Here is a 60948-nt window from a genome sequence, read left to right as displayed (position 1 = left end):
ACCATGCTTAACGGCTTAGAATCGGGACTTCAAAGACGTTTTGAATGTCATGGACCATATGAGATGTTCCAAGAGTTGAAGTTAATATTTCCAGCAAATACCCGAGTTGAGAGATATGAAGTCTCCAACAAGTTCTATAGCTAAAAGATGGAGGAGAATCGCTCAACTAGTGAGCATGTGCTCAGATTGTCTGGGTACTTCAACCTCTTGAATCAAGTGGGAGTTAATCTTCCAAATAAGATAGTGATTGACAGAATTCTCTAGTCACCATCACCAAGTTAGTAGAACTTTGTGATGAACTATAGTATGCAAGGGATGATGAAAACGATTCCCGAGCGCTTCGTGATGTTGAAATCAACGAAGTTAGAAATCAAGAAAGAGCATCAAGTGTTGATGGTTGACAAGATCACTAGTTTCAAGAAAAAGGGCAAAGGGAAAGAAAGGAGAACTTCAAGTAGAATGACAAGCAAGTTGTCACTCCCATGAAGAAGCCTAAAGCTGAACCAAAGCCTGAAACTGAGTGCTTACACTGCAAAGGAAATGGTCACTAGAAGCGGAAATGCCTTGAATATTTGGTGGATAAGAAGGATGGCAAATTGAACACGGGTATATTTGATATACATGTTATTGATGTGTACCTTACTAGTGTTTATAGTAACCCCTGAGTATTTGATACTTGTTCGGTTGCTAAGATTAGTTACTCGAAATAGGAGTTACAGAATAAACAGAAACTAGTTGAGGGTGAAGTGACGATGTATGTTGGAAGTGGTTCCAAGATTGATATGATCATTATCGCACACTCCCTATACTTTCGAGATTAGTGTTGAACCTAAATAAATGTTATTTGGTGTTTGCGTTGAGCATGAATATGATTTGATCATGTTTATTGCAATACGGTTATTCATTTAAAATCAGAGAATAATTGTTGTTCTGTTTAAATGAATAAAACCTTTGATGGTCATACACCCAATGAAAATAGTTTGTTGGATATCGGTCGTAGTGATACACATATTCATAATATTGATGCCAAAAGATGCAAAGTTGATAATGATAGTGCAACTTATTTGTGGCACTGCCGTTTGGGTCATATCGGTGTAAAGCGCATGAAGAAACTCCATAAAGATGGATTTTCGGAATCACTTGGTTATGAATCATTTGATGCTTGCGAACCGTGCCTTTTGGGCAAGATGACTAAAAACTCCGTTCTCCGGAACAATGGAACAAGCTACTGACTTACTGGAAATAATACATACCGATGTATGCGATCCAATGAGTGTTGATGCTCGTGACAAGTATCGTTATTTTCTGACCTTCACAAAATGATTTGAGCAGATATGGGTATATCTACTTGATGAAACATAAGTCTGAAATAATTGAAAGGTTCAAAGAATTTCCGAGTGAAGTGGAAAAATCATCATAACAAGAAAATAAAGTTTCTACGATCTGATCGCAGAGACGAATATTTGAGTTACGAGTTTGGTCTTCAGTTAAAACAATGTGGAATAGTTTCACAGCTCACGCCACCTGGAACACCACAACGTTATGGTATGTCCGAACGTCGTAACCGCACTTTATTGGATATGGTGCGATCTATGATGTCTCTTATCGGTTTTACCAGTATCGTTTTGGGTAGGGGTGGAAACGGATCGGATACGGATCGGATAGTGCTCTTCCCACTTCCATTTTCATATTGTTAAAAACGAATACGGATGCGAATACGGATGTTGTCGGATACGAATGCGGATCGGATGCTACTCGAATACGAATGCGGATCGGATTATTTTGAAATTCGGCACGGATACGAATATCCTACAATTGTAGCAACATACTATTATGAAAAACATAACCTTGGGTTGCTACACGTACATGCACGTGATGTACATAATAACATATAATAAATTCCGATGGTATATAATGACTGAACGATAGATTGATATGACGACATTATTATGTTCCACGTTGATAAGTACTGATAGGAAAGTCGTTCCAATGATATAAAATACTGAAACAAAATAAATAAAATGTCTACAGGAAGCAACCATTTGTTTCCCGTAACACAAATAGATAGATAGAGAAGCAGTAGCCATAATAGAAAATTTAATGTGACATTCATAAGAGAATAGATGGCATGAATATTTCTCCAGCCTGCATCAAACTATCTCCAAGGCGTTGTGATCATCTGTAGGGATAGAAGCACCTGCAACATAGAAAGAACAATATCAATATAAAATATATGAGCCTTGTATAATTTATATGAAGAATAATATTCACTTCGTTCGTGTATACCATCATCTTCATTGTTCTCGCCTTGCTCGCCTTCTCCAGCAATATCAATGATAGCTAAATCTTGTATTATTGAAGCTACATCACATTTATTATCTGTAATAAATAAAAAGTAAATTATTAGTGCTTAAAAATTAGTAAAATACGTTAAAAAATTATTTGTGTACCTTTTCTAGAGGCTCTTATCCAATCTTTGGTACAGATCAAAGCCTCAACAACTTCAGGGTCCAAACGACTACGATACTTGTCAACCACTCGTCCTGCTCCGCTAAAAGCAGATTCAGATGCAACTGTGGAGGCAGGAATAGCCAAAACATCTCTTGCAACCATAGCAAGGATAGGATACTGTGAACCATGGGTCTTCCACCAAGATAGAATGTCAAAATATTCACCTTCAGGCCACCTTACCAAGGGTGCGCTACAATATTTCCCCAAGTCAGACTTATCTTGGTCTACTTCACTTATATCATTTAGAAAAGCACTTAGCTTTTTCTTTCGTGGCTCAGTATTTACATTCATGTGGAGGTGAGAAGCTTCAGATGAAGGTTCTCCTGTGCCAATTGTAGGATTATAAAGAGAAGCATACGAATCATATAACTCTTGAACAACTTCTCTAAATGCAATTATCTCTTCAACCCCAGAGTTGTCTGACATTTCTTTGTAGTAAAACTCAACCACTTTCATCTTGTAGCGAGGATCTAACATGCATGCAACTGCTAGAGCAACATTACTCATCTCCCAGTACTTGTCAAATTTTTCCTTCATAGCTTTTGCCATGGCAGCAATGAAGTTATTATTCTTGCCCTTAGCATTCATCCACTCAATGAGCTGAATGTTAATCTCAGAGAATTCAACAAAGAACAGGTTAGCAGTCGGGTAGTAAGATCCAGACAGAAGCTTAGTAACATTATAAAATATCTTCAAGCACGAGCATACCACACTTGCCTTATCCCAATCATCTTTACTAGGAGCACATTTGCGATACTTAGCTGGTTGCAAAATAGCAAGCCTTTGGAAAACCTGTTTATAGTGCATGGCAGCTACTAGCATTAAGTAGGTTGAGTTCCATCTAGTAGACACATCTTGAGGAAGACCCTTTTTTGTGCATAATCCCATATCGGTAGCATGCTTCATAAATATCTCTAGTTGTTGAGGTGAGCTCTTGACAATAAGAACTGATGCACGAACATTATCTATAATAGATGCAATGGTGCTCACACCATCCCTAGCAACGAGGTTAATTATATGAGTAGCACAGCGCACATGAAAGAACTTGCCTTGACATAATAGAGAATCATGATTTTTAAGGGTAGAGATGATGGTGTCAACACAAACATCATTTGAAGCAGCATTGTCCAAGGTCAAAGCAAACAACTTATTCTCAATATTCCATCCAGCCATTTCCCCCATGTATGCAGTACTCAGATTTGCTCCTGTATGCCTTCCTTGAAGATGCATGAAATTAATGATATGCTTTTGAATTTTCCAATCATTGTCAATGAAATGACAAGTGACACATAGATAACCCTTATGTTGATTAGAAGTCCATAAATCCATTGTGCAGCTAAATCGACAGTTCAAAGCGGACAAATTATCAAAAATCTTGAGCTTCTCTTTACGAAAAATGTCCATTATCCTTGACCTAGTAGTCTTGCGACACTTTATAAGAAATGAGGGGCACAATGATCTGATGAAGTCATTTGTGTATTCATGCTCAGAGAAGTTGAATGGATATTCATGCATAATAATTGCAATATGATACTTCTCAACACTCGCATCCTCATCGTACTTCCAAGTGTTTAAATTAACATCTCCTCCTAATGTGGTCGGATTAAGTTGTGCCTGATTCTTGCTCACTACATGTTTTGCCTTAAAATGATTCCATAAACGTGACGTACCATGCTTACTGCCAGCTTCAAGAACCTTTTTACAGATCTTGCACTCAGCAGTAACATTCTTGACAACCTTATCACCCACCTTTTCCTCTGTTATAATCTCAGTGAAGTGCGTCCAAACTTTTGAGGTTTTCTTCTTTCCCCCGGCTTTGGCCTTGAGATTTTTCTTTGTTGCAGCTTTCTCTACTATAGAAGAAGTAGTACCACTTCTACTTTCATCCTGATCGACACCACTGCTACCATTTGGTCCACTTGCAATTTCAACTGGAGATGCTCCTGCAATCTACACGAACATAAATTTATCATACAGAGTTACAGACTAAAATCAGCAGCTGTACAAAAAAATGAATACTACCTGTGTATTTTGGAGGTTCTTTGAAGAATTAGCAACCATGACCGATCTGCTTAAACTGATTTACGCAGAACTGAAAGATGGGTTGAAATAGAACAAATCACATATAGCTTTTGATCAATGAACTAGAGTACTGGACTATCAAGTACTTATCGACTCATACTTTACTTCCATCAGATCAATGTCAGATAGTGTAGAGCAGCGGCTAACTTCCCTTGGCCAGAGCAAACGAGCGGAGAGCGCCGGTGTGGAGAAGGCTGCGCACGAGTCGCGCGGAGGGCGGCGCCGCCGGCGTGAAGAGATCGCCGCTCAGATGTGTCCACCTTTCTTGAACAAGGCGGCATGCAGACGTACACGTATAAGACTCCTTCGGTCTTCCCTAGTCTTCTAAGGCATTGTTTAAGGAAAAAGGCTTAAATTCAACGGTGATTGTACCTGGCTTATTATGCCTAATGCTAGAACGGTGGGTAGTTTCCTAGTTGGGCTAATCAATGGGCTAGGAATAAGGGGACGTCTGGACGTGGGCACGTGGCCACATGAAAAGGCCAGGTACACTGACACAAGTCTATAACGCATCGTTGTATGCGGATGTTATCCGAATTCGAATTCGTATCCGAGGCTATTTCCTATGCCACATCCGCGTCCGCATCCGCCTAGTGATGTCGGATATTATCCGTATCCGGATTTGTTTGCACTCAGATGCGGATTTTTTTCTGTCCGTGTGCAGAGCATTGTGGACATAGAATATTTGCGAAATACATACGGCTCTGAATATGACAGACCCGTTGACTAAGCTTCTCTCACGAGCAAAACATGATCATACCTTAGTACTCTTTTGGGTGTTAATCACATAGCGATGTGAACTAGATTATTGACTCTAGTTAACCCTTTGGGTGTTGATCACATGATGATGTGAACTATGGGCATTAATCACATGCAGATGTGAATATTGGTGTTAAATCACATAGCGATGTGAACTAGATTATTGACTCTAGTGCAAGTGGGAGACTGAAGGAAATATGCCCTAGAGGCAATAATAAAGTTATTATTTATTACCTTATTTCATGATAAATGTTTATTATTCATGCTAGAATTGTATTAAGCGGAAACATGATACATGTGTGAATACATAGACAAACATATAGTCACTAGTATGCCTCTACTTGACTAGCTCATTAATCAAAGATGGTTATGTTTCCTAACCATAGACATGTGTTGTCATTTGATTAATGGGATCACATCATTAGGAGAATAATGTGATTGACATGACCCATTCCGTTAGCCTAGCACTTGATCGTTTAGTATGTTGTTATTGCTTTCTTCATGACTTATACATGTTCCTGTAACTATGAGATTATGCAACTTCCGTTTATCGGAGGAACACTTTGGGTACTTCCAAACGTCACAACGTAACTGGATGATTATAAAGGAGTACTACAGGTGTCTCCGAAGGTACATGTTGAGTTAGCGTATTTCGAGATTAGGTTTTGTCACTCCGATTGTCGGAGAGGTATCTCTGGGCCCTCTAGGTAATGCACATCACTGTAAGCCTTGCAAGCAATGTGACCAATGAGTTGGTTACGGGATGATGCATTACGTAACGAGTAAAGAGACTTGCCGGTAACGAGATTGAACTAGGTATTGGATACCGACGATCAAATCTCGGGCAAGTAACATACCGATGACAAAGGGAACAACGTATGTTGTTATGCGGTTTGACCGATAAAGATCTTCGTAGAATATGTAGGAACCAATATGGGCATCCAGGTTCCGCTATTGGTTATTGACCGAGAATAGTTCTAGGTCATGTCTACATAGTTCTCGAACCCGTAGGGTCCGCACGCTTAAAGTTACGATGGCAGTTATATTATGAGTTTATGAGTTTTGATGTACCGAAGGAGTTCGGAGTCCCGGATGAGATCAGGGACATGACGAGGAGTCTCGAAATGGTCGAGACGTAAAGATCGATATATTGGACGACTATATTCGGAGTTCGGAAAGGTTCCGAGTGATTCGGGTATTTTTCGGAGTACCGGAGAGTTACGGGAATTCGCCGGGGAGCATATGGGCCTTATTGGGCTATACGGGAATAGAGGAGAGAGGCCAAAAGGAAAGAGGCCTGCGCCCCCCCTCTGGTCCGAATTGGACAAGGGGGGCAGCCCCCTTTTCCTTTTCCCTCTCCCCCTCTTTCCACTTCTCCTACTCCAACAAGGAAGGAGGGAGTCCTACTCCCGGCGGGAGTAGGACTCCCCTTGGCGCGCCCCCTCCTAGGCCGGCCGCACCTCCCCCTCCCTCCTTCATATACGGGGCAGGGGGCACCCCATGACACACAAGTTGATCTACGGATCATTCCTTAGCCGTGTGCGGTGCCCCCCTCCACCATATTCCACCTCGGTCATATCGTCGCGGAGTTTAGACGAAGCCCTGCGCCGGTAGAACATCATCATCGTCACCACGCCGTCGTGCTGATGGAACTCATCCCCGAAGCTTTGCTGGATCGGAGCCCGGGGATCGTCATCGAGCTGAACGTGTGCTGAACTCGGAGGTGCCGTACGTTCGGTGCTTGGATCGGTCGGATCGTGAAGACGTACGACTACATCAACCGCGTTGTCATAACACTTCCGCTTACGGTCTACGAGGTACGTGGACGAACACTCTCCCCTCTCGTTGCTATGCCATCACCATGATCTTGCGTGTGCGTAGGAAATTTTTTGAAATTACTACGTTCCCCAACATAAGTCTCTTTACTCGTTCCGTAATACATCATCTCGCAACTAACTCATTAGTCCCAATGCTTGCAAGGCTTATAGTGATGTGCATTACCGAGAGGGCCTATAGATACCTCTCCGACAATCGGAGTGACAAATCCTAATCTCGAAATACGCCAACCCAACAAGTACCTTCGAAGACACCTGTAGAGCACCTTTATAATCACCCAGTTACGTTGTGACGTTTGGTAGTACACAAAGTGTTCCTCCCGTAAACGGGAGTTGCATAATCTCAAAGTCATAGGAACATGTATAAATCATGAAGAAAGCAATAGCAATATACTAAACGATCAAGTGCTAAACTAACGGAATGGGTCAAGTCAATCACATTATTCTCCTAATAATGTGATCCCGTTAATCAAATGACAACTCATGTCCATGGCTAGGAAACTTAACCATCTTCGATTAATGAGCTAGTCAAGTAGAGGCATACTAGTGACACTATGTTTGTCTATGTATTCACACATGTATTATGTTTCCGGTTAATACAATTCTAGCATGAATAATAAACATTTATCATGATATGAGGAAATAAATAATAACTTTATTATTGCCTCTAGGGCATATTTTCTTCAGTCTCTCACTTGCACTAGAGTCAATAATCTAGATTACACAGTAATGATTCTAACACCCATGGAGTTTTGGTGTTGATCATGTTTTGCTCGTGAGAGAGGCCTAGTCAACGGGTCTGCAACATTCAGATCCGTATGTATCTTGCAAATCTCTATGTCTCTCACCTGGACTTGGTCCCGGATGGAATTGAAGCATCTCTTGATGTGCTTGGTCCTCTTGTGAAATTTGGATTCCTTTGCCAAGGCAATTGCACCAGTATTGTCACAAAAGATTTTCATTGGACCCAATGCACTAGGTATGACACCTAGATCGGATATGAACTCCTTCATCCAGACTCCTTCATTTGCTGCTTCTGAAGAAGCTATGTACTCCGCTTCACACATAGATCCCGCCACGATGCTTTGTTTAGAACCGCACCAACTGATAGCTCCACCATTCAATGTAAACACGTATTCGGTTTGCGATTTAGAATCGTCCGGATCAGTGTCAAAGCTTGCATCGACGTAACCATTTACGACTAGCTCTTTGTCACCTCCATAAACGAGAAACATATCCTTAGTCCTTTTCAGGTATTTCAGGATGTTCTTAACCGCTGTCCAGTGATCCACTCCTGGATTACTTTGGTACCTCCCTGCTAGGCTAATAGCAAGACATACATCAGGTTTGGTACACAGCATTGCATACATGATAGAGCCTATGGCTGAGGCATAGGGAACATCTTTCATTTTCTCTCTATCTTCTGCAGTGGTTGGGCATTGAGTCTGACTCAACTTTCCACCTTGTAACACAGGCAAGAACCCTTTCTTTGCTTGATCCATTTTGAACTTCTTCAAAACTTTGTCAAGGTATGTGCTTTGTGAAAGTCCTATCAAGCATCTTGATCTATCTCTATAGATCTTGATGCCTAATATGTAAGAAGCTTCACCGAGGTCTTTCATTGAAAAACTTTTATTTAAGTATCCTTTTATGCTATCCAAAAATTCTATATCATTTCCAATCAGTAATATGTCATCCAAATATAATATCAGAAATGCTACAGAGCTCCCACTCACTTTCTTGTAAATACAGGCTTCTCCGAAGGTCTGTATAACACCATATGCTTTGACCACACTATCAAAACATTGATTCCAACTCCGAGAGGCTTGCACCAGTCCATAAATGGATCGCTAGAGTTTGCACACTTTGTTAGCTCCCTTTGGATCGACAAAACCTTATGGTTGCATCATATACAACTCTTCTTCCAGAAATCCATTCAGGAATGCAATTTTGACATCCATTTGCCAAATTTCATAATCATAAAATGCAGCAATTGCTAACATGATTCGGACAGACTTAAGCATCGCTACGGGTAGAAAGTCTCATCGTAGTCAATCCCTTGAACTTGTCGAAAACCTTTTGCAACAAGTCGAGATTTATAGACAGTAACATTACCATCAGCGTCAGTCTTTTTCTTGAGGATCCATTTATTCTCAATGGCTTGTCGATCATCGGGAAAGTCAACCAAAGTCCACACTTTGTTCTCATACATGGATCCCATCTCAGATTTCATGGCCTCAAGCCATTTTGCGGAATCTGGGCTCACCATCGCTTCTTCATAGTTTGTAGGTTCATCTTGGTCAAGTAACATGACCTCCAGAATAGGATTTCTGTACCACTCTGGTGCGGATCTTACTCTGGTTGACCTATGAGGTTCAGTAGTAACTTGATCTGAAGTTTCATGATCGATATCATTAGCTTCCTCACTAATTGGTGTAGGTGTCACAGGAACCAGTTTCTGTGATGAACTACTTTCCAATAAGGGAGCAGGTATAGTTACCTCATCAAGTTCTACTTTCATCCCACTCACTTCTTTCGAGAGAAACTCCTTCTCTAGAAAGGATCCATTCTTGGCAACAAATGTCTTGCCTTCGGATCTGTGATAGAAGGTGTACCCAACAGTTTCCTTTGGGTATCCTATGAAGACACATTTCTCCAATTTGGGTTCGAGCTTATCAGGTTGAAGTTTTTTCACATAAGCATCGCAGCCCCAAACTTTAGGAAACGACAACTTTGGTTTCTTGCCAAACCACAGTTCATAAGGCATCGTCTCAACGGATTTCGATGGTGCCCTATTTAACGTGAATGCAGCCGTCTCTAAAGCATAACCCCAAAATGATAGCGGTAAATCAGTAAGAGACATCATAGATGGCACGATATCTAGTAAAGTACGATTACGACGTTCGGACACACCATTATGTTGTGGTGTTCCGGGTGGCGTGAGTTGTGAAACTATTCTGCATTGTTTCATATGTAGACCAAACTCGTAACTCAAATATTCTCCTCCACGATCATATCGTAGAAACTTTATTTTCTTGTTACGATGATTTTCCACTTCACTCTGAAATTCTTTGAACTTTTCAAGTGTTTCAGACGTATGTTTCATTAAGTACATAAACCCATATCTTCTCAAATCATCTGTGAAGGTGAGAAAATAACGATACCCGCCGCGAGCCTCAACATTCATTGGACCACATACATCAGTATGTATGATCTCCAACAAATCAGTTGCTCGCTCCATAGTTCCGGAGAATGGCGTTTTAGTCATCTTGCCCATGAGGCATGGTTCGCAAGTACCAAGTGATTCATAATCAAATGATTCCAAAAGTCCATCAGTATGGAGCTTCTTCATGCGCTTTACACCAATATGACCCAAACGGCAGTGCCACAAATAAGTTGCACTATCATTATCAACTATGCATCTTTTGGCTTCAACATTATGAATATGTGTATCACTACTTTTGAGACTCAACAAAAATAGACCACTCTTCAAGGGTGCATGACCATAAAAGATATTACTCATATAAATAGAACAACCATTATTCTCAGATTTAAATGAATAACCGTCTCGCATCAAACAAGATCCAGATATAATGTCCATGCTCAACGTTGGCACCAAATAACAATTATTCAGGTCTAAAACTAATCCCAAAGGTAGATGTAGAGGTAGCGTGCTGACGGCGATCACATCGACTTTGGAACCATTTCCCACGCGCATCGTCACCTCGTCCTTAGCCAGTCTTCGCTTAATTTGTAGTCCTTGTTTCGAGTTGCAAATATTAGCAACAGAACCAGTATCAAATACCCAGGTGCTACTGCGAGCTCTAGTAAGGTACACATCAATAACATGTATATCACATATACCTTTGTTCACCTTGCCATCCTTCTTATCCGCCAAATACTTGGGGCAGTTCCGCTTCCAGTGTCCAGTCTGCTTGCAGTAGAAGCACTCAGTCTCAGGCTTAGATCCAGACTTGGGTTTCTTCTCTTGAGCAGCAACTTGTTTTATGTTCTTCTTGAAGTTCCCCTTCTTCTTCCCTTTGCCCTTTTTCTTGAAACTGGTGGTCTTGTTGACCATCAACACTTGATGCTCCTTTTTGATTTCTACCTCCGCAGCCTTTAGCATTGCGAAGAGAGCTCGGGAATTGTCTTATCCATCCCTTGCATATTATAGTTCATCACGAAGCTCTTGTAGCTTGGTGGCAGTGATTGAAGAATTCTGTCAATGACACTATCATCCGGAAGATTAACTCCCAGTTAAATCAAGTGATTGTTATACCCAGACATTTTGAGTATATGTTCACTAACAGAACTATTCTCCTCCATCTTGCAGTTGCAGAACTTATTGGAGACTTCATATCTCTCAATCCGGGCATTTGCTTGAAATATTAACTTCATCCTGGAACATCTCATATGCTCCATGACGTTCAAAATGTCGTTGAAGTCCCGGTTCTAAGCCGTAAAGCATGGCACACTGAACTATTGAGTAGTCATCAGCTTTGCTCTGCCAGACATTCTTAACGTCGTCAGTTGCATCTGTAGTAGGCTTGGCACCCAGCGGTGCTTCCAGGACGTAATTCTTCTGTGCAGCAATGAGGATAATCCTCAAGTTACGGACCCAGTCCGTGTAATTGCTACCATCATCTTTCAACTTTGCTTTCTCAAGGAACACATCAACGGAGCAACAGCACGGGCCATCTATCTACAATCAACATAGACAAGCAAAATACTATCAGGTACTAAGTTCATGATAAATTTAAGTTCAATTAATCATATTACTTAAGAACTCCCACTTAGATAGACATCCCTCTAATCATCTAAGTGATCACGTGATCCAAATCAACTAAACCATGTCTGATCATCATGTGAGATGTAGTTTTCAATGGTGAACATCACTATGTTGATCATATCTACTATATGATTCACGCTCGACCTTTCGGTCTCAGTGTTCCGAGGCCATATCTGCATATGCTAGGCTCGTCAAGTTTAACCCGAGTATTCCGCGTGTGCAAAACTGGCTTGCACCTGTTGTAGATGAACGTAGAGCTTATCACACCTGATCATCACGTGGTGTCTCGGCACGACGAACTTTGGCAACGGTGCATACTCAGGGAGAACACTTTTATCTTGAAATTTAGTGAGAGATCATCTTATAATGCTACCGTCAATCAAAGCAAAATAAGATGCATAAAGGATGAACATCACATGCAATCAATATAAGTGATATGATATGGCCATCATCATCTTGTGCTTGTGATCTCCATCTCCGAAGCATCGTCATGATCACCATCGTCACCGGCGCGACACCTTGATCTCCATTGTAGCATCATTGTCGTCTCGCCAACTATTGCCTCTACAACTATTGCTACCGCTTAGTGATAAAGTAAAGCATAACAGGGCGATTGCATTGCATACAATAAAACCATATGGCTCCTGCCAGTTGCCGATAACTCGGTTACAAAACATGATCATCTCATACAATAAAATATAGTATCATGCCTTGACCATATCACATCACAACATGCCCTGCAAAAACAAGTTAGACGTCCTCTACTTTATTATTGCAAGTTTTACGTGGCTGCTACGGGCTGAGCAAGAACCGTTCTTACCTACGCATCAAAACCACAACGATAGTTCGTCAAGTTAGTACTGTTTAACCTTCTCAAGGACCGGGCGTAGCCACACTCGGTTCAACTAAAGTTGGAGAAACTGACACCCACCAGCCACCTGTGTGCAAAGCACGTTGGTAGAACCAGTCTCGCGTAAGCGTATGCGTAATGTCGGTCCGGGCCGCTTCATCCAACAATACCGTCGAACCAAAGTACGACATGATGGTAAGCAGTATAACTTGTATCGCCCACAACTCACTCGCGTTCTACTTGTGCATAAACATCTATGCATAAAACCAGGCTCTGATACCACTGTTGGGGAACGTAGTAATTTCAAAAAAGTTCCTATGCACACACAGGATCATGGTGATGCATAGACACGAGAGGGGAGAGTGTATCCACGTACCCTCGTAGACCGAAAGCGAAAGCGTTAGCACAACACGGTTGATGTAGTCGTACGTCTTCATGATCCGACCGATCTGAGTACCAAACGTACGGCACCTCCAAGTTCAGCACACGTTCAGCTCGATGACGTCCCTCAAACTCCGATCCAGACGAGCTTTGAGGGAGAGTTTTGTAAGCACAACGGCGTGGTGACGGTGATGATGATGCTACCGACGCATGGCTTTTCCTAAGCACCACTACGATATTATCGAGGTGGAATATGGTGGAGGGGGGCACCGCACACGGCTAAGAGATCAAGAGATCAATTGTTGTGTCTCCAAGGGGTGCCCCCCTCCCCGTATATAAAGGAATGGAGGAGGGGAAGGGGCCCGGCCACCCTAGGCACGCCCCATGAGGAGTCCTACTCCCACCGGGAGTAGGACTCCCCCCTTCCAAGTGGAAGTAGGAGAGGAGAGGGAAGGAGAGAGAGGGGGAAAGGAAAGGGGGCGCCGCCCCCCTCCTTGTCCAATTCGGACTGGGGGGAAGGGGGCGCGCGGCTGCCCTTGGTCGCTCCTCCTCTTCTCTACATGGGCCCAATAGGCCCATTAGTCTCCCCACGGGGTTTCGGTAACCCCCCGGTACTCCGGCATGTGTCGGAAACTCCCCGAAACCATTCCGATGTCCGAACATAGTCATCCAATATATGAATCTTTATGTCTCGACCATTTCGAGACTCCTCGTCATGTCCGTGATCATATCCGGGACACTGAACTACCTTCGGTACATCAAAACACAAAACTCATAATACCGATCGTCATCTAACTTTAAGCGTGCGGACCCTACGGGTTCGAGAACTATGTAGACATGACCGAGACACGTCTCCGGTCAATAACCAATAGCGGAACCTGGATGCTCATATTGGCTCCTACATATTCTACAAAGATCTTTATCGGTCAAACTGCATAACAACATACGTTGTTCCCTTTGTCATCAGTACGTTACTTGCCCGAGATTCGATCGTCGGTATCTTAATACCTAGTTCAATCTCGTTACCGGCAAGTCTCTTTACTCATTCCGTAATACATCATCTTGCAACTAACTCATTAGTCACAATGCTTGCAAGACTTATAGTGATGTGCATTACCGAGAGGGCCCAGAGATACCTCTCCAACAACCGGAGTGACAAATCCTAATCTCAAAATACGCCAACCCAACAAGTACCTTCGGAGACACCTGTAAAGCACCTCTATAATCACCCAGTTACGTTGTGACATTTGGTAGCACACAAAGTGTTCCTCCGGTAAACGGGAGTTGCATAATCTCATAGTCATAGGAACATGTATAAGTCATGAAGAAAGCAATAGCAACATACTAAACGATCAGGTGCTAAGCTAACGGAATGGGTCAAGTCAATCACATTATTCTCCTAATAATGTGATCTCGTTAATCAAATGACAACTCATGTACATGGCTAGGAAACTTAACCATCTTCGATTAACGAGCTAGTCAAGTAGAGGCATACTAGTGACACTATGTTTGTCTATGTATTCACACATGTATTATGTTTTCGGTTAATACAATTCTAGCATGAATAATAAACATTTATCATGATATGAGGAAATAAATAATAACTTTATTATTGCCTCTAGGGCATATTTCCTTCAAGCTTTTCTCGTCACCGGTTGCAACATCATCGTTTCTGACCGTAGCTTTTCTCGTCGCCGGTTGCAACATCGTTGTCTTTGGTCATAGTTTTTCTCGTCTCCAACACTAGTGGCATAGGATGCGGCGGATCGGAGGTTTTTTGAGAAGGTGGCGTGGAGGTGCCTACCGCTCACCGGAGGAGAAACATGTCAGGAACGGGAAAGGGGATCGCACCCATATTGACGGGAAGGGGTGGCCAACGACTCCATGACAGCCGGTGGACAAGGTCCGAGAAGGGAGGCATACCAGCTTGGAGGAACAGTGCAGATCTGGCTGGAGGCGCTTGACGAGGGGGTGGACGAAGGCTATAGTCACCATGAATGAGGCTGCGATGTTTTTTTCTGAAATAAAGAAGAAGAGAGAGATGAATACGCGCATGTGTGAAGACGACCGGCCGAAGCATTCGACGTGGGCCAATCACAAGCGTTTTCCTTATTACTACCTCTATACCGAAATACTTATAGTAGGGGAATATTTACGGAGAAAGTACTTAGGATTGTTTGATGGGTCCCTCCCGTGGACATTAGACATTTTTTTTTGAGGGAATGGACATCACACATTGGGGTGCTTGTAAAATTAGTGTCTCAAGGACACTGACTTATTACGATGCGTCCCTAAACCAGGCACCCTTGAACCGACTTACGACACGAGACCCGATTCAAAAAGAAAAGGACACGGAATCCAACGGAAGAAGTCCAAAACAAACCTTGAAGTTGTAGACGAAAGCTAAATCAAACCTAAACTTTGATTCCCGGAAATTGGCACTCTGAACTTATAATCCCAATCTATTTTGGACCTTAGACCTGTTTGGCACACTGGGAATAAGAAAATTCTAGTCGGGATAACCTGCTACTCAGAATTTGGGCCAGCCCACTATAACACTACAAGAAATCGTGAACTTTAAATATATTTGCGCATTTCTAAAATTTTCAGAAGTTAAAAGATATTGCTTTTTTCTATTTATCACACAAATGCAATTCCTTTTGTGTTTTTAGTTTTTTTTATGGAATTTTGAAATTCTATTCGCATTTTTAAAAATTGTTTGTGATTTCCAAAAAAATTCTAAAAAATGTTCAGAATTTCAGAAGTTTTTCACATGCTACAAAAATGTTTCGGATTTTCAAAATTTGTGTAAAAATTTATATATAATGTTTCTATAATTTTTAAATAATGCTTTTAGAAAATGTTTCGGATCGTTGGCGAAGGACTCGTATGGGCCGGCCAACCAGACAAGAAGCGAGCTTTTCTTTTCTGAAAGCTGAACAAAAAATTTAAGTGCGAACAATTTTTGAAACATAAACATTTTCTGAAACCTGAAAATATTTATAAAGTGTGAATGCTTTTTGAAAAATTTAAAAATAGGAACAAATTTCAAAACCTGAACAAATTGTAATAAAATATTTTGTGACATAAAAAAATTTATCTCAAGTTTTATAAAAATGTACGCATCAATTCAAACAAATGTTTATAGAATGTATAATAATATTTGGCTGATTCAAAAAACTGTTTTGTACATTCAAAAAAATGTAGCATTTCAATAATGTTTAGGAGTTTAAAAAAAATGTGTTTGTGACGTTTTCAAATAAAAATGTGTGTAGAATGTAAAAAATACGTTTGCGTGTTGTAAAAAAATGTGTCTTACACTTAACAGAATATACTTGGCATGTGTTTGAAAAAGGTGTCTACAAATTTAAAAATGATAAACCATGCAGAAGAGTGTCCGTTTAATTTTATAAAATGTTTATTGTTATTTAGAAAATGTGAACATGTATTTGGAAAACTATAACCATGTATTCAAAAAAATTGAAAACATTTAATTTGAAAATGTACATATTGTATTTGAAAATATCAAAAGTTTATCAAAAAATATTTTATGTGTGCATGAAAAATGTACATTGGGTACGAAATAAATATAGACGTGTAAAAACGAAAAAGAAAACAAAAAAATAAAAAAAACAAAGAAAACCCAGAGCAGTGCACGCGTGCGAGTGACACCACTAATGGGTCGGCCCAATTCAGCAAATACCGGCTAAGTCCTCTCAAGGTTTAAAATAGACCGGAATAAGAGAGTTTGATGTGCTGATTTCAGGGATTGAGAGTTCAGGGTTTGATTTAGCTTTCGCCAACAAATTCACTTCTCCGTTTTATTCCAAGTCAAAATTTTAAAATTGATCTACTTCATAGAAAATAGTATTAGCATATATGACATCAAATTGATATATTACCAGAGTACATTTCAAAACGAATCTAGTGATACTGCCTAAGTGTCATAAATGCTGCTACTTCTTATCAAGTTGATCAAAGTTTTAAAACTTTGAGTTAGGACAAAAGCTAGATGTACACTTATTCACGGACGGAGGGAGTATATTTGTTTCACGAATACTTGAGTTTCTGTAACCATCGCTGCGTCAAAGTTACATTCTTGTGAAAAACGAGATGAACTCAAATTTCCTAGAGCTGAGCTTCAAATCAGAGGGAGACTCAAGTTGAGTTCATGAAATCAAAAGTGGACTTCTCCAATTTTTATAAACTTCACACTAACATTACACACCACAACAAATGACTGCAAAAAATCACATTGGTCGTAACCATAAAACAACCACCTACAGAATTGTAAGCATCACTTCTGAAACCACACAAACAGACCAACATTCCCATCAGATAGAAACGCCATCAAAATCCAGCTAAAAACCCCTGAAAGAAACAAAGGTAAGACATCTAAATCTTTCCTGGGCAGAAGCAATCAATCAATACAATGCACATGAATCAAAACTAGCGTATGGTTCCCTAGCTCCGACTGCTAATAATGCACAATTATTACAAAATAAGCTTCCTAGGTTGCAAGGCGGAGCACCGTTCCATCCCTTATATGTACCTTTGAGGTGTTTCCAGATTTTCCCCATAAATCAGGTGCTCGGGGGAGCTGAACTGGGTATCTTGAAATGCTTCTTTACATAGTGTGATGCCTCTGAATCATTTCTGTGGCACAGGACCCTCAGCAGGGTTTTGGAGTCGCTTCCGAATTTGCTTTTGCCCCCTTGAGTAACTTCGCGCAGATCATCAATAAGCACACGGGTCTGGGATAAGAAATGACATCTAGTCATTTACAAATATGATTTACAGCAGAAGGATACTCAATTTCTTATACTACAGCATCCCCAGTCCCAAGTCTTAACAACTCGACGGCACACTGCTGAGCAGTCTTTGATTCAATTATGGAATATTTTCTAGAATTGAATTGTAGCTAGTTTGAACAAAAAAAAATTACCAAGTTCACTCTAGTAGGCATTTAAAGCATTGTGCGTATAACTGGAGATATGGCAAGCTCATTCTAGATGGTGCTTCTCGAAAAACAACGGTGCACTTGTTCTATCAGTATTAACCAATTCCCCCAAAAGGTTCATGAGAAATTTAATCCAAAATTACCTCTTGCTTGATCAGATTTATTACAGGACGAACACGCGAGACCAAATTCTCAACAGTTCCACGAGGCAGCCCATCTCCGCCAGATATGAAGAATTCCTACGGCAAAAAAAGGGGTAACTTTTTTAGGTAAGCAAACAAGTAGTCAGCACGGGTTAAGACAACATTTTATCGGTCGGACAATAAAGACAAGGCAAGATTAAATATATGTTCCAGACACATGATAAGCATGTTCGTTATAGAATGATACAGCCACACACAAGATGTCCCTTGTATATACCTTAAGACAACAATATATTTATTGGTCGGATAATAAAGACAAGGCAAGATGTTCCAGACACAAAAGCAGCCAAGATGTCTTCAGACAACAATATACCTTAAGAATTTCAAGATCTTCCTCCAAAAGAGGGGCATCATTTGGAGAGAAGACGCGTGTAGGACCTCCATCTAGTATTACCCGAACTAAGCCATCCTACCAAAAGAGATTACGACAAAATTATATTCAAAACTTTTTACAGCATCTCACTGATCTCAACAGCCAAAATTATCACCAGGGATGCTTGCAGAAGCCCTGTAACCACACGATCTCGCAGTTGCTCCACAATGACGTCACAGAGTTGAGCAAGCACCTAAAGAGTGAGCATTGACATCAAATAAATGCCAATTAGTTCGACAGAAGCTTAGTAGCTTACCAACAAGACTACAAGTGGAAACCTTTAGAAAGAAATGCTAATAAATATGCTTGTCCAAAGTACGAGGTATCAGCATATGCTTTAGCATTTGGCGAAAACCGAAATTCCGACATAAAAACCGTCCATTTCCTCGCATGTGAACTTATGAACGTACCAAATCAAGCACTTCGACAATAGTGTCCAATCGAGCTTGTAAAACATTGTTTTTGTACATATTGTCGATGAATGGCTGTTGGAGGTCCCAAAATATGACCTTTAACCCTACGAAAGAAAAGATGCAAACTTCAACATTGACAAGCTATCAGCTTCCAAGTACCACTGCTGAGTGCATACATATTTTCTTACCTGTACATTCACATACCCGATCAATAGCAGCATTGATTTCTTTTCTACTGCCATCAAATTGATTCTTCTGATTGGAGACTATGCCCTTTGACTTGCCGTTCATTGATCGTCCTAACAGTCAAAATATTTTGAATATATAAATGAACTAGTTTGATCTATGTGGACTAGACCAAACAGATTAAGTGGCAATCTTATCAGAGTATCCTACAGATAAACTGGTTACTTTTTTTTAAATGCACACGTACTGATGTTAATTTTGTCACTTTGCCTTTTAGCCCACCGCTCACTTATGCTGTCCTCCAACTTGCCTAGCTGGCTTATAGCATACTGTTGGATATTAATAAAAAAACATCCAGTTCAGAAACTCTCAAAGTAATCAAAATGAACAAGCGAATAGCAAGAGCGTCAATTATCAAAAGAATGGCACGAGTCTTGTTGATGTAAATCATGGTTAATTATAAAAGAATGACATGGATCCTGTTGATGTAAATCATGGCAACAGCCAGTACCAGCTATTGGCTCGATACTAGAATATTGTGTCAAGTCCAGAGCCATCAGCACAATCAATAGAAAAATTCTGCAATGATTCCATGTAAAATTACTGATAACCAATATTACTAATAATGAAACAACTTAATATTAACTACATTCAAAAGGGGAACAGCATCAAACGAGAAACCGTGAAAGATACAGCCAGTTAAAAAACATATATTTAATGTGACTGTAAGCTGTAGCAGGTTAGCAGCATAATTATCAACTCCATATCTGAAGTCTACAAATTTAAGGAAATACTGCTCCAGCGTGAGTGTCAACCATTCCAAAATAAATCTTCTATGAAAATTGCTATGTGTTTTTTCCTTCTCATTTACATCTTTGTGTACCAAAAATTGCCCAGGAACTTGGTAAGTCGTTCTAAATAGAAGTAACATAGCAGCATCAGTTGTAAGTAACAAACTCACATATAGACTGTTAAGCCGCACACATAGCTTTGACATTGTAAGTTGAACTATTTCACTCGATTTTCTCTCATCAACAGGTCTGACTTCTTGGATTTCCTTTTTTACGAAAGCTTTGATCCCAAGCTCCTTTTTATATCGGGTAAGGACAGGAACAGGTGGAACTAAATCTTCTTTGTCAACTGCAAGCACACAAAAACCATTATCAATTAAGAGCTAGAGAAAATAAAGAGGGTTAAACCAAAGCATGCGGGTCAAAACAAATGAGATAGATATTTCTTTTCTCCATACTAGATACTATCTCAACTATACTATTTAGCAGGAACCATCTATCTAAAGCACAATTTTATAGGTTTGTGCTCTACAACAAGATAATATGTGACTTTAGGAGAAAGAAAAAATATATAGACCTCCAGCAAGATAAACAGAAACGTACTTAAGGAGAAAGAAAATGGTGATGATACAAACCTATGGGTTGAGTAACAAGTTGTGTATAAATTTGAAATGCCTTGTCAATGCCACGACAGAAGCTATTTAATTCCCCAATTCGCATAGGAACCTTGAATGCAAAAAACTGATCTGCAGTCTGCAATAGTTCACAAGTGATCATTACTTTCACAAATACAGGTCATTTATCAAGCAAAAAAATATATTTTAAACAATTAAGACAGGTACATAACTTTGAAATATTGTGGCATGGAAGAGAAACAACATTAGATATTAACCTGTAAGGAGAAATTAATGAACAAAAAATTAAAGAGATAATGGAGGACAGAAGCAACACCTCTTCTATGATTCTATAGACTTCAACAATAGAACCCCCATGGCGTTGTTGAGGGGATATAGGATCCCAAGTCTGCCAAACATAAAATTTAGCATAGAGAAAATGGTGCGGAAAATTTACAAGAACACTCGATGAATACCAAAGTAATGTTAGGAAGCAAAGACAGGTGGCAGGCGAAAAGGATATATTGTAACAAGTGGCAGTAAAACAAAATGCTCTAGCATACCAAATAGATGCTTATACAAACTAAAAAACAGAGTCATATACAAAAAGAAATGTGCTAACCTCTTGTTCAGCAGCCCTTTTAACCCAAGTTTCAACTCTCTCCAGTTGCCCATTCACCCAGCGTAAAACAACCGTGCCCGATTTACTTTCAATCTGAGATAAACAAAAAGGCAGCAAATCAGGATGAACACAACAAGAAGCCCCATGGGGGGCATGAACATAGCATGTCAATTGTCAAGGTGACACCCAAGCAATTTGCGTTTTTGTGATTGTTTGTAGTTGAGGAAGAAAAGATCAAACCTCATAAGGAACTAGCTTTTGTCTACATAGACTGTCCAAACCATCGTCACCCACAACAGAAGCCATCACTGACATTATGTACTGCTCCAAAGAATCAGCTGCCGGAAATACAGAAACTACGTCCTCCGTAAGATGCTCAGAATGCTCAAGAAAAGGTCCCTGCCACAACAACTTAACGTAAGCATGCAGCCTCACAAGGTTGTGATGGATTTAATAGTTATTTATTATAACTTACCAATTTGTTTCCATACAGTTTATGGAGAAGGGAAGCAGAAAGAACTGCTGCCTGTGGATGCCATCTTGACAAAACTGGGGAAAAAATGTTTGTCTCTATCTTCAAAAGCTTCTTTGTCTCCTCGGCTAGAGATGCTAAAACATGCTCATGTGATGTGTCTGCTTTAATCTCTACGGAATGTGCAATCTGAAACAAAACAAAAAATAATCCATAGTGTTGACATATAGATGGAACTAGAAAAGTACATGACCTATACAACTAAAGATTGCACTATATGGGTTTCCACTCCAGTACACTAAAAAACTAATGACCTGACCAGAAAAAAAGTTACAATTAACAGTAAAAATATGAAGATATAGAGTCTAGCATTTATATCCTTTGATATGCAGATGAAACCACGTGCTTAAACTCATACGCACGTAGAACATGAATATTGCATAGAAGGCCTCATGTCATACTGACTTTTGACTTTTGAGGAATACAGTGACCAGGAAAAGACCAGAACAAATCCTCTAGACCAAAAGGCCAAAAAGCATACACAAAATTTGGGGCAAAGAACCAAAATACAGTCCTACTAAATATAACAGAGGTCATGCCACATTCAAATATACAAAGTGATCGAACACCTCTAACTGCAAAGAATCTCGCCAACGGTGGCAATAACATAGATTTCTAGAAGTGAAGGTGATCAAATACAACACGACAAATCCAAGATACATGTATACTATAATGGACCAACATTCAAGGTCTGCATAAGCAGGCATGGGTGAATAAGTGATCTTATTATATCCATCTCATGGTAAAATGAGAAAAATACATCAGGAAAGAATGAAAATCAGCAATATTAGAGCTACACTACAAAAGAATAATTGCAGCTGCAAATAAGGTCACCTTCATGAAAGCACTTTTGACAGAAGAAGTGATGTAACGGTCAATCTGGTCTCGATCAGGTGACTCCATTGCCTGATGCAGAAAAGCAAAACCGGTGCCAAATCAGATTTGTATGTATGTGCAAACGCTAAAGCTCTGGTTTTCCACATTGTGCAGCGCCTATTGAGAACAAAAGGTTGCTACTGTATACTACCACAAGTTAGAAGACGAGAAGTGTGGTGGTTAGAGACCATTTTGTGAGGAACCACTACTCAAGTGACTTCTGCTCAAGAAATGCCTGGAAGCGGTGGTGCTCATACGCACTGGCGGAGCATCGGTGGGACCAAGGAGGGTCCCCCCCCCCCCCCAAAAAAAAAAATCTCCCGGCCTCCCTAATCTGTCTAGCTGTTTTGGCCCCTCCTTGGATTTCACTCACGGTCCGCCACTGCTCATACGTACACTAGCCACAGGCAGACGGTCCCACTTTTAGATTACAAAAGGTATGTTGGATGAGAAATGAAGGATTGAATGTAAAGCTTCAGCACCTTGTCATTTTCTTCACCAAGGATTCGCCTAGTAAGCATTGCTACTGTTATGATATCAACCATCATACTGGAACCCTGCAGATGTAAAGACAAATTTAATGTGGGGAAAAGGTAAGATCGTCAGTACAAACAAAAATAAGAGATGAACAGGTCCACTAGAATCTACACTAGCTTAGAGATAGCAGATCCCAAATGGTAGTCTGAACAGAACAGAAATAGCAACATGCGCGGTGGGAGTGAGGGTGTTCGGTCCTGTTATGAATAGTGAGTTCAAGGGCAGCAAACTCCTCTACCATTGCATGCCTCACCAGGAGAAGGTTAGTTGGACTTAGCAAGCAATGGCTTGTAGGCAGCAAACTGGGTATTGCACGACTCCATAACCTCATTATGATGACCAAGTGCATGCTTGTGAGCATCCTTAAAAACCTTCTTTTTCTGAGCATCTTTCTCTTCAGCAGTACCATGCGAGTACATGCGTGACAGGGAAAGGAAGGCAGGCACTGCACCTTACCAGTAAGAAAATCTCAGTCACTGATTGGATATGAAGGTGCACGTGAATGGCCATGCCATGGTAATTGATGCTATCAAAGATCACCAGGCGGAGGGGAACAGACATTGCCCAATGAAGAACTAGAAGATGGCATTTTTTAAAGAGCATCTACATACAGACAGAGCACTCTGAAAATAGAGCAGAATGCCTGCTCAGCAACCTGAGGAAGAAGGTTGCGGCGGCAGAGCTCGGGAGAGGAGCATGGAAGCTCAGCAGAAACAGTGGGCAGATATGGCGTGGTGAAAAGCAGCGTCCATCAGAAAAGAAACCGACATGGTACAGATGGCATGGTGGCTGCGCACACTCGTGGTGTGCAGAAGAACACAGAGGAGAGAGAATCAACCAGATCGATCTTAAAGGAGCCAAGTGAAACGAAAAAATTGAACCTTGGAAGCCAGCTCTTCATACCATGATATGAATAATGACTAAATCTATTCCATGGACTCTAGGTCTAATACATACATGTACATGAGAGGAGATAAAGTAGGAATTCTAGGACAAAAGGAATATTATAAAGAGTACTACAACAATACAATTCTCTCAAACAGTTCCCACCCACCAGGGTTCAACCTCTAGGGTCGACATGGTGTGCCATATATTTAATCAAAGTAAATACATATGTGTGTTCAGTGCAAAAGTGTGCACTCGTGTAACATGAGGCTCCTATACCTCTACAATAGTTGTAGGGCTTGTAGTGGATGCCCACACGCGAGTACTGTGGCGGATCAAAGAAGATTCATCTGAGACACAGAACACAGCATCATACCGCCGTCAAGCCATGGGTTGAAGGACTGTAAAACCGTCCGCGCATGTGTGTATGCAACGCAAATGAAAAAAATGGTGGACTAGAAGAAAATTATGCGCTCAAATCTATGTGCAGGTTAGATCAAATATGAAACACACGTGAGCCTAACAAGAATAAGAGATGAACATGACAAGCTTGACAAGAGAAACTATGCCTGCGAACTATTCCATGGGATACTTGAATATACAATTTGCAATTTTTATCATAGCAAGGCACATGCAGTCATTCAGTAACAAAAAATGATAAGTAACCAGCAATAATGATGGGTTGCCTTATGCGCATATGTGTTGCAACATTCGGTGGTGAATAACAAATCAGACATAGCCTGCACGAAGTGGTACATGATTGTATTACTCATCTTCACTGACATGGTAAATATTTACTGTATAAAGCAAACAAACCCAGATCTATTCCTTGTTGAAATGAAAGGATAAGTTTCAAAGAGGTTCACTTGCCATGCATGTTAGGTGCACATCAGCAAACCAGGATTGAGAAAAACAAACCTCTGAGAAGTGCAGATGATAATCATTCAATTTCTTGTCCACCCATTTCTGAACTGGAGACAGGAAAGACTGGAAAAACGTAAAGTCCTGGCAGCTATCATCGGCATCAACAGAACTACGTAGACTTTTCAAGTGTAAGCGTTCTTGTGGACCACGCTGTTCCTTCAAGGGTATCTTCCTCAAATGCTCAATCACAACTTTCAGGAGTCCTTGCTCGCCTGTAAAAACAAACTGTGTTGCAGAACACATTAATTATCATACTATGGTGATGGTGACTTGGTTCATGAGCTAATAAATTAGTAGCATGCTACTGAACAGGACTACATATTTAGTCCAGTATGGTTTATGCAAGAGCATCTTTTGATCTCAAGAAAAACTAATGACCCAGTGGTTACTGGTTTTAGATATGATTCACCACTTTAACAATAGTCCTACATTATGACAGGCTTAACTTGAACTGCATTATTATGATTTATGAAAAGGCATCATTTCCACAAATGGTACAGGCAAAAGGGGAGTTTGCACTAAGTTTTTTCAAGATAACTGTCTCTTAAGGAAAAGGCATCATTTCCATAAAATGGTGAAGACAAAAGTGGAGTTTGCACTAAGGTTTTTTTTTTTCAAATAACTTTCTCTGACACTGACATTATGAAGAGAAAAGGCTAGAAGTGCTGTCACTAAAAACTGGATAAGGATAAGAAGATCCTCCCTTGCTTTTGGCTCACTCAGAATTCTTAAAAAAACAAGATGCCAGAATCCAGAAACACATCTGATTGCTGCCGTAGAGATATCTAAGGCTAGCCACAGCATAAGCACGAAATACTCCAAGAAGGATACATGTCAAAAAAATAGCCTCTTCTCGGTTAGTGCTTTACCTGTCGGAATAATACCCATGCATAGCACGTATCATGAATTGTCTCTGTGATTCCTAGTATACGCCAAGTGGACTTTAGGAGCTCAAGGATTTCTTCCACCTCCTGGTTGATAAAAGTAAAAGTATGAGACAAATATTGAAACCAATGGGGTGGACAGCGGAAAATGGCAAACAGGGATTTGAAGTACTGGCCTCTGTGAGTTTTCCCTCATCTAAGGTGTCAAAAACACTGCCAAGCATTTTTTCATACAAGGCGGCATTCAGATGGTAACCATCAGCCCAATGACAAACCTCACCGGTAAGATCGCCACGAGCAGGCCTTTCAGAGAAAGATGTAGCAACTTCTCTCAGTGAACGTAGGCATTCTGTACGTTGAACCTCCGCAGCAGATGGGGATAGGGACTAGCAAACAATACAACATTGTAACCTCCATTTATTTTATAGTTCATATAGTGCTTATTTGAATAAATAAATCAACCATAAGAACTAACTGGGGTAAGCATAAAACCTCAGATTCTTCAATCTTTCTGAAAAGATTTCTTAGCTCATTGACTTTTCGACCTAACTCTCCAAATCCAACAACAGGATAGTTTATTAGGCCCTCCTCCAGCATGTTCAGCTAAGCAAAGACACAAACAGACCTTATATTGTTAAGTCATGCAGGTATGGTTCAAAATCCTTAAAGCACAAATGGATGGCTAACCTGTCTTTTCTGCCAACGAAGATATGCCTTCATGTCAGAAAATTCAGCTCTAGATATAGAGCACAGTAGTTCCAGTGGTATCAAGAGATTGTCCATCCGTTTTCCGACTTTACCCACCATAGCATTAAGTAGTCCCTGCCTAGTCCTAATATCCATGGACTCCGTTATCTATTCAAAAGCAGAGGGGTGAAGGAGGTAAGCAGATGTAAGATTAGCATTCTGAGTATCTTTATTAAATTTGGTTGTTCACAAAAAAATAAAAAAGGAACAATAACCTTAAACTCAACGAGTTGTACTATATGCAGTTTCAAACAGCACAAGAGATTTGCAAGCTACTAATGTTGAAATGTACAAATATAATTTGGTTGTTCACAAAAATATTAGATTTGGTTGTTCACAAAAATATAAAAAAGGAACAGTAACCTTAAACTCAACGAGTTGTACTATATGCAGTTTCAAACAGCACAAGAGATTTGCAAGCTGCTAATGTTGAAATGTACAAATACAATTTCAAGTGAGGGAAATAAATATATAGTACAGAACAACAGAAAACACAAAGGCGCAATTTTTGTCTTTCAATTTATTAACCAGAAACAGAGGTAAGACAAGTCACCTCAAGTTGGGCTCTCAAGATTTCAAGCAGGCCAACTAAACCTGGTTGCCGGTGAGTTTGCGATTCAGCACTTTCACTCTTACTACGGCCAAGTTTCCTCATTAATCTGTGTCTCTTCTCTTTCTTCTTTTCTTTCTTTGGGACTATAAGCCCCCTATAAGCAGTAGAAATAGGTTAAGTACTATGATAATCTTGGAAACTGATATCTTCTAATTAAAACACTATGCTCGACACAGTGAACTGCACAGGCCTACCCTGAAGCGCCAGCAGCAGCAACAAGGATTTCATATGCTGTTTCACGAAGATCATCATCTGTGATACCTGGAAGAGTAAGACAGATGTTGTTTTTCAATAACTTTCTTTAGCCGATAGTTCAGAATTCAGAGTCAAACAAAGAGATCAACGATGGCCTAGTTATATCACTAACTAAAGCAAACGCCTTAACTTTTTTTATCCAAATAGTTTGAAGTAACTGAGGCAAATAATGACAACCCAGTTATTGTTCCAATAAAGAAAGTGAATGCCTTCATGTGATTCAATAAACTAGAGAAAGCAATAGTGCATCACTGGCAAGTTATGAGGAGACAACCAACAAAATGCATGTAAAGGCAAAAGGGACAGATAGAAGATCATCAAAATTGTCTGTAGTAGCAATAGCATGATAATTATTGTATCAGAACATAAGGCATGGCTAGTCTAGTTTAATCTATTATGAGGCATGCAATACTTATAGTCGACAATTAATAACTATTACCTGTTTCAAATAATGGTAAGCGCAAGGATATATCATTGGCATCAGTTTGATGCCTCCTAGAAGCCCTTCGACTATCGAATTCACCTTCATCATCCTCAAAGTCTTCAATGTCATCTATGGTTAATTCCTTCTCGGTGGGAGAGTCCAATGATAATGATTTTGGTAAGTTTGCAACTGATGATGGAACAGCAATTTGTGGTTGTTCAACAACTGGTGGTGGTACCACAACTGGTAATGGTGCAGCGGCAGGGACAGGGGGTGGTTCTCTTGTTGGTGCTGATCCAGAATATTCAGGTCTTGTAAGTAAATAGAACCCTTCAACATCTCCTGTGTTATCCTGAAAAAACAAAGTTCAGGCATATGAAAACTCAATAGGCAATGAATTTTAATGACTCTGATCATGGTCTGCAAAACAAATGAACTAAGCATGTAGCCCAATGTGAAAATTTCAACACTGAAATTGGGAAGATTATATAATGCACATATGAGGAGCCGTTTGGTATCCATGGGCATTCAGCAGAATGAGTAGTAAAGTAAGACAGGCGGCAGTATCATGAATGTTTGAAACTCCTAAATCATATCGTTTCTCCTTTGTCAAATGGTAATTTTTAGAAGAAAAAAAATACAATACATGAAGAAACCTTAAGCATAAACTCACGACATATGGGTAATCAAGGCTGTCATGATAAAGCCGGATGGCATCTCCAAGGTCAAGTGGATCCCCTACAACATCAAAGGATCATCAGTACAAATATAAGGAGACAAAGTGAGATACTTGAATGAGGCTACAACTACTTCACCTTTCTTAGCACAATTGAGGACATAATCAACACTGACTTGATCAATATCCACGTCATCTAGAGAGATAGCACCAGGCGGCATTACAACTTTCTTGATCAAGTTACCAGAAAGGATGTAATTGAGCAACACATGGCGATCACGGCGATAACGTTGTAACAGCTCAACAGGATTTTCTCTGGTCAAGTTGAAACATGGTGAACTTAGTTTACAGCACAAGCTTAACATCGCCTATGAATGGAAGGATGCATGTTCTGAAGCGATCATTACTCGTCCATATTGCGTGCAAGGGAGACAAAAATCTGAGGATGGACTATCAACTGCTTGCCACTGGCGCAATGAACCTGCAAACAAAACAAAACAAAAATCCATTGTCAATTACATGATGTAGGAAGCAGGGGCGGAGCCAGGATTTGACCATAGGGGGGCGAAGAAGACAATGAACACATAAAAGTTTTTTTTCTAACAATGACCGCCCATAAAGGAACACAAGATAATATGTATTTTGCAATTAGAAAATTGTATTTTTGTTCGTTAGTTTGAATGTGGCTCTTACACCTAAAACACATAGAATAAGTTGATAATCTTAAATGGCGATTCTAGCTTGTTGTCTAAATTTTACTCGTGCTAGAATATTTGATTGGTAGTTTGTGTATCAGCTAATTTGATATTGAAGCCATCATGCATACAAACTGGTAGACCTATAATGGTCCCAAAAATACAAACAAGCATCTACTCCCTCCGTCCGAAAATACTTGTCGGAGGAATGCATGTATCTAGACGCAATTTAGTTTTAGATACACCCATTTTCATCCATTTCCCCGACAAGTATTTCCGGACGGAGGGAGTAACAGTTTGTGCATATCTAATAATAATAGTAACTTGTGATAGCCTAGACATGAGCCGGTGATATACCTTAGATCTAACGTCAGTCGTGCTATGTTGCCCTAAGGGTGAAATTTAAAAATCAGATGATGAAATCAATGCATGCCTAATTTACAGTACCTACTTTTGAGAATAAAACAAGAAATTGCTACACCTAATTAATTCCATCTAAAGCAAAAAGTTTCTAGTCTTCTGGAGCCAGATGCGGATCACTTCATCATCAGTATTCCGCAATGTAAATCAACAAAGGAATCAAGGAGACTCATCGTAGGATTATTCTGCCATCAGCGCCGGTGTTGATTCGTTGTACAGATGCCATCATTGAACTTCCTAGGCGTCTACCCGAAGCTAGCGCGTGTGCTTGCTGTGTCGGCGCCGAAACAAACCATAGATGCCCTCGATCGTAGGTTCGTGGCCTCGTCAGGTTCCTTCCAGAACTACCCTGGCCGATTGTTTCCCTACCGTGGGCTGACCAAGAAATACATACGGGCTTCAACTAGGAAAGCTCATGGGCCTTGAGAGCCCTGTTAGTGCGGGAGGAGGGGGCAATTAGTCCTAATTATGTTTGACGTAGCGTAATCTACTTGGCGTAGAATAGCGTACTTTGTGTACGACGCGGACGTTGGGGGGGCCTGGCCCCCGCTCATCCCCCCTTGGCAGGAAGCGGATGGAAAATGTTAGCTTAGAGTGTTTTAAGATGAAAACAATGAGTGCACTGCAAATCGTGTCCTACAGTTGGCACATTGTGTGTGTCCAAAGCAAGCATGAACCAAAGCTAGCTGTCGGCTTGCTCTAGATTTTGATAGTTGAACCAACGGGCAAATATGAAAGAGAAGAGGCGTGTACTGAGTACTGACCGAGAGGCTTCGTGGTGTGAAGGGAGGACCTCACCGGTGGTGGAGATCCAGGCGAAGAGAGGGGTTGCCGCAATGGCGAGAGTGGGGATGTGAACGAGGGTCAGGCAAGGAGTGGTGGTGGCTGCAGAGATCCAGAGGCAGGTGGGATGCGGCAGCAGAGATCCGAAGGGGATGTGGCTGGGGTTATCGGGAAAAGGCAGCAGTGGAGTTCATAGTTCAGGCCATCAGACTTGAGAGAGGAGGAAGAGACAGCCGGGCAACAATGCATTTAGGATATGTTTGGTTTGAGGGCTATCCCTCACAACGTACATGAATTACATTGGCATAAGTGAAATTTCACCTAGCAAATGCCCTCATGATTAGACGTACCTAGGAGGATAGCCATCAAACCAAACACATCCTAAACGTATTAGCGAGTGGAGTAAAGAACTTGCAGCCTGACTGCCCGGGAACAAAAGGAATTTCAAGTTTGCCATGGGGGTAGGAACATCTTTGCATTGCTGCCCGTCTGGCTCTTCCTCCTTTCTCAAGTCTGATGGCCTGAACTCTGAACTCCACTGCTGCCTTTTCCCGATAACCGCAGCCACATCCCCTCCGGATCCCTGCCGCCACATCCCACCCGCCTCTGGATCTCTGCCGCCACATCCCACCCGCCTCTGGATCTCTGCCGCCGCCGCCACTCCTCGCCTTACCCTCCTTCACATCCCCACCTCTGGCCATCGCGGCAACCCCTCTCTTCGCCTGGATCTCCATCGCCGGTGAGGTCCTCCCCTCACACCATGAAGCCTCTCGGTCAGTACTCAATATGCGCCTCTTCTCCTTCATCTTTGCCCGTTGGTTCAACTATCAAAATCTAAAGCGAGCTGTCGGCTAGCTTTGGTTCATGCTTGCTTTGGACACACAATGTGCCAACTGTAGGACACGATTTGCAGTGCACTCACTGTTTTCATCTTAAACACTCTGAACTAACATTTTCCATCCGCTTCCCGCATCATGTAATTGACAATGGGTTTTTGTTTTGTTTTGTTTGCAGGTTCATTGCGCCAGTGGCAAGCAGTTGGTAGTCCATCCTGAGATTTTTGTCTCCCTTGCACGCAATATGGACGAGTACTAATCGCTTCGGAACAGGCATCCTTCCATTCATAGGCGGCGTTAAGCTTGTGTTGTAAACTAAGGATGTGTTTGATTTGAGAGACATGCTAGGGTGGTTGTGCGTATCCCCAACTAGGTGGCTAGGGATATCCCTTTTTTTGTTTGGTCGGAAGGGTATCCCATGTTTTGTTTGGTTTAAAGGATGAAACGTGGCTGAGGATAGCCATTGAAGTGTTTGGTTCGAGGGACGAATGAAGGATAAGGGCTGTGGTAACCTTTTTTATTTGAGGTGGTGAGATTACCCTCATAATTTGCACTTTTTCAAAGGAAATATGGAAAATACAGTATGTGCAGTCATAATTTCGAAAATCTTAACTTTTTCACAGCAAACCAAAACAAAACAATAGTAGAATTTTCGAACTTCATCACATATAATAATTCAACATTCCATCCATAGTCAAGTGCATAGAACTCATAGTTCAACATTCTATAGAGCACTACTAGAACTTAATAGTTATACAACCCGTAGTTATTGTCTTGGTTGTCAAAAGAGCTAATCCATACAACCCATAGTTACTGTTTTGGTTGCATATCCGGTGTAACGGAGGCTCGCACATGTTTACCATCAATAGCTCCAATACAATCCTATTTGGTGAAAAACAAACCCAAAAATTAGGATCTAAACAAATTCATGCCTACAATGACAAAATGTAGTTGTCACTTGGTCTCATACCTTAAATATGGATCCCACCGGCAGTTCCCTTCTATTTTGGTTTGGGTCTCCAATGAAGGCTTCCTAATAAGGTCATCTCTAAGCTCGCCAATGGCATGGAGTACCCTTTGGAAGTAACGACTCACAACTTCACCGGATCTACCAAAATTGGCACTAATCACTGATTACGAGTCGAACGACTAGTCTTGACTAGTCGAGGGACTAGTCTATAAGTCACAATGTGAATGTCGACTAGGATTCTCGTGTAGACTACCAAGCCGAGTCGAGCTCTCGAGAGACTAGTCGTAGACTAGTCTGGACTAGTCGTGCTCTATGAGTCGCTCGACTCAAATCTGGGAGGGGGTAAGTGAGCAGCTCGCAACTGTGGGAGGTTAAAATTGGAGAGCTAGGTATTCAGGCTCGCTCTAGAACGAGCCGCACCTGGGACGAGGCTTCTCCCAGCACCCACTGACCCGCCGCCGCCGGCAGCGGTGGCAAGGAGCATTGCTCTGCTCTCCCAGGTTCTGTTCCTTCCCTTGTCGGATCTACTCTGCCGTTGAAGGAGGGATGCTGCGACGAGGGAGAATCAGAGAAGGCTAGGGTCATGATGAGCAGGAGTTTTAGGGTTGTGTGCTGTTACGAGGAAAGAGAGCAAAAGGTGTGTGGCGGCTGTGGTGAGGGAGAAGGGAGTGAGGAACTGAGGATAGTGGAATTAGGTCATGGGGGGGAGTATAGCTAGTAGATGGGCTTTTGGGCCACAAGGAAGTGCATAGGTAGTAGCCCAATCTCTCAGTCTTTCTTATTTTTCATTGCAATATATTGTACATGCTAAACTGCTTGACTGCTCTGTTCCTTCTATGTCTGCCTCAAGGATAAGGCGGGGTTAGGCCTTAAAAACAATGACTATTACTAGGTATTAGTAGTTGAGTACTACAGTACCACGTCGACTAGTCCAGCACTAGTCTAGACTAGTCACGATTAGTCTATGAGTCTCACCCCAGAAATGACTCGTCGACTCATCGACTCGTAAACCATGGCGCCAATTACCCTATTTCTAATGTTATGCCCAACGGTGTGCAAGAACATTGCTACTTGTTGCTCAATAGTCAAATGTATCGTGTCCTTTATCAAGTTGCGATCCCTAAAGAGTTGACAAAACCTAAAGAAAAGTACTCTCCGAAGCCTAAGCATGTTCACACAAGTTGTGTCATTCTTCCATATTTTGTTGTCAAAATACTCTCTTCTCATCCTATCTCTCTCATCAATTGGGCATACGTAATTGCTTCTCTCCTTTTTCTTTTTCTGGATTGAACAACCAATGTTATCATGTTGATAAACCATTGTGCCGCAGCCGCATAAATTAACATCTTTGTCTTTCTGTCCATCTACAGTGCAGTATAGGATTCAGCTATAATATGCAGTACAGGGTTTAGAGCTAAAATATGCAGTATAGGATTTACAGCTAAAATATGTTATCTTTTGTCTCGCTGTCCATCTACGTGTGAACAAGAATTCAATAGCACGCCGTATGTGTACAAATGGCCAACTACTTAGAACCAAAACCAACATTCTTTTTCCACTGCCAAACATTTTATTAAAGAACAGAATAGGATTTAGGGGAGAAATAACCTCAGATTGTAGTTGTGCTGCTGCTGCTAGATGTACTGACGGTGGCCTTCAACTTTCCTGTGCCAGAAAATTAAATCAATCATCGAACTACACATGAGCAGAGACCACGCATCCACCAGCCCCTGCACGCACGGAACACTAGCACACATCTAGCACACGCAGCCGTGCGCACGCGGGCGAGCCGTTCAGACCCATGCAGGCAGCCGTGCGCACGCATCAGTCACCGGCCGCCCGCGCCTCCTCAAGTCCCCAGTCGCCGGTCTTGAGAACCAGCTGCGCCGCCGCCAGGCTTGAGATCCAGCCGCGTGCGCGCCTCCTGAGGCCCCCAGCCGCCGCCGGCCTTGAGATCCAGCCGCGCCGCCGCCTCAAACCCTTGCTCGCATCGCCCGGGGACACCCTCCGCAACGGCCGGCCGTCACACGCGAGACGAAGCAGAGGAGATAGGGAACGAGTAGAGAAGGAGCTCACCTCCCGCCGGCCTCTCTGCTATCTGCTAGATGCGCCGCCGCCGCGGCGCACGGAAGAGAGAGGCGAGTATAATCGTGACTAGTCTAGACTAGTGCTGGACTAAGTACTCAACTACTAATACCTAGTAATAGTCATTGTTTTTAGGTAAGTGTTTGTGGCCGGGGCGCCGGCCGAACCGTTGCGCCGGTCGCGCCCCGTGCGTTCGATCTCTTTTTGATCTAAGAACACCGTTGCGCCATGTGTTACTAGGTTTTTTTTAACGCGCTCGTAGTTATTCTTTCCAAAGTGATTTTTGCTGCATCCGCTCTATCTTTCATTTCGAGGCAGGGCGACCGCGGGGCGACGTGCTTGTTCGCAGCGGCGGCGGCGGCGGCGGCCCAGGGCGGATCTCCATTCTCCGGCCATCTATGGCCCCCCCGATGGTAACTCGAGCCCAAATGCTTTCCATTTTCGTTGTTTTCTTCCCCTCCCCCGTTGGATTTAGGGTTAGGGCGGTTAGGGCGTCGCTAGCCGCGGGCCGCCGCCGGCGCCGGCGCGGATGAGGATGGGTTTGTGTTCCCGCGGTCGAGGGAGGCGGCGGGGTGGCGTTCCCGCGGTCGAGGGAGGCGGCAGGGTGGCGTTCCCGCGGTCGAGGGAGGCGTCGGGGTGGCGTTCCCGCGGGTCGAGGGAGGCGTCAGGGTGGCGTTCCCGCGGAGAGAGGGAGGGGCCGGGGTGGGGTTCCCGCGGGCAGAGGGAGTTGGCGCAGTGGTGAATTTGAATCTGGTAGCATTCCAGCAACTGGATTGATTCAGAAAAGCAAACCACAACTCTTTCTACATGTTGATGTCTTGCTGACCCAATCATTAGCAGGTTTTCCTTGGCCGCCAAGGGATTTAGGTACTTGACTAATCGAGGTCCAGGGATGTTTTTAGCTTATGTTTTTGGAGAATCGATGGGGATGTTGAGTCGGTTTAGAAATGACATGATAATGCATTTCATGATGAACCTAATGGAATCAACTTGGTATTCTAGATGTTGTTGATAGTTTACAAAGTATGACTTTCAAAATGTCTGATATGCACTATATATTTTTTGCCAATGAATCACTACTCGTTCTGCTGCGCAACCCAACATCCCTGAATTCATAGGTTTGTCAGAATTTTTTAGGTGTTCATGTATGTTTTTTCCTAGCTTCTGATGGTTCGGTTTTATGGTTTTATTGACTTGTGTTTTTTCCTTTTTTGTAGATGTTGCAGGTAACTCTGGTGAGAATGAGGGGAGTAAGAAGGCTAAGAAGAAGATTAAGAAGAAAGGCAATCTATGTGGCTTTAAGTCAAGGTTTAACTCAAAAAGGCTGGCTCAGATTGGGAAGCAAATATCACCAGAAAAACAGAGAATCATAAGGGAGGGACCGCTTGGAGACTTGTTGGACATCCGGTCTTTCAAGGTGCCCCATGAGCTCATTGAGTTTGTTGCGATGAACACGAATCACGTACTCTCTGAGTTCAAACACAAGAACAAATCTATCACCTTCAGCAAGCTTATGGTGAAAAGGATTTTCAACGTGCCATCCGATGATAGACCTGTGAAGCTTCTAAAGAAGAGTGATGAACATGATCTTCGCAGCATCTACAAGGAGGGGAACATGGCTCCAATCGCCCATGTTGTCAAGTTGCTCACTAGTTGCAGTGAGGAGGACGTGGTTATGATAAATAGGACTTGGGCACTCCTTGCGTTGGCAACAGTTTTGTGCCCAGGCACGGGCAATATGGTGAATCTCGAGTATCTTGCTTCCCTCGAAGATATGTCTTTGGTGCATGAATTCGCTTGGGATGAGCACTTGTTGGCACGAGCTATGGAGGAGGTTGGAGTCTTTCAAGAGAAGAAGAGGATGCAAGCAAACACAGAAAAAGAGTTTCAGATTGCTTCATGCCTTCCCATGTTAGCGGTATGCAACACAACATTACGAAATACCTCCATCTTTCCCCTTTGTTGCATGAAACCTTCATGCCCTTATGTTTTTTGTTGGCTAATGTCCTTTTTCCATTCCATGCAGATCATATACATGGATCATGTTGATATCCCAGTTGGCCTCCCAAATGAGCATGCTATTGATTATTCCGTGCCAAGGATACGTTTTGTTTGCCAAAAGGATTTTGAGTGGTTGGATAAAGTTGACAAAAACAAGCTCACTCTTGTCCAACCTTTCTACGGGAAACACACCCATGTAATTTTGCTACATCCCGCCTATGTATTTTCCTTTGTCAATGAGTATTAACACACCCATGTAGCAATCTTTGCTTTTCCAATTTAGTTTATGGAAGCTTTCTTATTTATGCAACTCATGTTTTGTTTTCCTAGATCCGGAGTTTGTGCAACACCCCCTATGCAGCACAACTTGTGGGACAGGAAGTTGGTGCTGAAGCAGCTACTGGGAAGGGAGTTGGTGCTGAAGCACCTAGTGGCCAAGGAACTAGTGGCCAAGGCAGCCAAATTCAAGGTGCTGAAATTCAAGCAAAGGACTCTCAATCAAATGAGGCTCAACAAAATGTTGATGCTGAACCACACCTATCATCATCGCTCAACGATTGGCTACAGCAATCATTCCCTAGCATGCAAGATCTAAGGGTACATTATCTTTTTCATTGTATTCATTTCCTGTTTACGTTTGGCTTCGCATTATTTTATTATACCCAGTTGCAAGTGTATATTTTTTTTGCTGCATCCTTCATGTTGATGTGCAACAACCATGTTCTGTTTTTGCTTCATATGTTGTTCAAGTTCATACATACTATGCTTTTTTGCTACACCCATATGTCTAGTGTGCTACAACTACATTCTGTTTTTGCTTCAACCATGTCATAGTTTTGCTACATCCATACCATTAATTTGCTACCTACATAGTTGACAGTAAATTGCTACAGTCACACTCTTTATCTGATATGTAGTGACACGGCATCATACCTACTTGTTTTATCGCTTCATCCATACCTCTAATGTGCCACACCCACATTTGTGTTTTTTTTACATCCATACATATGACTAAAATGTTCAATACTTGCCTTCTTGTAGGTACCAACTCAGTTTCAAATGCTTTACGACAAGCACAAGGGTATTTTTGCATCGGAGGTGGATGATGTTGTTGGCAAGTTTGGACAGTGTTTAAAGGGATTGCAGTGCAACCGGATGGCAGCCCTCCTTCGTGATGTTGGAGACGCCATCACAGCTACCAGTGAGCCCAACTTCTCCTTTGAAGCACCTATCATGGATGAATGTTGCGGAAAAGAGAATGATGCTAAAGCTGCAAATGCTGGCATTGGTGCTCAAGCTCAAGCTGAAGGTACAACACCTAGCATTAACAAGGATGAAGTCACCGGATTGAAGCAACAAGTTGCAACCGAGGCTGCTGAAACTCTTGAGCAACAACGAGTGAGTTTCGAGATGGAAGGCAACGTCTCACCTCACAGCCCCCCACTCTTCTATGATGCACCCAGGAGTGTGACAGCCGGCATTTGGGACGACGAGCCATCCTGTGAGTTGTTCCCAAAGGGCTCCGAAGAGTACGAGATGATGCATTGCACTGATGAGCCTATAACCAAGAAGAGCGCAGTCAGCCCCATATTTGAAAACATCCCTGTGTTCCCTGTTTCAGACGATGATGACAGCCCAAGTATGCTTCCTTCCTCCTGCATCATTTCTTTTTGTTTTTATCCATGTCATTTTTTTCGCTACATATGTGTGATTGCAGCAAATTCTCTTTTGTACAATCCCTTGCAAACTAATCCATTTTTGTTGCTTGCTACAGCTCCTAAGATGGTCGCTACAGAAGAGCAAATTGTTGATGCAAGCAGTGGCCCTAGCACACATGACAAGAACACTAGGAAGAAGAGGATGGCCAAAGTTCCAGCCGTAAAAAATACCAAGGCAAAGAAGCAAAAGATCGATGCAGCTGCAGCCACGTATGAGAAGTATGTAAAGCATGGGAAACCATTGAGGAGATCACATGCCAATGAACAAGTGTGAGCTACCTAAGCCCTATCTCTTTTTGCTTTCTGTTTTTTATTTTTTTCTGCTCGAAACAAATGATTCATTCGGTTGCATCTATGGTAACAGGACACCTTTCATAAAGATAGGTGGATTTTACATTGGATACAAGAAATTCCTGGTATGCTTCAAGCCTCACGGGGATATGAATGATGAGGTTATGTCCCTATGTATCGAGATGAACAACGTAGCATCCCATGCAGCAAGTGGTACTAATCTGAAGAAATACATGTTCTCAGTCCACGCGGGGGTAAGTTTTCGCAAAAACAAGCAATGCTTCATTCCTTTTTTTCTTCACATTTTTTGTTGCAACACACACTAACCATTTTGAGGTGTCTTTCAAGTAGATCTTACTAAAACAAGACCCAACAACCTCCCAACCAGCAAAACTCATACCCGAGCTTGAAAGGGCTGTGACAAAGTTCAAGGCGAATAAATATGACCTTGTAAGTTTCTCGAGAGCCTACTTTTGTTTCACACCACAAATACTTTCAAAATATGATCCAATGATGTAGCATTTCCTTCGAAACATATGTAACAATTATTATTGATGTTTACAACATCTCTTTGAAACATATGTATCAATTCTAGTTGTTGTTGAATGCTTTTTTGTTTGTAGTTACAACATTGGAAAGCTTACGTTCATTCCTACTAGGCTGTAACATTTTTTACATGTTCTGAGTACCTTTTTTGCCTTTCTTTTGTGTTTTACAGCTTTTTGTCACAATTGTTCATGAAAAGCATTGGATAATTGTTTGCACAAACTTGCTATACAAGCAGTGGAATGTATTTGACTCAATCCATTCAAAAGGAAAACAATCTCCTTTGAAGAAGCAGGCCAATAACCTGGTAGGCTCATGCTCTCTATTTTTATTTTTCTGTTTTGCCTTTGATTCATCTACATAAATGCCCTGTTGTCATCTTCACACACCTCATCCTATTTTTTTCAAACTTTGGTGCGTGTTTTTCGGTTGTAGATCACAAACTTTGCAGCCCTCGCACAAGAGTACAACCAATTCAATGTCAATGTTGGATCCTTCGCCCGTGTTGACCTAGAGGATTACCCAAAGCAAGATAATCTGTGAGTTTTCTTTTTGAATTTTGCTTCAATCATGTGTTCCATTTCAACAATTTGTTGTTTCAACTATGCATCGGAACTATGAAGGATAAATTTTTTTATCTCACAGATGTGATTGTGGCTTTTTCGGGCTCAAATATGTGGAGAACTTTGATGGGAAGTCAATGAAAGAGTTCAATCAGGTACTTTCTTGCCATTTTGTTGTAATCTACTTTCCTTGTTTTCAATACTCATTCAACACAAGAATAATTAGTATCATACTTGCTTAATTTTTTCATTCATTTTTACAGGAAGATGTGGCGCGATACCGCATGGATGTGGCGCACAACCTTTGCACTCACCCAATGAACAATGCCCCAATGGAGCGGGCATTCAAGGAAGAGTTGGCGGCTTAATTTGCGGGAGGGTTCAAGACGATCAAGCTCGTTTTCTTTCGTTAGGTCTAGAATCATGTCTGAGGTGGTAGTGTTATGATAGTATTAGAGTAGTGCGCGTTCGTATGTACCCTAATGATACCTTCGGTAAACATATGTGTTCTTTTGGTACGTAAACCGATGATAACTTGATCTCTTTGGATGAAGCACTTCTTCCGATTTTAATGGATGTGATCTTCTGCTTGCCAACATGATCATGCATTGACAACTGTTTATTGTTTTGCTGGTTATGAGCTTCATCCATAGAAGTTTCAAGGGAATCTCTGTGCAATTTTCCCCTCGAAACCTTTTTCATGAAAACAATATGTGGATGCTGCATTGTCACAGTCAAATTGTTGGAAGCTTACAAAAAATAGCTACAACCTTCTGTTAGATTTGTTGCAGGGCAAAAATCTACATTTTTACCTGCAAATTAGCTACATCCCTGTGATATTATTGCTGGAAGCATAATGTAAATAAGCTCCCTTCCCAAACTCTTGCTGCATAGCAAAATCAACACTTTAAATCAAATCATTCAAGTCTTTTTTCCTTTCATACTTGTTATTTTGCTTCAACCATGTTAAAAAAAGCTTCAACCATTGTCTTAAAAAGCTTCAACCATGTTTCCTAAAAGCTTCAACCAATATTTTTGCTTCAACCATGTTAAAAAAAGCTTCAACCATTGTTTGAAAAAGCTTCAACCATGTTTCCTAAAGCTTCATCAATAATTTCAAAAAGATTCAACCATGTTTTTCAAAAGCTACAACCATGTTTCCTTAAAACTTCAAACATGTTTTTCAAAAGCTGCAACCATGCTTTTCAAAAGCTTCAACCATGTTTCCTTTCTAAAAATGAATCAAGCTATGGTAACAACAATCATTGAGTACTATTTTACAAAAAAAATAGAAGTTGGCACCATCATAATTAAAAAACCAACATTCTGCTTGAAACCACACATGTAGTAATATGTTGCAATCCCAAAACACAAACATTCATAAGACATGGGGTGTTACAAGGTAATTCATCAATTTTTTCCCTCACGAAACATCCTGAAGTGTAAGGATTGGGCCGACACCCGGAGCTTTTGCGCTCGCACTCGCAGCAAGAAAAGCGGCAAGGAGTTGGCAGTTCTTCACATTGTGATCCTCATCTTCACAGTATTTGCATGGAGTCTTCTTTTCCATTGGCTTTGGAGCTTCTTCGTTTTCGCTGCGTCCTTCTTTGCTTTCTTCTTCATTTCATCTTCTCGAAGCTCAATTAGTGGCTTCCTATGCTTCTCTTTTTCTTTTGGCCTCCCCTTCTTTGCTGACTTTGGTGGGTTTCGTAGTCCTACGGGCGGGGGGGTGGATCCTGCTGACCTGTACTTGGACCCCCTGAGACTTGTTCATTTGCTGCACGACCTTGGGCTTCTTCGTCTCCTGCAACCCCATCGGTCGCTCTAGCTTTAATCGCAGCAACCCCAACACTGCCCTGATCAATTAGCCCAGAGACAAAACTATAAGCTTCATCATTGAAGCATGCATCTGAAGCAAGTTTCCCAAACTTCCGGCAAAGAGAGTTAAACTTTAGGCTGTTTGTCGTGGGGACGCCGAAATGCATAGCTCTATGCCCATCGCCTGGTTCAGGTGCAAGGTCGGTTGCTCTCTTAGACCATCTTGGAAGCATGTAATTCGCAGGTATCGCTTGCACGTTCAGGTGCATCATGACACGGATGATATGTGGGCAGATCAGCCCACACATCTCAAACATGTTGCAACTACACATGTATGTATGATCTTCAGGGGCAACACGCACCGTGTGCACTTTAGGGTTGATGCCATCATTTGCAACAAGGCAAAACCAGACGACATTCCCTTGCAGCTGGTATTGCAGCCCATAGCCTGTTGATTTAGCCAATAGTTTCTGAAACTTGGAAAATACCTCTTTGGTATAGAAATCTGCATCCTGCTTTTCAATGTTGTAACTGCAAAACAAAAAAGCTTCCAACATCAATAAGAATTGCTACATATGTTTCATTCAAATGCTGCAACCAAACTGTACTGGAAAACTAAAAAAAATGCTACATGACTTTGGACTTACCTGCCCCAGAGTGGCGGCCTCGTCGCTTCATTGATGAAGCCCGCATTGTCTTCACGATCAAGCATTAGCTCCTGGCAAAGCTCAAACTGTTGCACAAATGTCCAAACCGAGTCTCCATGATGATTTAATGTCTTGAAGTAGGAATTCAGGCCCTCGGAGCGCCCAGTTGTTCCTGTGAATGGGAAGAACTTATTCCTAAAGTACACCAGAGCTCACGTCTCCCTGCTGTTCCACATGTTTTTGAGGTGTTTCTTATCAACCACACCAAACACCTCGACCATCTTCTTCCACCGTTCTTCAAACTCCTCAACGGTATCTGAACCATTAATGCAACCATAGAATGCTTCTGCGAAAGGATCATCCTTGCCCAGCATCTTCCCTAGTTTTGTCCTTGCAACCCGGAAGACGTGCCACTTGCAACATTTGTGTGTTGAATTTGGAAATACCATTGCGATGGTTGTAGCCATTGCCTGGTCTTGATCAGTCATAATGTTCAACGGATGCTCATTATTCATTGCCAACATCCATTGCTGGAAGACCCACTTGAAAGTTTCAATGGTCTCATCAGGCAACAAAGCACACCCCAAGCAAAGAGTGTGTGTGTGGTTGTTAATGCCAACAATCGGAGCAAAGGGCAAGTTGTAGCGATTTGTGCAGAATGTGGTGTCGAAAAACACACAATCTTTGTACTTTGGATACAGGGCCCTTGTTCTCCCATCAACCCAGAAAAGCGCCCTAACAGCTCCATCTTCTTGTAGCTTCGAGAAAAAGAAGTTGGGATTCTCCACTTGTCTTCTCTCAAAGTACTCGATTGTCAGCTCCAAGTCACGTTCTGACAGGCCCCTTCGCAGCTTTGCTCTTGCATTTGTCACATCAGTCTTCACATACGGCAAACTCCTCGGATCACAACACCATGCATCTCCAAGCAAGCCCATCATATTAGCCGTTGATATGTTGCGATAGTGCAGCGAAGTGATGTATTGCATGTCTGCATCTGGGATCTTTCTGTGAGACCGGCAAAATCTCCGACGCCCCCTTTGCAACATCAGCTGGTGTGTGTGATCGGCCTCAAAAACTGTCACAACCCAGCTACCGTCTTTGAGGTTAACACCCATACGAGCCTTGCAATTATACCGCTCCAACCGGTTTCTTTTCCTCTTGTCGCTCACATCCATATAGATGCCAGCTTGTTTGCTTGGAGATTTTTTGTTACTCGCATAGCTCATATCAACATCTTCACACTCATTTGTTGCAGCTCCGTCAGAAATGCTACCACCAACATTCTTCGAAGGATTTTTCCGTGAGTGTATGCACTCAAAAACTCTATAGATAAGAATGCGCTTCTGATCCGAGCTGCTTTTCCTACTATGTTTTGATGTCACAATGCGAGTACCAAAGCCCATCTTCGAGGCATATTCATTGTAAACACGCTGAGCTTCTTCAACATTGTCAAAAACCATTCCAACAAAAGGGACAACTGGCTGTGATGATATATCTTCATCCGGTTCATCAACAAGTGTTGCAGCATTTCCATTGGCATTGTCACTAGCCACACGGGCATTGCCATGATTTGGAGCTACACCATCGGTGTTCAGCTGCAATGAATCGTCACTATCATTTTGGGGAGTATCATTCAGATCAATTCCATATTCTTCTTCTTCATGCGCAACATTTTGCATATCATCGTTAAGGAAAATTGATGGCTCAACAGCAACATTCTGCAACAAAATCAGCACCCAAGTCATTTTTTTTGCTCCGTGAAAAAACATGCAAAAAGCGCGAACAAAAAAAGTGGACGCAGCATGGCAATCATAATCCCAAAACAGTTCCTGCATGCAGCATTTTAGGATGCAGCATGCAACATCCAGCAAGTAGCATGTAGCAAATGCAACACATGCTTGTAACATTTTATTAGCATCCAGCAGGAAGAAACATCTTACTAGCATTAATTGACAACATCTTAGTAATATTACACAAAAAACAAGCACAAGCATGTTCACAACATCTCTTTTCAATCTCATGCTCATCAAAGGTTGCAAAAAAATTTTGTGAACAAAATGATCTAGGGTTTGCAATTGGAATTCATACCAGATCAATTTCATCCCGGCCATGCTGTGCTGCATCTTGGAAGACCACACCAGGGTTGTAGTACTGTTGCAGCACCGGTCCACTACTACCAGGGTCTCCCCTCCTCAGTGGACTTCGGCCATGAACAACAGCGGAGCTCGAGCCCAAATCCATGGCGTTAAGGAGGTCGTTACGGATGTATGACATGGTTGAAGCAAGTACAAGGCGGCTTGATAGATGAGGGAGCCCCTCCTCGAGGTGATTCTGTCGGGGGGAACAAAAAACCGGCGGATCCGGCCGCCGCCGCCGCGGGTTGGGGACGAGCAGACGCGGGGGGATCCAGCTCCCCTGTTTTCATCGTTGTGGCGCGTCTTAGCACGGTTGCAACATATATTCCATTTTTTGCTGCAATGGTTCATTAGGTACACACTTGCGCGCAGATCTGACGGTTGGCGCGCACCGCATCGGACGGTTCGGGCTCGACCGGCCCAACAGTTGGGCCGGTGCGCCGGCGCAGATCGTCGCCCTTGTTTTTAAGGCCTAACCCCACCTTATCCTTGAGGCAGACGTAGAAGGAACAGAGCAGTCAAGCAGTTTAGCATGTACAATATATTGCAATGAAAAATAAGAAAGACTAAGAGATTGGCGGAAATCCGTTGATGCTCCCAGGAGGCGCGCTCCTGCATGCGAAGAAAATGTTTCAAAGTATGAAAAAAATTCAAACAAATTTTTTGCGCATATATCTCGGCATTATATGTGTGCACGCAAGTTTTTGGAGGAAACCGGCATTTTTTATGGCTTGTGTAAAAAAGACAAAAGGATGTCTTGTGAAAATCATTTTTAAACATCAAATTTTGTCTTTTTCACATGCGACACATAAGTTGTCAGTTTTTCGCAAAACAACTTTGTGAGCATGTACAATATCGAGATGTACGTGCCAAGTTTTTGTTTTAACTTTTTGGACATTTCAAAATATGTTTAGAACACATTTTAAGAACCAGGAGCGTGCGCTCCCATGTGCCAAAACGCCACACTCGAGAGATTGGGCCACTACCTATGCACTTCCTTGTGGCCCAAAAGCCCATCTACTAGCTATACTCCCCCATGACCTAACACTATCCTCAGTTCCTCACTCCCTTCTCCCTCACCACAGCCGCCACACACCTTTTGCTCTCTTTCCTCGTAACAACACACAACCCTAAAACTCCTGCTCATCATGACCCTAGCCTTCTCTGATTCTCCCTCGTCGCAGCATCCCTCCTTCAACGGCAGAGTAGATCCGACAAGGGAAGGAACAGAACTTGGGAGAGCAGAGCAATGCTCTTTGCCATTACCATTCATCATTATCACATTAGCATTCTACCATTATCATTCTACCATAAAAATCAATGTAACATCTTCAGTAGCAATAGCACCAATACAACCAGACATCCATACAGTAGCAAGTAGCAAATACCATAGTAGCATTAACAGTAGCACACACACACACAAAATTAGCACCATCCATCCATCTACCAGCATCAGCACTCAATCCATCCATCTATCCATCAGCAATCAATCCATCCATCTGTCTACTATCGATAGCATAAGAAAAAAGAAGAACAGAGACAGGGAAGGATGCCTCACCGTGGGTGTGGTCTGCTCCTCACGTGGGCTGCTCGTGGCCGTCGAGGTGCAGCGCCAGTGGCCGTGGGTGGCCGTCGAGGTGCAGCGCCGGTGGTCGTCGAGGTGCAGCGCCGGTGGCCGTCAGTGTTGGCGGAGACACGACGGAGGGGAGGACGAGCAGCCAAGGAAGAGGGGCGGCGGAGGGAGATAAGGCGGGCGGCGGCGGCAGCAGCAGCAAGGGCCAGGCGGGCGGCGGCGGCAAGGGCCAGGTGGCGGCGGCGGCAAACCCTAGCCCTCACGAACAGGGGCGGGCGAGCGTTTTCCCTTGATGCGAACAGGGGCGGTCGAGCGAAGCGCTCGAGCGTTTTCTCTCCAGCGCTTGGATGGGCTAGTGGCATCCTAGGCGTAATTTAACCTCTGCAAGTTTGGACCAGATTTGTCAAATTTGGTGAAATTCATATCTCCACTCCTCCAAAAATTCCACCAAAATTCAGGCAACCTCTAGTTGCAATGAGAGACCACTCCACCAAAAACCAGCTCAAGGAAAAATCCCCACATGCCAAAATCATTCTGTCAAACACCTGGCATGCACTGTTACTGTTCATATTCAGTGAAATTCAGAAATTCAGTGTCGTTTCTTCGTCAGAGTTTCAGTCACATGTAAACTGTGCATTTGGCACGTTGCTCACAGCCCCTCCTCCTTGTCCTGAGCTCCACACGCGTGCTTGGCTCATTCCTGGCGTCGGTGGCGCCCTGGCCCGCCTACGCCGGCGTGTCCCGCGGCGGCAGAACCACCGTAACGGCCGACAGGGGGACACACTGTGGCATAACGCCGTTCGGCACCGCCCAAACCTCCTGGGAGCTCCGCGTGGCCATCTCCTTGCCAGCGCACGCATGCAGCACCGTCGCCGTGGCCTGGCACGCGTAGAGCGTGTTCTCTGTCGCTGACGTGCCGTGCGGCCGTTCCGTCGAGGACAGGCCGTAACCACCTCTTCCTTGTTGAGTTGGACACTGGAATGGCACCAGTGCTTCGTCTAGTCGATGCTCAAGCCCCTAATCCAACCGTCCAGCCACAGCGCCGCCGTAATCGCTCGCCGGACTTATCCGTTCACGGCAACCGCCTCGGGCCGGCTATATATAGCACCCCCGAGCTTGCTCTCGCCCCCGCACAACTCCACCACCTCACCAGACCCCGCCTAGCCACTAGAAGAGCCTCAAGGGCCCCTTCTTCCTCAACTCCGGCCACCTCCGTCCGCCTCGGGCTCCGGCAACGTTCTCTTCGGTGAGAACTCCTCCACCTCCCTGCACTTGACTGTAGTCCCATGGCACCACTAGGAGGCTAACCCCCTCTTCAATTTGACCCCCACAGCTCTCTCCGACGAGATCCACGACGACCTGAACCACCGTCCGCCGGTGAAAGGGCCGCCGTTGACACAGTGCTCGCCGGCGACCACCACCACCACCCACAGACGCGGAAAGGCGTGCTGAACACGGAGGTACCACCCGATCCCCATGCCCCGCCGTGGATCGCCGTCGGCGACCACCGCATCTCTCGGGCGCCGTCGCGCCCTGTTTCCCTCGTTTGAATTTTCAAACCTGGCGGGTGGAGCCCGCCTGTCAGCTTCTCAGTCTTTTCTTTTAAACGAATCGTTTTCTGGTTTTTTCTGCTGAACCCCCTGGGAGTTTTTTGTTTCATTACAGAAAGGTCCCTGAACCAAAACCCTTATATCTTTTAAACAGAAAAGTATTTTTGTTTGATTCTTTTTCTGTTCTCTTTAAAATTTTGTCTAGTTTTTTATCAGATTTATTTGAAAATTATTTGGAATACTTTTTGTGCACCTCGTGGTATTTACATTACGTACGTATTTTTCTTATACCGTAGATACCGGAGGAGCTGACGGAGCCGCGAACTTCACCCAATTAGACTCCGACTACTCCGAACCAGGCAAGCATGTTTGAACTCTTGATATGATTAGTGTTTGTTGCATGTTTGCATTTTAGGAGTTTCATGGCATGTTTATGAACATTTCATTGAATGTTATATTTCATGCACAAAAGTGGAAAGTAAGTTTCGGAAAGCCATATGTTGTTGGATACATATCGGCATGGCCATGAAATGGCATGAGGATGGGTAAGATGGCAGTGTTGTGACATGCCAGCCTTATGCCAGTCCATTTGACTTCAGTGTCATCGTGAATCAAATCATATTTCCACTCTTTTCCTTTCCTGTACTGCCACATGTTTTCCCGCAAGGAATATGGCTTAGTAAGTTGCAACCATTTTCCTGGTACACACCAAGTAGAGAGGCCGGGATGAGGGTTCCATGGCCCTGGATTAAAGCCCGTCATCCGGTCAGGGGGCATGGGTGTTTCCGGTTGGGACCGAGAGGGGGGCACCCCTTAGAGCACGCGTATAGAAATTTGATCCCATGCTATTCGAGGTTGTGACCTCCCCATCTCAAAGTTTTTCTTGGCATTGTCTAGGGTGATTCCTGGCATCGTGAGGTGGAATGGGTGTGTATCGGTTAAATGTGTTTCTACCGAAATACCATAAACGAAACTAGTCCTTCGTGACTACGGAAATCCGTTGGCTGTGGTCAGTGAATACAAACTCTGCAGAGTCACAAATCTTTCGATCATCTTGTACATGTCCAAGTACTGTGTTCATCTTATCTTGTCAGATATCAGTCTCGGCGACAAAACACGGTGGATTACATGTTTGTTAAATCCGGTTAAAAGTTTATTCTTGTGGATGGACTAATCTTGTTATTTACTTTTGTTATAAGCCCTGTCTGTGATGTCGCTCAGATATCCGACTGTGGCATACTTGTGATTTACATTTGTGATAAGCCCTGTCTGTGATGTCGCTCAGATATCCGACAGTGGCATACTTGTTATTTACATTTGTTATGGCCCTTTCTGTGATGTCGCTCAGACGTCTGACTGTGGCATTTCCTTTTTTATAAGCCCTTTCTGTGGTGTCGCTTAGACGCCCGACTGCGGCATTTATTTTATAAGCCCTTTATGTGGTGTCGCTTAGACGCCCGACTGTGGCATTTCTTTTACAATCCCTTTATGTGGTGTCGCTTAGACGCCCGACTGCGGCATTTATTTTATAAGCCCTTTCTGTGGTGTCGCTTAGACGCCCAACTGCGGCATTTATTTTATAAGCCCTTTATGTGGTGTCGCTTAGACGCCCGACTGTGGCATTTCTTTTATAAGCCCTTTATGTGGTGTCGCTTAGACGCCCGACTGCGGCATGAATTTTATTTGTTTACCTTTCAAGGCGTCGCTCCAGACACCCGATCGGTCTCAGTTATTTGTTTCACTTGTCAAATATTTATTTTGGGATGAGCATTATTATCTTTTGCTCATGACGCTTTCATGCATGCATTTGTTATATCTTTTGTCTGAACTGTCTTGCGAGTACTTTCAAAGTACTCACCTGGCTTGTTGATTTGGCCAGATGTTGATGAAGGCGATCTCATGGATGAAGAGTTCAATAGCGAGTCCGACGCCTAGAGGAGTCCCAGTCAGTCCCGTGCGATCCTACTTTGGTCATTGTATCATATCCGCTTCCGCCACCCCAGAATAAATTCATCGAGCCTCACCCCGACACTCGATGAGCTGCGAGTTAGGAGTCAAGTTATCCACTACCACTTTTATCTCGAGCTAGTAGCATGTCACCGCACCCCTGTGTCATAACCGCCCTTATGTAAGATATTGGCGAGTTTGTAATAACATTGTTGAGCAGCCTCAGCTCAACCCTCTAATATATTTAATGCTACTGGTCCTCTGTTTATCAAGTATTTGTCTACCAGTGAGGATGACTTTTCCTATACTGGGATCAAAAGATCAGTTTTCTCAATAAGCATTTTATTGAAAAACCGGTCATGACACAGTCAGGGGACAAATCATTTTTTTTGCCCGGACGCACTTCCTTGCGTGCGAAGATGTAGGTAGTGGGTCCCAGCAGTCAGGGGGAAATGTTTTTTTTGTGAAATACGGTGGCCCGTCCGGTGGGTCCCCGCTGTCAGGTGGAGGAATAATTATTTTGCGCGTAATAAGGAGGCACTTCCTTGCTGCGGCCGTGGACCCAGCTGTCAGCCTCTCCACATAGAGTCCACGTACGATGGAAGCCGTTCCTTGACCATATGGACCAGGCCGCGCCGAGATCACCAGGGCGGTGGACGACGACAGGGCCTAGGAAGGGGACGACGCGGAGCCGGGGAAGACGCGGGAGTGGATGCCCACGCGTAGAGAAGTACGAGGGTTCACTGGTTCGCTGCGGTATGAGGCTGCCATCACCGCAGAATAACAAGGGGTGTGGGTGGGTAGAGGTATGTCCTCGCTAGCGGTGGGAGTAGTAGGGGGCGGTGAGGCCACCGCCGCATCGCAGCTGTCCATGGGAGGCAGGAGCATGAGGCATTACCGGTGCTGGTTTGGGCAGCTAGAGCAAGAAGACCAGAGGTTGAAGAAGCACTATGACTGTTGGATGGACATCGTATGGTCACTGGAGCTAGAATCGTGCATATTGACTAAGTTGACAAAGCCCTCCGTCCCCGTCAACTTAGTAGGCCCACAAGTCAGCCTGCCACTATACTGGGTCCCAGCTAACAGGGGGAGTATTCATTTTTTTTGTGCGTAATAAGGAGGCACTTCCTTGCGTGCGAAGATATAGCTGGTGGTTCCGAGCTGTAAGCGGCGGTAACGTTTTTTTCGTGAAATACAGAGGCCCTTTCGGTGGGTCCCTGATGTCACGTGGAGCAAGACGACCAGAGGCAGGGAAGACTCGGCAGTTGTTTCCCACGCGGAGGGGAGTACGACTGTACGAGGGTTTACTGGTTCGTCTGCCGTCGCGGGAGAATAACAGCAGGTGTGGGTGAGTAGAGGGATGGCTAGGCCAGCAATGGGAGTACGGTGGGGTGGTGAGGCCTGCGCGGCAGCACAGCCGGCCGCAGGGAGGAGGGAGCAGGCAGTCCCGCCGGCGCTTGTTTGAACGGCTGGAGGAGGAAGAGCAGAGATTGAAGAAGCACGACGGCCGTTGGATGGACATCCAACAGCCACTGCTTGTGCGTCAACCTTTTTTTAGGAAAGCCTCAAATCTGTGAAAACAACATACAACCCATCTGCCATTATTTCTAATAATTTACAGTCCATTTGCTAATTCTTAAGGTTTTTTAGCCCATATTCTTTTTGTTAGCATTACAGCCCATATTGTGGCCACGGTTAAAAAATTATACGAAATTTTGCATATTTCGGTGCGGTCCGAACTGTTTTTAATCCCGAAATTTTGACTCACATTCAAACTGATTTTAAAAATAAATGTATATCAATATAAAATCCACCAAATTCTCCAAGCATAAAAATTAATGTAATTTAAAATCTCAAAATTAAAAAAAAGATATTTGAAACTAATTGCCGGTTTGATGTGTTTTAAAAATGTACAACCCATTTCTCATTACTGATGGGCCATTTTCTCGGCCAGCCGAATGAAAGCTCTCCTCGTCTTGAAAGATTTGCAGCCCAACAGGCCTGATAAAGCGACTTACTTGGCAAATCACAAAAAAATGGGCTGTGGCCGTGGACCTAGCTGTCAGCCTCTCCATGTACAGTACTCTTCCGATGGAATGTCGTTGACAACATTGACCATGCCGCGCCGAGAGCACCAAGGCGATGGACGACGGCGAGGCCTAGGAAGGGGACGACGTGGAGCCGGGGAAGACGCGGCAGTGGATGCCCACGCGTAGAGGAGTACGAGGGTTCACTAGTTCACTGTAGTGTGAGGCTGCCGTCACCGCAGAATAACAAGGGGTGTGGGTGGGTAGAGGGATGGCCTGGCCAGCGGTGGGAGTAGTAGGGGTGGTGAGGCCTCCACCGCATCGCAGCCAGCCACGGGAGGCAGGAGCATGAGGCACGACCGGCGCTAGTTTGGGCGGCTGGAGCAAGAAGACCAGATGTTGAAGAAGCACTACGGCCGTTGGATGGACAACGTACGGTCACTAGAGCTAGAATCGTGCATATTGACTAAGTTGATAAAGCCCTCCGTCCCCGTCAACTTAGTAGGCCCACAAGTCAGCCTACCACTATACTGGGTCTCAACTAACAGGGGGAGTATTCATTTTTTTGTGCGTAATAAGGAGGCACTTCCTTGCATGCGAAGATATAGCTGGTGGGTCCGAGCTGTCAGCGAAGGTAACGTTTTTTTCATGAAATACAGAGGCCCTTTCGGTGGGTCCCTGATGTCAGGTGGAGGAATCATTATTTTGCGCGTAATAAGGAGGCATTTCCTTGTGTGCGGCCGTGGACCCAGCTGTCGGCCTCTCCACATACAGTCCACTTCAGATGCATGTCAGTCGTTGACCACATTGACCAGGCCACGCCGAGAGCACCAGGGAGGTGGACGACGGCGAGGCCTAGGAAGGGAACGACACGGAGCAGGGAAGACTCGGCAGTTGTTTCCCACGCGGAGGGGAGTACGAATGTACGAGGATTTACTGGGTCTTCTGCCGTCGCTGGAGAATAACAGCATGTGTGGGTGAGTAGAGGGATGGCTAGGCCAGCGATGGGAGTACGGTGGGGCGGTGAGGCCTAGGAAGTGAACGACACGGAGCAGGGAAGACTCGACAGCTGTTTCCCACGCGGACGGGAGTACGAATGTACGAGGATTTACTGGGTCTTCTGCCATCGCCGGAGAATAACAACAGGTGTGGGTGAGTAGAGGGATGGCTAGGCCAACAATGGGAGTACGGTGGGGTGGTGAGGCTTGCGCGGCAGCACAGCCGGCCGCAGGGAGGAGGGAGTAGGCAGTCCCGCCGGCGCTTGTTTGAGCGGCTGGAGCAGGAAGAGCAGAGATTGAAGAAGCACGACGGCTGTTGGATGGACATCCAACAGTCACTGCTTGTGCGCCAACCTTTTTTTAGGAAAGCCTCAAATCTGTGGAAAACAACATACATCCCATCTGCCATTATTTCTAATAATTTACAGCCCATTTGCTAATTCTTAAGGTTTTTTTAGCCCATATTCTTTTTGTTAGCATTACAGCCCATATTGTGGCCACTGTTAAAAAATTATACGAAATTTTGCATATTTTGGTGCGGTCCGAACTGTTTTTAATCCCGAAATTTTGACTCACATTCAAACTGATTTTAAAAATAAATGTATATCAATATAAAATCCACCAAATTCTCCAAGCATAAAAATTAATGTAATTTAAAATCTCAAAATGAAAAAAAAGATATTTGAAACTAATTGCCGGTTTGATGTGTTTTAAAAATGTACAACCCATTTCTCATTACTGATGGGCCATTTTCTCGGCCAGCCGAATGAAAGCTCTCCTCGTCTTGAAAGATTTGCAACCCAACAGGCCTGACAAAGCGACTTACTTGGCAAATCACAAAAAATCGGGCTATGGCTGTGGACCCAGCTGTCAGCCTCGCCACGTAGAGTCCTCTTCCATTGGAATGTCGTTGACCACATTGACCATGCCGCGCCGAGAGCACCAAGGCGATGGACGATGGCGAGGCCTACGAAGGGGACGACGCGGAGCCGGGGAAGACGCGGTAGTGGATGCCCACGTGTAGAGGAGTACGAGGGTTAACTGGTTCACTGCGGTGTGAGGTTGCCATCACTGCAGAAGAAAAAGGGGTGTGGGTGGGTAGAGGGATGGCCTGACCAGAGGTGGGAGTAGTAGGGGGTGGTGAGGCCTCCGCCACATCGCAGCCAACCACGGGAGGCAGGAGCATGAGGCACGACCGACGCTGGTTTGGGCGGCTGGAGCAAGAAGACCAGAGGTTGAAGTAGCACTACGACCGTTGGATGGACAACGTACGGTCACTGGAGCTAGAATCGTGCATATTGACTAAGTTGATAAAGCCCTCCGTCCCCGTCAACTTAGTAGGCCCACAAGTCAGCCTGCCACTATACTGGGTCTCAACTAACACGGGGAGTATTCATTTTTTTGTGCGTAATAAGGAGGCACTTCCTTGCGTGCGAAGATATAGCTGGTGGGTCCGAGCTGTCAGCGACGGTAACATTTTTTTCACGAAATACAGAGGCCCTTTCGGTGGGTCCCTGATGTCAGGTGGAGGAATCATTATTTTGCCCGTAATAAGGAGGCATTTCCTTGTGTGCGGCCGTGGACCCAGCTGTCGGCCTCTCCACATACAGTCCACTTCAGATGCATGTCGGTCGTTGAGCACGTTGACCAGGCCGCGCCGAGAGCACCAGGGCGGTGGACGACGGCGATACCTAGGAAGGGAACAACACGGAGCAGGGAAGACTCAGCAGTTGTTTCCCACGCGGAGGGGAGTACGAATGTACGAGGATTTACTGGGTCTTCTGCGGTCGCCGGAGAATAACAGCAGGTGTGGGTGAGTAGAGGGATGGCTAGGCCAGCGATGGGAGTACGGTGGGGCGGTGAGGCCTGCGTGGCAGGCACAGCCGACCGCAGGGAGGAGGGAGCAGGCAGTCCCGCCGGCGCTTGTTTGAGCGGCTGGAGCAGGAAGAGCAGAGATTGAAGAAGCACGACGGCCGTTGGATGGACATCCAACAGTCACTGCTTGTGCGCCAACCTTTTTTTAGGAAAGCCTCAAATCTGTGGAAAACAACATACATCCCATCTGCCATTATTTCTAATAATTTACAGCCCATTTGCTAATTCTTAAGGTTTTTTAGCCCACATTCTTTTTGTTAGCATTACAGCCCATATTGTGGCCACGGTTAAAAAATTATACAAAATTTTGCATATTTCGGTGCGGTCCGAACTGTTTTTAATCCCGAAATTTTGACTCACATTGAAACTGATTTTAAAAATAAATGTATATCAATATAAAATCCAACAAATTATCCACGCATAAAAATTAATGTAATTTAAAATCTCAAAATGAAAAAAAGATATTTGAAACTAATTGCCGGTTTGATGTGTTTTAAAAATGTACAACCCATTTCTCATTACTGATGGGCCATTTTCTCGGCCAGCCGAATGAAAGCTCTCCTCGTCTTGAAAGATTTGCAACCCAACAGGCCTGACAAAGCGACTTACTTGGCAAATCACAAAAAATTGGGCTGTGGCCGTGGACCCAGCTGTCAGCCTCTCCACGTATAGTCCTCTTTTGATGGAATGTCGTTGACCACATTGACCATGCCGCGCCGAGAGCACCAAGGCGATGGACGATGGCGAGGCCTAGGAAGGGGACGACGCGGAGCCGGGGAAGACGCGGCAGTGGATGCCCATGCGTAGAGGAGTACGAGGGTTCACTGTGGTGTGAGGCTGCCGTCACCGCAGAATAACAAGGGGTGTGGGTGGGTAGAGGGATGGCCTGGCCAGCAGTGGGAGTAGTAGGGGGCAGTGAGCCCTCCGCTGCATCGCAGCCGGCCACGGGAGGCAGGAGCATGAGGCACGACCGGTGGTGGTTTGGGCGGCTGGAGCAAGAAGACCAGAGGTTGAAGAGGCACTATGGCCATTGGATGGACATCGTACGGTCACTTGAGCTAGAATCGTGCATATTGACTAAGTTGACAAAGCCCTCCGTCCCCGTCAACTTAGTAGGCCCACAAGTCAGCTTGCCACTATACTGGGTCTCAGCTAACAAGGGGAATATTCATTTTTTTGTGCGTAATAAGGAGGCACTTCCTTGCGTGCGAAGATATAGCTGGTGGGTCCGAGGTGTCAGCGGCGGTAACGTTTTTTCACGAAATACAGAGGCCCTTTCGGTGGGTCCCTGATGTCAGGTGGAGGAATCATTATTTTGCGCATAATAAGGAGGCATTTCCTTGCGTGCGGCCGTGGACCCAGCTGTCGGCCTGTCCACGTACAATCCACTTCAGATGCATGTCGGTCGTTGACCATGTTGACCAGGCCGCGCTGAGAGCACCAGGGCGGTGGACGACGGCGAGGCCTAGGAAGGGAACGACACGGAGGCAGGGAACACTCGGCAGTTGTTTCCCACGCGGAGGGGAGTACGACTGTACGAGGGTTTACTGGTTCGTTTGCCGTCTCCGGAGAATGACAGCAGGTGTGGGTGAGTAGAGGGATGGCTAGGCCAGCGATGGGAGTACGGTGGGGAGGTGAGGCCTGTGCGGCAGCACAGTCGGCCGCGGGGAGGAGGGAGCAGGCAGTCTCGCCGGCGCTTGTTTGAGCGGCTGGAGCAGGAAGAGCAGAGATTGAAGAAGCATGATGGTCGTTGGATGGACATCCAACAGTCACTGCTTGTGCGTCAACCTTTTTTTGAGGAAAGCCTCAAATCTGTGGAAAACAGCATACAACCAATCTACCATTATTTTTAATAATTTACAGCCCATTTGCTAATTCTTAAGGTTTTTTTAGCCCATATTCTTTTTGTTATCATTACAGCCCATATTGTGGCCACGGTTAAAAAATTATACGAAATTTTGCATATTTCGGTGCGGTCCGAACTGTTTTTAATTCCAAAATTTTGACTCACATTCAAACTCATTTTAAAAATAAATGTATATGAATATAAAATCCAACAAATTCTCCACGCATAACAATTAATGTAATTTAAAATCTCGAAATGAAAAAAAAGATTTTTGAAACTAATTGCCGGTTTGATGTGTTTTAAAAATGTACAACCCATTTCTCATTACTGATGGGCCATTTTCTTGGCCAGCCGAATGAAAGCTCTCCTCGTCTTGAAAGATTAGCAGCCCAACAGGCCTGACAAAGCGACTTACTTGGCAAATCACAAAAAATTGGGCTGTGGTCATGGACCCAGCTGTCAGCCTCTCCACGTACAGTACTCTTCCAATGGAATGTCGTTGACCACATTGACCACGCCGCGCCGAGAGCACCAAGGCGGTGGACGACGGCGGGGCCTAGGAAGGGGACGACGCGGAGCCGGGGAAGATGCGGCAGTGGATGCCCACACGGAGAGGAGTACGAGGGTTCACTGGTTCGGCTGCGGTGTGAGGCTGCCGTCGCCGCAGGGCCTGACTAGCGGTCAGAGTAGTAGGGGGCGATGGGGCCTCAACGGCAGCACAGCTGGCCACTGGAGGCAGGAGCAGGCGGTCTCCCCAGCACTGGTTTGGGCGGCTGGTGCAAGAAGAGCAGCGATTGAAGAAGCAGCAGGACCATTCGATTCAAATCCAACGGTTACTTCTGCTAGAATCGTTTGTTGACTAAGTTGACAAGCCCTATGTACGCGTCAACTTAGTAGGCCCACAGGTCAGCCTCCCAACCGGTGCACCTTAGATGTCAGTGGGAGGAATCATTTTTTTTGCATAATAAGGAGGCAGTTGATTGCGTGCAGCCAGGCCAGCGGAGGGACTAGGGTGGGCCGAGGAAGCTTGCGCGGCATCACAGCGGGCCACAAGAGGAGGGAGCAGGCAGTGCCGCCGGCGCTAGTTTAGGCGGCTAGAGTAGGAAGATCAGAGATTTAAGAAGCACGTCGGCCGTTGGATGGACATCCAACAGTCACTGCTGCTAGAATCGTGTGTTCACTGACAAAGCCTTGTGTAAACAAGCCAGCCTCGAAATCTGTGGCGTGTACAACCCATTTGCTATTATTTTTATAACCTTTACTCATTTTCTAATTCATATGGAATTTATTGCAGCCCGTTTTCCATTTTTAGAATTGCTGGCCATTTTCTGGTCAGTACCAAGGTCAAAAAATTAACTAAACATGTGGGGAATTTTTAAAATTCACAAATTTTTGCTGGGGAATGAAATATTCTTAATCCAAAAATTAATAGCCATACTAAAACAAATTTAAAAACAAATTAGTACTATGTCATGTTAAATCCAATGAAATACGTATAAGATATCAGTGAAGAACAAAAACAAAAAAGAAACTAATATCACATTTGCTATTTTTTTGGAATTTTCAACCCCTTTTGATATTACTTTTAACTACATTGACCATACTCTTTGGCCAGGACGGAATGCATCCCTCCTCATCTTGAAAGATTTGCAGCCCAATAATTTGGAGAAAACAAATAAGCCTAGCTTGGGTATTCTTCAAAAAGAAATATTGGGCTACCTATTTTCCCAAAGAACTGGTGCATGAGCATTTAGCTTTATTTATTTACTTATTTATGTTTAGGGGACCATGGGCATGTACCTGGGCCGGATACATGTGAGAGCCTCCCTTCCAGTTAATTATGGGCTTCTCTATTGGGCCTTCATCAGTGGGCTGCATGTTATCAACAAGTTGAAAATGTGTTCCGTACAAAAAATAGTATGAGCTATGTACGGTACGGGGCACTAAAGGATCGAACCGTGAAACGACTTCCAAAACATTGTGTTTGTCGTTCTAACAACACATTTATTCAAACCAACAAACGGAATATACTACTGATTGTACATTGAAAACAGCAGCAGCAGCAACTAGGGCTGGGGGTACAACAGAAGCGGTAAGCAGGCCAGAAGAGTGAAGACGTAGCTCTCTCTTCCAAACCAAACATCATCCATCATTACAAAAGGGCTACCAAAAAAGAACAAGTGTATGCATCAAACAACATAAAGATCCTACTACACCAAGTGTACGCATCTAACTAACTGGCTCAGTTAGACGTTACTATTTTTATTAAGCTGTGGAGATTGGCTGACGGCTTGAACCAGATGGGTGCCCGACGGGGGAAACTCCAGCCAGCCGGTCGAAGTCTGATACTTGTGACCCCCTCTCCCACTTTGGGCTGCAGAGCGTGGCGACACATATCAGGGTATGGTGCATGCAGAGATGCATAGTATGCTGTGTACACACAGTTTTGCGTGATGAACGAAACCGCGCTGCCATCATGATCCTTGCCGTCGGTTATCTCCTGGTTAATCAGATAATTCAATGCCACAAACAGAGAGCGTGTACCAAGGCTACTTACCAGCCTCCAGTCAAAAATTCCTGAAGGCCCAGAGAAGCCGGGATCCTGCTCAAAGACCTGCAGTGACTGTGATTGTATTCCACGAAACAACACGTCCGATACGTGCGAACGATCATCAATCTTTCGCCATCAGCTGATCGAGCCAGGAACCACCTGCAACTGCCATGCCGCTTTTCTTTGAAAGGTTCTGGGATTAGGAAGGGTAGGGACACCGGGCGGCCTACAACATCATATCAAGTTGGAGTCCAATAAAAAAGGGCTCTTGATTTAGTCAATCTTAAGAACAACATGTTATGAGCATGCATATTTTTTCAGTAAATGTTGACAGTAATATAAGCAAGCCATCATGATATCATAGGAAAGTAACATACTGCTGTAACAGCCGTTTGTAGCGATGACTGGAGTAGGCCAGCAATACGTCCAACCATAGAAGGAGTCGACAACGTAAATGAAGCCCTTGTGTTCAATGGCATCAGAGAACCATGGAGGATGTATGATCCTATGATGGACATGCAGATTTATCCACTTACCGCAGTGACCTGTCAGATAGGCGAGACCACGGTTGAAGAACGCAATTAGCGTGAAGTCTTTATAATTCGCAGATCTTGTGGGCACTTGGCAGATTACAACCTTGAGCAAATCAAACTTGGTATCATGTTGGCTACTGTAAGATTCCGAGTATTCTGGGTCGCAGTGCCAAAGCAGTGCAGTGTTAATCGAAGGAAGGGGGATCAATCGTCGGGTGTAGTCCTCCACGAGCATCCAGATGCCGCGACCGTCGATGAGCACCATCCAAGACGAGTTCATGCCGACCCAGTACATACCGTTAATGTAGTTGAGGCTGACAAGGACTGGATCGCAGTCAAGGGGGTTGATGCTCGCCACCCTATGATCGTTATGCTATGTGACACACCATTTCTGAAGATCTGGCGGCATCAGCAAGCAAGGAGCTGGCTTAGAAAGCTCCAACCTAAGGGCTTTGAGTAAACGGTACAGCCCCGACGAGCACGCGGCGAGAGGCATGGTACTGAGATTGTCCACACGCGAAACAATGAGCTTGATTACCTCTGTGGGGAGCGAATTCCAGCCACTATTTCGGCGGACGCTGCTTGGTGCTGCCATTGTTAGTGCTTGGGTTTCGGACGAGGGGGGGGGGAGGCGCCTTAGCGGGGATGGAAGATTGGACGAGATTATGTGCGAACTAAGATGGAGAAGCGAATATGTGCTGCGGTAAGTGGACAGGTGATGATGACTACAGCACGCCGCTTGACTTACGAGACACATACCAGCAGCGTAGGGTCATATCGATGCCAGACAACTTGCTTGAGTGATCACAGTACTGGTACTCCCTACAATACCTACTACAGTACTATGCGCTAACTTGCTTGAGTAGAGTAGTAGAGTAGAACTCTGCTCTACTACTAGCACCGGAGGAGTAGTATATTCTAATCTGAAATAGTTACAAACTTCAATGCCCGAGCGTGGAACGACTACAAACCGTGCTCAAAGACTGTGTCTACATGGTGTTTGGACTTATATGCAATAAAATAGCAAGATGCCCATTGCACGACACACCATCCTCACCAACTCGTTTTTTCTCTACTCCTACTCCCATAAAAGACTCAGTTGGTGATGATGGAGGCAAGGAGGCGTTTTCAGCCGGGCGTGCAGCGGATGGTGCAACACTATTTGATTGGTTATAAAAAACAAAGAAGAGTAGTAGAGATAGAGACTTAGTGAGGAGCACGAGGTTGTGGGAGATAAGGATGAACGAGGCAAGGCCTTATCTGTAAATGTGGAGAGAGGTGCGGGTATCTTTTGTAAAATTGTCATAGTTAGCTTTCTATCCGTCAGATATAGATCGGACGGTCTATATTACAAGATGGCAAGCATACCATCATCACCAACTCAGTTTTCTATAAGAGTAGATATAGATAGATAGAGACTAGGGAGTACTAGTAAGGACACCATCTACTGCTTTGTGTGCTACTCCTGCGCTCCATTCGGCGGCTGCAACATCCCCTACAACCACTCCCTCCTGTGCTCCATTCGACGGGCGCTGTTGAAATTTGGGGAGCGCACTCTCGCGACTGCTGGCAGCCATGACTTCACCAACAACGACTTCTTCCACGGGACCTCAACAACCTCTTCCTCAACGACATGGGCGACAATGTCAACGCCAACGGTGATGCTCCCGTTGCACCGTATGTGTTTTTGTCCTTCCTGTTCAAAATCATGGTAGAATTCATGTTTCTACTCTGTATCCTACTACTATGCTAGTCCACATGATTAGTTTCATCTCTGTTATAGCCGTCATGATTTATTTTGTGCTTAATTGGATTAAA

At 43.8% G+C, this 60948-nt stretch overlaps 2 protein-coding genes across 7 annotated transcripts; one reads left to right on the top strand and one right to left on the bottom strand.

Annotated features, from left to right (window-relative positions):
- Positions 1-17370: 17370 nt before the first annotated feature.
- Positions 17371-34617, bottom strand: LOC123106672 (protein unc-13 homolog). 6 transcript variants are annotated; one of them, XM_044528775.1, is made up of 30 exons: positions 34503-34616; positions 34035-34091; positions 29130-29203; positions 28862-29037; positions 28720-28784; positions 28062-28398; positions 27562-27628; positions 27308-27461; positions 26695-26862; positions 26500-26610; positions 26184-26393; positions 25993-26094; positions 25118-25348; positions 24886-24939; positions 23260-23334; positions 22736-22807; positions 21845-22030; positions 21610-21768; positions 21370-21462; positions 21085-21156; positions 20769-20886; positions 20304-20482; positions 19590-19671; positions 19345-19455; positions 19154-19260; positions 18859-18936; positions 18684-18779; positions 18311-18406; positions 17760-17961; positions 17371-17578 (listed from the first exon to the last, which is right to left on the bottom strand). In XM_044528775.1, the coding sequence occupies exons 3-29, from the start codon at positions 29135-29137 to the stop codon at positions 17791-17793; spliced, it is 3378 nt and encodes a 1125-aa protein (XP_044384710.1). In that variant the 5' UTR covers positions 29138-29203; positions 34035-34091; positions 34503-34616; the 3' UTR covers positions 17371-17578; positions 17760-17790. The 6 variants fall into 6 exon arrangements, with proteins under 6 accessions (XP_044384710.1, XP_044384703.1, XP_044384718.1 ...); XM_044528768.1 differs by having other exon boundaries at positions 17371-17961; XM_044528783.1 differs by lacking the exon at positions 24886-24939 and having other exon boundaries at positions 34503-34615.
- LOC123077081 (uncharacterized) lies at positions 34228-39998 on the top strand. Its single transcript, XM_044499298.1, has 12 exons — positions 34228-34568; positions 34830-34924; positions 35729-36429; positions 36538-36708; positions 36843-37109; positions 37554-38151; positions 38287-38500; positions 38595-38775; positions 39240-39374; positions 39503-39606; positions 39713-39785; positions 39894-39998. Exons 1-12 carry the CDS (start codon positions 34228-34230, stop codon positions 39996-39998), a joined length of 2985 nt encoding a protein of 994 aa, XP_044355233.1.
- Positions 39999-60948: the final 20950 nt, after the last annotated feature.

The sequence above is a fragment of the Triticum aestivum genome, chromosome 1B (assembly GCF_018294505.1).
Source record: "Triticum aestivum cultivar Chinese Spring chromosome 1B, IWGSC CS RefSeq v2.1, whole genome shotgun sequence".
In the NCBI taxonomy this organism is placed as follows: domain Eukaryota; kingdom Viridiplantae; phylum Streptophyta; class Magnoliopsida; order Poales; family Poaceae; genus Triticum; species Triticum aestivum.
The sequence above is the reverse complement of the archived record's forward strand: the minus strand, read 5'-3'. Positions and strand labels throughout refer to the sequence as shown.

What these genes read in the sequence shown, in the direction of transcription:
- LOC123106672 (XM_044528768.1), bottom strand. An exon ending in ATCATCTGCACTTCTCAGAG is followed by an intron (nt 24,940 to 25,117) that starts GTTTGTTTTTCT and finishes CACTTCGTGCAG; the next exon opens with GCTATGTCTGATTTGTTATT. An exon ending in AAGTGACAAAATTAACATCA is followed by an intron (nt 19,456 to 19,589) that starts GTACGTGTGCAT and finishes TTTGACTGTTAG; the next exon opens with GACGATCAATGAACGGCAAG.
- LOC123077081 (XM_044499298.1), top strand. Translation starts at nt 34,228, where the DNA reads ATGCAGGCAGCCGTGCGCACGCATCAGTCACCGGCCGCCCGCGCCTCC. An exon ending in CATGCCTTCCCATGTTAGCG is followed by an intron (nt 36,430 to 36,537) that starts GTATGCAACACA and finishes CATTCCATGCAG; the next exon opens with ATCATATACATGGATCATGT. An exon ending in CAATGAAAGAGTTCAATCAG is followed by an intron (nt 39,786 to 39,893) that starts GTACTTTCTTGC and finishes TCATTTTTACAG; the next exon opens with GAAGATGTGGCGCGATACCG.